The sequence below is a fragment of the Gorilla gorilla genome, chromosome 10 (genome assembly GCF_029281585.2).
Source record: "Gorilla gorilla gorilla isolate KB3781 chromosome 10, NHGRI_mGorGor1-v2.1_pri, whole genome shotgun sequence".
NCBI classification, from domain to species: Eukaryota; Metazoa; Chordata; class Mammalia; order Primates; family Hominidae; genus Gorilla; species Gorilla gorilla.
Window position 1 is genome coordinate 67,061,995 of NC_073234.2, and position 72,089 is coordinate 67,134,083.

Genomic DNA, 72,089 nt, shown 5'->3' on the forward strand with positions numbered 1-72,089 from the left:
GTGCCTAAAGGTGTTCATAGTACCCTTGAATGGTCTTTAATATTTCAGTGGTGTCAGTTGTAATATCCCCTGTTTCATTTCTTAGTGAGGTTATTTGGATTTTCTCTCTTCTTTTCTTGGTTAATCTTGCTAATGGTCTATCAATTTTATTTGTCCTTTCAAAGAACCAATGGAACAGGAATTAAAAGAAATTAAAGAATGTGTAAGCAAAAACTCAGTTGTATGTAAGAAAACCCAATTCCCCCTGAGAAAGAGAAAGAGGTGGAGTCCTTTAAAAATTAACTGCCTGTTTTTCTGTCTGGCTAGTGAGCCTTATCTCTCACTTTCCCAGGCATTGTGAAGACCGTTTCTCTAGCTATGCAGCTGCAAGGTCACTAGACAGATAAACTTAAGTTTAAAACATGTTTTTTCTTGAAAAGTAACAAATGATGTAATACAAGTCTCAACTGAATAACTGTCTTTGTTTCTCACTTCTGTAATATGCTTCCCCTACACAGATCTCCCCCGACCCTACAAAATGCTTAAAAGGTAACTTGACTCTTTGTTTGGGGGCTCAGTCATTTTTGAATGTTAATCTGACTGGGCTGGTGGACCTAAATAATAATAATAATAAATCCTCCTCAACCCCTCAGTCTCTCTGATTCCTAAATTATCCTGAAACATTTCTGGTGGCCCATACAGGGATCAGAGATGACAGATTTACTGTCTCCTTTGCCTGTGGGACTAGAGCCCCAGGGCCGGGGGAGACCCAGCATGCAAGGTGCACCCTAGGGGACCTTCACCTGGATGGAGACCAGCTCTCCCTGCATCCTGGCAGCCTACCCAGCAGCACAACAGAACTGGGGATGAGGCTGCAGGACAATACTAGCACTTCAGGAACTGCGGTAAGGAGAAACTGCCCAAGGCAGGAAAGCCCATCCCATAGGGAGGAAGTGGAGCTTGATCACCTCCTGGGGACTGACCACTAATCCAACCTAGAGTGGCTGGGGGTGGCAGGAGTGGCCTGCCAATTTGGATGAATCTCATGTTCCCCTAACAAAGTAAAAGTAGTTCACTGGTGGAGAAAAAGGGCTGATAGAGAGGCAAGTGCAGCAAGGAAGAGCTTGCTGGCAGGGTGGCAAGAGTGGCTTGCAACCCCAACTGGGAGTGTGTGGGTGTGTGTGGACCTACCTGGGACACAAGAGAGACTCATTTCATCCCATGAGGAGTCCTGGGGTAGGAGTGGTGTGTGTATGTGTGTGAATGTGGAAGCCTAACTAGGCTCACCTGGGACATGGGAGAGGCTCATTTCATCCAGTGAGGAGTCCTCAGGTGGGGGAGGTGTGTAAAAGTGTGTGAAAGAAACGGTCTTGGGAGAGGCCACTGTGGGGAGTGATGGGGAGGCACAGAGCCCTTAGCGCAGGCTGTGTGCTCTGAGGCGATTGTGGGGAAAATCAGACCTAGGACATTATGTATGGCTGATAGGACCAGCTCCATGTCTGCAGCAGGCTGTAAGAGGGGAAGGAACATTCCTAGCTAAACATTGTCCAAAATTCCTGTAATAGGACCCAGTCTGGTGAACCTGAGAGTAAAAGTAAAAGTGAAAGTGCACCGCAAGGAAGAAAATGAAAGGAAAAGTGTCTAAACTAACTCCCTTGGAGTGCACGATAAACAATTTTAAAAAAGGATTTAGAGGTGATTATGGGATAAAACTGGATGCTCAAAAGTTAAGGACATACTGTGAGATAGACTGGCCTGCTTTCAATGTGGGGTGGCCCTCTGAAGGTACAATAGACAGGGAATGAATTGGCCATGTGTTTAAGGTGGTTACTGGAGTGGAAGGACAACCAGGATACCCAGACCAGTTTCCGTATATAGACTCTTGGTTCAATGTGGCACAAACTCACCCCAAGTGGCTACAGCCCTGCCTAGAAGGATATTGCAAGGCATTAGTGGCTCAGGCAGCCCAACCAAAGGAAGCAGAGGAACCTAAAACCCCTAGCATCTCCCAGGAAAAGGAATCCTTGAAGCCTTAGCCAAAACCAGTTCTTCAGGCTCCACCTGAGGAAAGGGAATGTCTGCCCCCATAGGTGCCAGTCTACCCATCTTTGGCTAGAATAAAGCAGGAGGCAGAGTCAGGAGCATCTGCAGAGTCGGGCTCAGAGGAAAGTGAGGCTCAGTCTCCCCAAACCCAGAGGAACAGAAGCCCCTGTTAGAGAAAAACAAAAAAGAAGGACAGGGCAAGGCAGCTGGGCACCTCCACTCAGGCTGATCACGGGATTTGCAGATGCCAATTAGAGAACCAGGACACAAGTTTATGATGAACAGGGGCAGATACAAGGTGGCCCTAGGCTTTATGTTTATCAGCCTTTCTCCACTACTGATCTCTTAAATTGGAAACAGCACAACTCCTCCTATACAGAAAAGCCTCAGGCTCTTATTGATTTGGTAAATTCTATTATTAACACACATAATCTGACCTGGCCGGATTTTGAATAACTTTTGCTAAGTTTATTTAATACAGAGGAGCGTAAAAGAGTTAATCAGTCAGCTCTCAGCTGGTTAGAAGGGGAAGCCCCAGAGACCACCCCTAATCCGCACCAGTTCACCATGGAGCGATACCCAAATGATGACCCTAACTGGGACCCAAATGAGGCAAGGGACATGGAACAGCTGCAGCTATATAGAAAGACACTCCTAAATGGGATAAAAGCAGGAGAAACGAAGGCAATAAATAAAAGTAAAATATCAGAAGTGCGCCAAAAGCCTGATGAAAGCCCAAGTGCATTCTATAAAAGGCTTTCTGAGGCATATAGACTGTACACTCCAGTTATTCTGGAGGCTCCTAAAAACCAAATTATGATAAATATGACCTTTGTCAGGCAAGCTCAGGGAAACATAAGACAAAAGCTTCAGAAGCTAGAAGGCTTTGCAGGAAAAAATATTAGTAAACTCCTGAAAATAGCAAACAAAATATATGTAAACCGGAAGGAAGAGGCAGAAAGAAAGAAAAAAATAAAAAAAATTAAAAATAAAAATAAAAACAAAAAGACAAGTCAGTTTATAGCTACTGCACTAACAGAAAGTAACCCTGGATTTGCTAGAGGGCATAGCCAAGGCAGAGGCCAAGGAAGAGGGCAGAGAAGACCAGGAGAGGAAAGCCAGTGCCGGTTGGACAGGAACCAATGTACAAGGTTCAGGCAAATGGGCCACTGGAAAAATGAGTTCCCCGATAAAAAAAAAAAAAAAAGAATGAAGATGATAGTCAATGGTCTAACACTCGAGGACAGCATTCGGTTGCTAGTCATGGTGCTTCAAAGGCAGATCCTGATCTGATCAGCTTAGTGGGGGCCAAGCATTTAGAGGACTAAGACAGACCGGGCTCCATCCTTTAGGCCCCGGGGAGCTTATGGTCTCTATGGAAGTAGGAGGCCGATTAATGAAATTTTTGGTCAATACTGGTGCTGATTTCTCTGTGGTAACTCACCAATTAGCCCCCCCTCACAAAAAATTGTGCCACTGTCATAGCGGCTACTGGGGCCAAAAAACGGAGACCTTTTTACAAATCCAAGAGATGTGTTATTGGGGGACAAGAAGTACAGCATGAGTTTCTATACATGCCAAACTGTCCAGTGCCCTTGTTGGAAAGAGACTTACTCCAGAAACTGCAGGCACAGATTTCCTTTACACCTAAAGGGAATATGACCTTGGAGATACGGAAGCCAAAGGCAATGGTACTGACTCTAACTGTCCCAAAAACTGAGGAATGGCGGCTCTATAAACTGTGTACCAGGAGGCTGCCAGAGCCAGACCTACACAATATGTAGGGAATGCTTTTCAAGGTACCAGGTGTATGGACTGAGGACAACCCCCCTGGACTTGCTGCAAACTAGACCCCCAGTGGTAGTAGAGCTTAACCCTCATGCTGCCCCGGTACGAGTCCGTCAATACCCCCTACCCAGAGAGGCAATTGATGACATAACAAAACATTTAAATCAGCCCTATAAACAAGGGATTATAGTAAAATGCAAGTCATCCTGGAATACTCCTCTGCTGCCTGTGCGCAAGCCAAATGGTGAATATAGGCCAGTGCAGGACCTCCGGGGTGTAAACAAGGCCACTGTCACTATCCATGCCATAGTACCCAACCTATATACAATGTTGGGGTAGATTCCTGCTGAGGCCGCGTGGTTCACGTGTCTGGACTTAAAGGACGCTTTCTTTTCCTTGAGACTGCTCCCCAAAATCAGCCTATATTTGCCTTCCAGTGGAGACAATCGCAGTATACCTGGACAAGGCTGCCACAAGGGTTTAAGAATTCTCCTACTATTTTCGAGGAGGCTTTGGCTACCGACCTTGAGGCTTTTGCGCCACCTGGTGACAATTGTGTGCTATTACAACACATTGATGATTTGCTCTTCGCTGCCCCCATGAGGGAGAAATGCCTCTAAGGAACAGAGAGGCTTCTTGCTGTGTGAAGCTGGTTACATAGTGTCCAAGGACAAGGCAAAAGTCTGCTTTCGGGAGGTTGAATATCTAGAATTCATGGTATTCCAAGGCCAGTGCAGACTTAAAAGTGCATGCAAGGAGGCTGTATGTGCATTGCCCACCCCAGTTACAAGGTGGCAGGTCAGGGAATTTCTAGGTGCAGCGGGATTCTGCCGAACCTGGATTCCAAACTTCTCCCTTATAGCAAGGCCCTTATGTGAGACTACGGAAGAAAAAAAAAGAGGGCCGCTCCTATGGAAAAAGAAACAAGAAAAGGCCTTCAAAGATACAAAGGAAGCTCTCATCCAAGCTCCGACGCCAGGGTTGCCAGATGTAAAAAAATGTCCTTCTTTTTGTATGTGGATAAACAAAAGGGAATGACAGTCGGAGTCTTAACTCAATTGTTGGGTTCTTGGCATCAGCCGGTAGCATACTTACCCAAAAGACTGGATTTGGTGGCCTTAGGTTGGACCCACTGCTTCAGGGCGTTGGCAGCTACTGCAATCCTTATAGAAGATGCCAACAAGCTAGCCCTAGGTCAAAAGTTAATAGTTAGGGTGCCACACGCTGTAATCACCTTAATGGAGCAAAGAGGACGTCGTTGACTGTCCAATTCTAAAATGCTAAAGTATCAAGGGCTTCTGTATGAAAATCCCCAGATAACACTAGAGACTGTAAATACCTTAAACCCAGCTACCCTGCTGCCTGTGGAGAAACCTGATTGAAAGGACTGTGGGTTGCCTCACTGCTGGCAGGACCTTCCCCACTGTTGCATAAATACGGTGGACAAAGTGTCCTAGAGCTGGGAAGATCTCAGAGATACCCCCTTGGAGAGCTCAGATGTTAAATACTTCACTGATGGCAGCAGTTTCATAACAGATGGGGTATGATATGCAGGGTATGCGCAGTAGTGACCCAACACTCGGTGGTTGAGGCTCAGGCCTTACCTTCTGGGACTTCTGCTCAGAAGGTTAGATTAATAGCATTAACCAGAGCACCGTTATTGGCCAAGAAAAAAAGTAAACATATATACTGATTCAAGATATACTTTTACAATCCTGCATGCCCGTTGGACAATATACAAAGAGACAGGAGTTTTGACTACTAAAGGCAAAAAAAAAAAAATTGAAATTATTAAAAACCATATGGGCTCCAGAGAAAGTGGCTGTCATTCATTGCAAAGGACACCAAATTGAGAAAAGCTGAGACGCAGGGCAACAGAAAGGTAGACCGAGAGGCTGGGCGGGCAGCCATGAGCAAGGCTTTACCTGAAAAAAAAAACTTTATCAATTCCTCTCCTTATAGAGCCCCCTTTGCTGGAGGTACCCAATTACTCTTCAGTAAAAAAAAACTTGGTTTGGTCAGAAAACAAAAAAATATATTAAAGGTGGATGGTGGCTGTTCTCTAACAGGAGGCTAGCCGTGCCAGGGACAATAGCCCCAAGGTTTGTGACACAGATCCATCAAGGAACACACATTGGAAGGACAGCCCTAGAAACTTTGATAGGTTGGCATTTCTATGTGCCACAGCTCTCTGCCATCACCTGTACTGTTTGTAAACAAGGTCTATCCTGTGCCCAGAATAATCCAAAACAAGGACCTACTCGACCTCCAGGAATTCAGGAAGTAGGGGCTGTGCCTTGTGAAAACCAGCTTGTAAACTTTACTGAGTTACCTCTAGCAGGAGGTTACCAATATATGCTAATGTTTGTTTATACCTGCTTGGGGTGGATTGAGGCCTTCTCCACCAGGACTAAAAAGACAAGAGAGGTGACAAGGGTACTACTAAAAGACATCATACCAAGATTTGGGTTTCTTTTAACCCTAGGATCAGACAATGGTCCCGCATTTGTGGCAGATGTAGTACAACAGCTGACTCAACTTTTAAAGATCAGATGGAAACTGCATACAGACTACTGACCACAGAGCTCAGGGAAGGTAAAATGGATGAACTGGACACTCAAACAGCTACTAAAAATGTTTTGCCAGGAAACTCACGATGGGATCATGTCTTGCCCATGGTCCTCCTCCAGGTCAGGTGTACACCTACAAAACAAACTGGGTATTTGCTCTATAAAATATTGTTCAGAAGGCCACCCCCAATTATTAATCAAATTAGAGGGAATTTAAAGTAGTTAGAAAAGTTAACTCTTAGAAGACAGATGCAGGCTTTAGGAGTAACAATGCAGGAGGGGCAAAGCTGGATAAGAAAAAGAATACCTATAAGTCTAACAGACCCAGTGCATCCACATAAGCCGGGGGACTCTGTCTGGGTTAAAAGGTGAAATTCAACAACCCTGGGGCCCTTATGGGATGGGCCCCATATTATAATCATGTCTACTCCTACTGCTTTTAAAGTTACAGCTGTCACACCTTGGATTCACCATAGCCGACTGAAACCAGTGGCAGCAGTGACTCCCAATGATGACCAGTGGATTAGCCAACAAGACCCAGATCACCCCACCCGAATGGGCCTACGGCAAAACCCAACCACCAGTAAGAAGGACAATTGCCTTGCTCTGACCACACTGGAGGCTGGTCAGTCTACCCACAGCTGAAGCTTGAGAATCCTGCAAGCTCTGCTCTAGTCATATCCTGGAATCTGACTAGTCGACACACAGCCGAAGCTAAGAGGGCCATCACTGAATAAGTAAATATGAATACAATTTATAACCCTAGTTATAATTCTGTTAATACTGATTTTTATGTTGTTATGTTATTACTGCAAATGCTGCAAATGTCTATGCCCAGAGGAAGGTTTGCTGTGCTCATGCGTAGTGTAAGCATGTTTCTAATACATACACCGATGTTGTTACCATTTCTGCCTATACCAGAAGGGGAAAAATCTTTAGAGGGATGCCTACACTGTGTACACACTACCTAGGTAAAAAATATCATAGTTAAAACTCTACTGTGCCATACCTACTATGAATGTACAGAAACCAAGTTAGGAACATGCACATACAACCAGACCACCTATTCACTCTGTGACTGAGGAAATAATCAGCTATATGTATGTTATGACCCTGAGCTCTTACCTTATGAATTCTGGTTTGAGGTACATATTAAATCAGAAAAGAAAAAAAGAAACTTATACCTCAAACCAAAGAAGCCTCTCCCTCCTATAAAGGGCCTATTTCTTTGTACTTTAATTCCTGCCATGCTGCATATGTTCCTAATCCTAAAAAAACAGAAGCTGTCTCCAATGGTTTAACACAAAAGAGGCTTAGCAGAAGCAACCTTAAACGTAGGTATGAAAAAAACACAAATCAGATGTCCAGACTGTAACATTCAGTGGTCTATGCTAACACAACTCCAACACTTATATTCAGGAAGGACTGCTCTGCTACATAGTATGTCAACCAAAGCAAATTCTAAGACAAGGACACGCAATCCTTTAAATTTTACTCTTCTAAAGCCAGAGCTATCTTTTTGGCCTACAGGACAGACAGCACTATTATGGGTTAATAGACAAGGAGCAGGCCTTGGAGTTCCACTACTAATTGCCAAAAAGACTAGAAGGACTCAAATGCATCCAACCCTGCAATTCTGGGTTTATAAGTCATTCTATAAGCATTTTAATCAGTCAGTGACAGCTTCCTCCATCAATCAAAAACTTATTTACTCAACTAACTAAAAACATAGCTGGCAGCTTAGTAATTTCCTCATGCTACGTGTGTGAAAAAACTAATATGGGGGACGAGTTGCTATGGGAGGCTAAGAAATTAATGCCACAAGATAACTTCACTTTGCCTAACCGTGCCAGTGAACCAACAGCCTCAGCCAGTGTTTGGTTGTTAAAAATCTCCATAATTGGAAAGTACAGTATTGCCTGATGGGGAAAGACTTTCACAGAGACAGTAGAAAAAACAACGTACCTAGGACAACAGTATTATGATAAGACTAAAAACAAAACTCTATGGAGAAATGCCCAGAAGGACTCTTACTTACCAGATCCAAATCCCTTTTCTTGATTCTCTACCCTAAGCCACACTTGGCATCAGCTACAGGCTCCAAATGCTTGGAAAGCACCCTCTGGCCTATATTGGCTCTGTGAAGCATGGGCATATCGGCAACTGCTGGCTACATGGACAAGGACATGTGTGTTAGAAACAATCAAGCCATCCTTCTTTTTAATTTCTCTAAAGAAAGGGGAATTCTTAGGGTATCCAGTTTATAATAAAAATTAAAAAAAAATAAAACTAAAAAAACCATAATCACAAAAATAAACACAAATGTCAAAAAAAAAGTAAACATAGAAGACTAAAAAGATAATAAATGGCCTGCAGAAAAAAATCACTAAATATTATGGGCCAGCTACCTGGGTGCAAGATGGGTCATGGGGGTACCGTACCCCAATCTATATGCTAAACCGCATCATAAGGTTACAGGCTGTCCTAGAAATTATAACCAATAAAATGTCAAGGGCACTAAATTTATTGACAATACAAGCAACACAAAAAAATGCTATATATCAAAATAAATTGACTTTAGATTATCTCTTAGCCTCAAAAAAAGTAAGTAAAAATTTAATTTAACCAACTGTTGCCTAGAAATTGATAATAATGGCCGAGCTGTCATAAAAATCACAGCTAAAATGCACAAGTTGGCCCATGTTCCAGTTCAGACTTGGTCTGGATGGTCCCTGGATTCCTCGTTTGGAAAATGCTTCTCAACTTTTGGAGAATTCAAAACCCTCATTGGTGGGTTTTTGTTTATTCTTGGCATCTGCCTCATCCTCCCTTGCCTTTTACCTCTGTTTATTAGGAGCATTCAGTCAACTATAGAGACAGTAGTAACCCGATACACTATCGCACAGTTGATGGCATTAACAAAATATCAGCCACTGCCAGTAAAAGAAGAAGCTCAGCTCCACGAAAAGGTGACATACAATGGTGCTTTCTATTAACACCTTTGTTATCAAAAGCACTAAAGGCAGGAAATGGAAGAGGAATTAAGAGAAATTAAAGAATGTGTAAGGAAAAACTCAGTTGTATGTAAGAAAACCCAATTCCCCCTGAGGACAAGAAAGAGGTGGAATCCTTTAAAAATTAACTGCCTGTTTTTCTGTCTGTGGCTAGTGAGCCTTATCTCTCCCTTTCCCAGGCATTGTGAAGACTCTGTTTCTCTAGCCGTGCAGCTGCAAGGTCACTAGACAGATAAACTCAAGTCATAAACATGTTTTTTCTTGAAAGGTAAGAAATGATGTAATGCAAGTCTCAACTGAATAACTGTCTTTGTTTCTCTCTTCTGTAATATGCTTCCCCCTGCACAGATCTCCCCCCACCCCACGAAATGCTTAAAAGGTAACTTGACTCTTTGTTCAGGGCTCAGTTTTTTTTGAATGTTAATCTGACTGGGCCAGTACGCCTAAATAATAATAATAATAATCAATCCTCCTCAACCCCTCTTTCTCTCTGATTCCTAAATTACCCCACAACACCAACTTTTTGTTTTATTTATTTTTTGTATTTTGTTGTTGTTGTTGTTTTGTCAATTCTATTTAGTTCTGCTCTGATCTTGGTTATTTCCTTTGTTTGCTGGGTTTGGGTTTGTCTTGTTCCTGCTTCTCTAGTTCCTTGAGGTGTGACCGTAGATTGCCTGTTTGTGCTGTTTCAGACTTTTTGATGTAGGCGTTTAGGGCTATAAATTTTTCTCTTAGCACCGCCTTTGCTGTATCACAGAGGTCTTGAGGATTGTGTCATTATTGTCATTCAGTCCAAAGAATTTTTTTAAATTTCCATCTCAATTTTGTTTTTGACCCAATGCTCATTCAGAAGCAGGTTATTTAATTTCCATGTATTTGCATGGTTTTGAAGATTCCTTTTGGAGTTGATTTTCAGTTTTATTCCACTGTGATCTGAGAGAGTGCATGATACAATTTCAATTTTCCTAAATTTATTGAGAACCTTTTCATGGCCTATCATATGGTCCGTCTTGGAGAAAGTTCCATGTGCTGTTGAATAGAATGTGTATTCTGTGGTTGTTGGATGAAATGTTTTGTATATATGTGTTAAGTCCATTTATTCCAAGGTGTAGTTTAAATACATTGCTTCTTCGTTGACTTTCTGTCTTGATGACCTGTCTAGTGCTGTCAGTGGAGTATTGAAGTCCCCCACTATTATTGTGTTGCTGTTTATCTCATTTCTTATGTCTACTAGTAATTACTTTATAAATTTGGAAGCTCCAGTGTTAGGTGCATATATGTTTAGGATTGTCACATTTTTCTTTTGGACGAGACCTTTTACCATTATACACTGTCTCCCTTTGTCTCTTTTAGCTACTATTGCTTTAAACTTTCTTTTGTCTCATATAAGAATAGCTACCACTGCTCGCCTTTGGTGTCCATTTGCATGAAATGCCTTTTTCTACCACTTTCCTTAAGTTTATGTAAGTCCTTATGTATTAGGTGAGTCTACTGAAGGCAGCAGATAGTTAGTTGGTGAGTTCTTATCCATTCTGTGTTTCTGCATTTTGTAAGTGGAGCATTTAGGCCATTTACATCCAACATTAGTATTAAAATTTGAGGTGCCATTGCTTTCATCATGCTCTTTGTTGCCTCTGTACTTTGTTTTAATTTTTTGTTTTTGCTTTTTAACTTGTATTTTTGTTTTATAGGTTCTGTGTGATTTATGCTTCAATAAGGTTCTGTTTTGATGTGTTTCCAGGACTTGCTTCAAGATTTAGAGCTCCTTTTAGCAGTTTTTACAGTGCTGGTTTGGTAATGGTGAATTCTGTCAGCATTTGTTTGTGTGAAAATGACTGTATCTTTTCTTCATGTATGATGCTTAGTTTTCGTGGATACAAAATTCTTGGCTGATGATTGTTTTGTTTGAGGAGGCTGGAGAAAGGGCCCCAATCCCATCTAGCTTGTAAGGTTTCTGCTGAAAAATCTGCTGTTAATTTGATAGGTTTTCCTTTATAGCTTACCTAGTGCTTCTGTCTCACATCTTAAGATTCTTTCCTTTGTCTTAACTTTGGAAAACCTAATGAAAATGTGCCTAGGCTAAGATCTTTTTGTGATGAATTCCCCAGGTGTTCTTTGTGCTTCTTGTATTTGGATGTCTAGGCCTCAGAGAAGTTTTCCTTTTTTATTCCCCCAAATATGTTTTCCCAGCCTTTAGAATTCACTTCTTCCTCAGATACCTCGATTATTCTTAGGTTTCATCATTTAACAGAATGCCAGACTCCTTGGAGGCTTTGCTCATATTTTCTTATTCTTTTTTCTTTGCCTTTATTGGATTGAGTTAATTCAAAGACCTTGTCTTCAAACTCTGAATTTCTTTCTTCTACTTGTTCAATTCTATTGCTGAGACTTTCCAGAGCATTTCACATTTCTAAAAGTGCATCCAAAGTTTCCTGAATTTTTTATTGTTTTTTTCTTTAAGCTATCTACTTCCTTGAATATTTCTCCCTTCACTTCTTGCATCATTTTATTGGATTTTCTTGCACTGGGCTTTGCCTTTCTCTAGCCTCTCCCTGATTAGCTTAATACCTAACCTGAATTATTTTTCAGATTAATCGGGGATTTCTTCTTGGTTTGGATCCACTGGTGATGAACTAGTGTGATTTTTCGGGGGGTGTTGAAGAGCCTTGTTTTGTCAGATTACCAGGGTTGGTTTTCTGGTTCCTTCTCATTTGAGTAGCCTCTGTCAGAGGAAAGGTCTAGGGCTGAAGACTGTTGTTCAGACTCTTTTGTCCCACGGGGTGTTCCCTTGATGTAGTGCACTCCCCCTTTTCCTATGGGTGTGGCTTCCTGCAAGCTGAAGTGCACTGATTGTTGTCTCTCTTCTGGGTCTAGCCACCCATCAGGTCTACCTGGCTTTGGGATGGTGCTAGGGGTTGTCTGCACAGAGTCCTGTGATGTGAGCCATCTATGGGTCTCTCAACCATGGATCCCAGTGCCTGTTCCAGTGGAGGTGGTGAAGGGTGCAGTAGACTCTGTGAGGGTCCTTAGCTTTGGTGGTTTAAGGCTCTATATTTGTGCTGGTTGGCCTCTTGCCAGGAGGTGATACTTTCCAGAAAGCATCAGCTGTAGTAGTGTGGAGAGGGACAGGCAGTGGGCAGGGCCCTAGGATTCCCAAGATTATATTTCCTTTATCTTTCACTACCAACTTAAACATTTGTGACGATTTCAATATCAGAAATTTATGTGTAATCTAATTTATTCTGGTAGCTTAAATTCTGGTAGCGGCCGGGCGTGGTGGCTCACGCCTGTAATCCCAGCACTTTGGGAGGCCGAGGCGGGTGGATCACGAGGTCAGGAGATCGAGACCATCCTGGCTTACACAGTGAAACCCCGTCTCTACTAAAAAATACCAAAAATTAGCCGGGCGTGGTGGCGGGCGCCTGTAGTCCCAGCTACACGGGAGGCTGAGGCAGGAGAATGGCGTGAACCCGGGAGGCGGAGCTTGCAGTGAGCCGAGATCGCGCCACTGCACTCCAGCCTGGGCGACAGAGCGAGACTCCGTCTCAAAAAAAAAAAAAAAAAAAAAAATTCTGGTAGCTTATTTTCTTATATGCTTCAATCTTTATAATTTAGTTCTCACATGAGGGAGATCTAATATTGGAAATATTTTCAATCCGTATGTTTATGTATTTATTCTAGTTGTCCTGGCACAAGATTATCAATATTGCTGTGTGACCAGCCATTGGCTTTTCACATTTACAACTCCTCTGAATTTTTTCTTACCTCATTTCTGGTGCTGGGGAATTCTGATATTTTCTCCTCATCTCCATTGTATATTTTAGGGATTCTTGAAACTTTTGATGCACAAACATCCACACTTTCCACATAAGTAAAATATTTTACATAGATATTTTCTAGCAGACACTGAGTTCTCATGAAAAATCCTCAATCTCTTTATTTGGAACACCCCCTCCCCAATATTCCATATGGAGTACTTATGTGTAGAATGTGATTACTTCATTAATACATCAAAGTATGGATACACTTTGAACACATTTCTGAAGTTGTAATCCCTTTCTTGATGAATAGTAGCTGCACATGAACAGAATTGATGTTTTCTCTGGAGCAGTCAGTTAGCACTGGTAGAATCTGTTCTGTAATCCCAGGTCCTTGGGCTCCAGTGTCAATGCTTCCTCCTTAAATCCTCCCTGACCCTGTAAATTTACCTCAGTCTCTATTTCTTAATCCAATGGCTATTTAAATTGATCTTCAATTACTTTGTATGTGGCCAGATATTATTTATGGTTATATTCTAATTCACATTTTTCTGATGTAATTTCAGAGAGCCTAGAAAATATCACCTAGTGAATATCTACTTCCATGAAGCCAATGATACATTTTTAGGTCTTAAACTTCAATATTTAAAATATTTGTCTCTGGACTTTGAAAAATAATGTGTATGCCTTGTTTACTGGATAAAAAGGCTAATCACTTGTTCATCTGATTAGTAATCAAACTTTCTAAAATTTATTTAATACTTGATGTTACTTTATGTTTTATATATAAATGTGTATTTCCATGACAGTTTTAGTGTCACCTAATATTATTTTCAATGTTGTAATTTTTATTTATATGAATCTTTGTGTTATACATTTTAATGTCATTGGTATTAAAAGTGTATGAGCAAATAGCTTGAAATAGTGCCTAGCACATCATGGATTCTGTGTAAATATTCACCACTCTGTTTCATCACATTTTAACCCATTCATTCCACTCTTCATTTCCTAACACTTTGTTTGTCCTTATTCAAATTTGTGTTGGTGTCCTGTCTACATATTAATAGAAGAGAGGAGGTAGGCCCAGACTTCCATCTTGATTAAATACTAAGACAAATGGCAATTTTCCTAGTTCTATATATATTCAACATTACATTTGTCTCACACTATAAATATGAGTATTAAGTACAGCAAGAAAAATAATCTTAACCTTCCTGCAAGAGATGTTGGGATATTTACGGATTGTCCACAACTTCTTTCGCCCAACATTATATTTATTCTTACATCTCAACTGCCATGAAAACCTAGAAGCATGAAATACTACAAATTAGAAACAAATTCCCTGCTGTATACAAATTGTAAAAGTAAACTCAAGAAGAAATAGAATATATGCATACTCATACAACAAGCAAATAGATTAGACTAGTGAAAACTCTTCATCAGTCTAGCCCAGGCTCACATAGCTTTACTAGTCAATTCTATTAAACACTTCATGAATAATCAATCCTTCACAAACACTTGCAAAACAGAGAAGCAGGAAAACATCAATTCATTTTTGAGGCCAGTATTACCCAGATAACAAATTAGATGAAAGCATCACAAGAAAATAAATGTGCAGACTATTATCTCTCATGAATAAAGACAGAAATCTCCAAAAACTCTAGCAAACTGGATGAAGCAACACATAAAAATGTTAGACAAGCCTGGCATTGCGGTGCACACCTGTAGTCCCAGCCACTTAGGAGGCTGAGGTGGCAGGATCACTTGAGCCCAGGAGTTTGAGGTTATAGTGAGCTGTGACTGTGCCACTCCACCCCAATCTGGGTGACAAAGTGAGGCCTCATCTCTAATAAAAATTAAGGAAAATTAGAAAAAATTTAGACAATATAACCAAGTGGAATTATCTTATCAATACAAATTTAAAAATCAATCAGTGTAATACACCATATTAATAGAATAAAGGAAAAGACCATGATGACTTAAATGGACATCTGACAAAGTCTGACACTCATTCCTGATAAATCCTCCAGAAATCTAGCAATAGAAATAACTTCTTTAACCTCCTAAAGAACATCCATGAAAATTTAATAAATTCCACTAAGGTATATTGAAAGACATTTTGATACTTCCAACTCTATGGTTTTAAAGATTAACAACGAAATTATAACTAATAGTAATCTCTCTATATGGAAAACATTAAACACTTTTCTAACAATATTTCTTTTGCATGTGATAAAGGTAAAGATTCAAATTTAATAAGAGGATTGCTCTTGAGAAGACTGAAATTTGGTGTTCCTAATTTTCTGACTTATTAGCAATTAGAATCTAATTATCAATAATTCCAAGAAGACAGGGGTATTGTCCTCAGCCAAAAGGCATGATCACATAGAATCCTTATGTTAGGCATAACAGCATTACATATTTGAATCATTTGATAACATTGCCATCATTGCTGTATTCTCCTGGAAATAACACACAATACAGACTTCAAAAAAATCAGAGCTTTTGTTGGGATATATGCTCCTTCCAAAGGTGATTGTGTGCAGTATTCTGCGAATCAATTCCTTCAAAGGTAAAGTGTGGCTATCTGGGCTTCTGGGAATATTCCAAAAATCCACATATTCTAAAAATCTTTTCCACTACAAACCACCATAAATGCCGGACAACAGAATATGTGCTCAACTGTGCAAATTATACTTTGGGGCTTTTGTACACAGTTTTTGCACAGAAATATTTAAGTGAATATAAATTCAAATGTTTTCCAGGTGGATATTGAGGAAGAAACAGAAAAATCCAAGGCAATCCCCTGTGGAAGAAAATTATCCAACCCAAATTTCAACTGAACCCAAAGCTCAACCCAAAGCACCAAACAGCACATCAAGACCTGTCAAATATAATCACACAATCTAATACTTTTAAATACGCAAAATGAAGAGCACCAAAGTCAATGTCATTCAGAAATAACAATAACAAAACTAGAACACCCCGATGCCATTAGGCCTCAAGGAATTCCAAAGTAGTGTATTAGGTATAAAAAATATATATGTAATTAGAAATGTTTACAGAAATTAGAGGGATTTTTTTGTTTGTTAGTTTGTTGGTTTGTTTGTTTGAGACGAGGTCTCGCTCTGTCACCCAGGCTGGAGTGCAGCAGCGCGATCTTGGCTCACTGCAAGCTCCGCCTCCTGGGTTCACGCCATTCTCCTGCCTCAACCTCCCAAGTAGCTGAGACTACAGGCACCTGCCACCATGCCCGGGTAATTTTTTATATATTTTTTTATTAGAGATGGGGTTTCACCGTGTTAGCCAGGATGGGAGGGATTTTTTTAAAAAAAAGATTTGGCCTCTAAAACAGTTAACATTTCAGTAAAGAAGAAAAGAGAAATTCAATGTTTGATATACATACATACAAATAAATTTCAGGAAAATGAAAAGTCCATATGATGACAGAATCCAAATTATATAAAAGAAATCTCAGTATTTGTTTTTACACATTTTAAGGAAAAAGCAAGCCTGAAAGCATAAAATGCAGAAAATAATAATAAGTCTGGAGTTTTCAAGTCTCTCTCACTGACTTTGCCACTTAGAGAACAGCCAGCACAGGCTCAGGATCCCCTACTGGGCATTTCTGCCAAGGAGACCATCCTCATCGAAATGGAGCAGAAAGCTACGCGCACAAGTACTGAGGGATCTAGCCAGCAGCCCACAAGGCAAGGGGGCTCTCTCTTTGTTCCCAAGCGGATCAGCAGGTTGAGAAATAATAGACACACACAAGATAGTGAAAGCTGGGTCCAGGGGGGTCACCGCCTTCTGGTTCCACGGTGCTAACAATGCACTGGATAAACCAGCATTTATTATTACGTTTAGTGAGGGTGGGGGTAGGTTAGTGAGGGATTTAGGGTCATTTGATTATGAGATGAGATGGTCACATGGGGATGAAGTAGTTCTTTAACATAACATTTGTATGTAGAAGTAGAGTACATTTGTATGTAGAACAAGAATAAGAATTGTATGTAGAGATAAGAATTTATAATATAGTGTGTGCATCAGTAATTTCTAACAGAGCCTTAGAACAGAAACACAGTCTTTCCATAACCTATGATTAGCAAGATATTAATCAGCAGTAACAACTGCAACAAAAGCTGGTTACAAACAATCCATGGAAACAGGACGTGAAGCTAGACAACTGGTTAGACCAGAAATTCTCAGAATGGAGTATGCTTTAACCCTAAAGAGGCCTAGAAGAGCCGCGGCAAGATGAGGACGTTTATAGCCTTATCTTATCCATATGGACAGGCGCCCCCCCATGCGTCCGTTTATAGGCTTCCCACAAGGGTCGCATTCTATTCCCAGAGCTATGAACATCTGCTTTTCTGGGATAGGAATCTTGGTGATGTGAAACCTCCCTGAATGCACGTCCATTCATAGGCTCTCTGCAGGGGGAAGCACATCACGTGATGTTGGCTCGTTCTGGCAGTCCAGCCTGGCATTGTCTTTACACAATCCTGCATACACTTTTGTATTTACAATAATCAGGAGCATTTTATCTTTTATTCCATAGCAATAGTTTCAGGGGGTCTCCCTACACACAAGATTGATGGATGCTCCTCTCCCAGAGACCAGCAGGTGCAGGTGTAGAGGGAGTGATCCAGGAGGGGTTGTGAGCACCAACCTGAGAGAAGTGGCTGGACCTCCATTGGACCCTCCTGACTGCATGGGCCTCAGAGGGTTTCAGCATAGGCAAATCCTAGGTTCCCTGTCCCATGGCTGGCCCCTGAGACTTGCTCTACCTGCCAGCTCTTTCCACAAAGACATCAGGATGTCAAACCCAACCCAGCCCCATCACAGAGAAAGGGGATTAATGTCAGGGCCCATGCCCATCCTGGCCTTTTCAGTAACTGTTAATTCAGTAGTGAATAGGATAGGCCAGAATGTGCTGCTGTGGCCCCTGGGATCACATCCCTGGAGGGAACTTGCCTGGAGTTGTGAACTGAAGGGGTAGGCTGGAGAGCCCACTTGGGGTTCAATGAGTCGGGACTTAGTTTCCAGCTCAGTTCCCTCTGCCACTCCTGGGGAACTTGGGCTTGTCTAGAGCAGGCATTGAAGATGTCATACAGCAGACATGCTGAGCTGTCAGGTGGGTGCCAAAGGGTGAGCATGAGGCATCCCGAGGGTTCCAACCATCAGAAGGTCCTGAGGTCAGCCCACAGCCAGCACAGCCTCTGTACCTGGAGCTGCAGGTACGCAGGCTGTACCAGGAGCTGCAGGGTGGGCACTGTACTGTGGGCTGGGCAGAGTGGAGTGAGAAGCCAGTCAGGGAGGGGCTTTCATTGCCCATTTTCCTGCAGTGCAAATCAAGTCCCCAAGGCCATAAGCCAGGTGAGGCAGAAACACTGGGCTGAGGTCATCGCCTTCTCTCCTCTTTGGTTCACGCAGGCCCCTGACTTTCCTGGGCTTGCCTGAAAGTGAGAGAAGATACCTGTTCTTGTGAGGGTGGACACAGAAGTCACCCGTCAAGTGTGGTGAGGGGAGCTGAGGCACCCCCAGAGTCTTTGCAGGGCAGCACCCTGTACTTGCTGGCTGGACCGGGAGGCCAGGCTGGGACATTCTGGGAACTGAGGTCACCAGTCCCTGCTATGCCTTGAATCTCTCCCCACCCTGCAACCTTGGGCCAGCTCAGGCTCTGCCACCAGCTCCCCACATCGTCGTCCCTCAGAGCCCTAGTGTGGGTTCCCCCTACTTGGTGTTTCTGGCCCCTGCTCTCCATTCTTAGGCCTGACAAGCACCCAACCTCCAAACCTGTGTCTTCCTGGGGGAGTGGGTGTTGGGACCCTTGGCACAGAACTCAGCTTAGCTACATGTGTGTCCCAGACGTGCTTAATCAATGGAGCTGTGAACCCGCTGCTCCCGCATTTCATGGGTCAGGTAGACAGGCTGCGTCCCCTTCACCCCCAGGTGTGCGCACACACAGCCTTCTCCACCTGCAATTCGTCCTGCCCTCTTCCACCTGAAAATGACCAACTCACACCCCAGGCGTCAGATCCGCGGCTCCTCCTTGCTGAAGCCTCTCTGATATCGCCTCCGGCACCGATACCACCCTCGGAGCCCGAGCACAGTCCCAGCTGAAGCCGCATGCTGTGCAACAGAAGCCTGCGCCCCACCTCACTGTGCACAGAGCAGGGGCTGCCCTCGACCCCTCCCTCTCCCATAACGCCCCTGCCTCCCACCCCACGGCCCCCAGGAGGAGCCAGTCCCCTAGCCCAGGGAGCTAGGGTGGGTGCGGCTTGGGGACCAGGCGTGGGAAGCTGGCCCACAGGGTCGCCCCTAGCAGGGACCCACCACAGCGCACACGCAAGAGCCGAGGCCGCAGCGCCGGGTGGACAGCGAGCTCTACGGAAACCCGCGCAGTGGGTCAGCCGCCAGTGGCCGCCAGGTCTGAGCGGTTCGGATCTCGAGAGGTCCCTGTGGCAGCCTTGCCAGGACACGGCTTCCCGCTCTGGAGAGTTTGTGGTCTCTGTCCTGGGAGGGCTCCGCAGCCGCCAGGGAGGGACTAGACGGACCGCGGCGGGGAGAGGCTGCAGAGCCAGACTGTCCCGGACCGCCGCTTCCGCCCCTGCGCCGCCCTCCCAGCCCAGGTGACCGGTCGCCCTCCCCGGGATGCAGGCCCTCCTCCTCTGGGTCCCAAGCCAGGCGTGGGGGTCGCAGGCCGGCGCTACAGCCTGAGGACGCCGCGGCCTCTGCCCCGGGGAGGGCGCCGAATTCCGGACGGGGCGGCTGTCGCAGGCCAGGGGGCCGCAGCCACGCTGGAGGACATGGTCCGGCGGGGCGTCGGGGTCCTGGCAGAGGCCACGGCGAGGGCAGGAGCAGGTGCACACGCGTAGCCAGGCTCCCGGACCCCGCGGGCGCTTCCCCTGGTAGCAGCCAGCTCCGGAGCCGCGGGAGGGCGGCGCCCCTGCCCCTAGCCAGGCGGCAGCGCGAAGCTCTTTCCCCGCGTTGGGGAGCGGGCATGGCCCAGCAGCCCCAGTGCCTTACTAGTGAAAAAGCTGGGTTTAGAGCTGCCACGGGGGAAGGTGTGGGGTCCTAGGGGGCTCTGCCTGGACCTTCTGGGGGCGCTCCTACCATCTCAGGTTCCTCACCTGTCCCAGAGGACTGATGGGCTACTATGGCTGGCTTGTTTGTAGGATTAGGCCAGATAGTCCCAGTAAAGCCCCATTAGCCCTCCTGGCCTTTGGAATTTTTTTTTTTTTGGTTCAGTATGGGACCCATACTCATTTTTTTTTTCTGGCTTTCTTAGGAAACTTTGCTGAATGAGCCCAGGTGCTGAAGCAGGAAGGCTGGATCCTCTCCCTTGGCATCGCAGTTCCTTCCAGACTCCCCCTCTTCTTAGGCTCTTTTCAAGCACATACCCGGCAACATGTGCCCTGCCCAAGAGCGCTTCACAGATCTTCCTGCAGGTCTAAAACCAGAACGCTTTGTTCCCTGGCCCTGGAACTCATGTCACCCCAAACGACGGAGCCGGCTTCGGACTCGAGTCTCAGTTTAACACTTGTTCCCTAAGGTCTGCCCAGGGCTCTTATGATGGGGTTTCGTTCCATTCCATCCCACCCTGTGCCTCCCCCAATGCGCTGGGGGCCTCAACTGCAGGGACTTGGAACTGGGAGCCCTCCCCAACAGGCTGGCCTGGCCATGGACTGGTGGACCTCAGTCCCAGGGCGAGACACCCAGGGCAAGTACCCTCAGCCCAGCTTTTGTACACTCCAGCCATTTAACCTGGTGTGGTGGCCTCACTGGGTCCCTAGCTCTGTGGGGTGGGATTTCTCCCTTGTGTCATAGTGGAGGAAACTGAGGCATAGGGCCATTGAATGACAAACTCAGGGAGATTCTCTGACTGTGAAATGCCCTCTAGGCCCCGCAGGTCCCTCCAGGACGCAGCATCCCTCGGGCTGCTGCATCAGTGGGCTGTTGTCTTGGGCACCCCAAGCTCAGCACCATGTGGGGATGACGCTGGGGAATGTGGGGACAGGGATATTTGTCCCCCACATCAGCACAGCAGGAGTTTCGTTCTCTGGTGTGCGTGGACACCACCGCATGTGTGGGTGCTGTTGGGGCCCCCATTTTACTGATTAAGAAAGAGCCCTTCCTGGGGCCTCTGGGGAATTGAGCACCATATGTGCCTGGCAGCTGGTTAGGGTGTGGAGGGGCTCAGCTGGCCTCTGTCCTGTTGTCACCTTTTCAGGGTCAGTTAGACCCTGAACTCTTATTACCAGTCATGCCTGGATGCACACCACCCATCACTTGGCATCTCCCAGCCTGATTCCCCCAGCTCAGCCCCTGAGTTTTCTCAGGCCTCTGTTGGCCCTGAATGGGATCCCAGGAGATGGCAACTCCGCTGCCTGCCTCTGCCTGAAGTCCAGGGTACTTTTCCAGGGTGGGTGAGCAGGTCAGGGTTTAGCTTTTGGCTGAATATGGGACCCTTCTCCACTCCCCACCCCACACTGCTGGAACCACTGTGCACGGCTGGCCTGGGGGCTGCACTGGGTCCCCCAACTTCCTGCTGTACTGGATTGCAGAGAATACTTGTGCATATGGCTTGACCTATTGTCAATGTCCCGTCCAAATCAGAACTAACGAGCTGTTTCCCTGGGGCCAGGGCCCAGGCCTGAGGCTGCCATGACCAGCCCATTCTCTGCCTTCTTTGGGGCCGTCAATGGCCAGTGCTTGGTGGTCCCCAAAAGACATGATGGCCAGGACTTAAGAGCTGGAGGTTAGGCCAGGACACTGCCTGACCACTGGGGTCCACAGGGGCTGTCCCTGAGCTGTGAGTGCCTATGGGATGCAGGCACGTGTAGATGCTTTAGATGAGCATGGGCCCTTCTGGCTGGCAGGATCTTGGTGGGCACTGGGCATGTGAGGCCAGGTTAGGTGAGATGAACAGAATTGGGCCTGGCTGGGGAGCATGATTGGAGTGGCCAGAGTGGGCATCTGGGCCCTCACATCTAAGCTGCACATTGGCAGAATGACAAGTGGTGGGTCAACCATCCCAGCTGAATCTGGGGACATAGGCCTACCCAGTGGGACCCCCGCCCTTGTCCCGGCCACAAGCCCAGAACGTCTGCCTGCACTGGGTATTCTAGCCTGGGCAGGGAAGCCTGGGTATGATGATCAGGTGTGGTGTCTCTGGGTTTCAGGCCTTGGTGGCCCGGCCCCTAGGGAGATGGACAGGCCCCGGGCAGGGGGAGGGGCCTGGGCCCCACCTACATGCATTCGCCCCTGGATGGGCGCCCCCACCCCAGCTTCTCAGCCCTCAGGGCAACATAAGCAGGGCTTCCCACCTGCTCTGTGGCTCTAGCTCTGGCCCCCTTGCACCATTGCAATGGTGCACCATTGCACCATTGGTATTCTGGGATTACTGGCTTCTTATTTTTAAAATATTTTTCCAAGGAACTATAGTCATCAACACTAATTCACTTCTAAATTGTGACTGAATAGTCCACTTGGGCTATTTATTACCTTCTATTCTTCTGCACAGTCTAAGGGTACAAAAAAATAGGTAGTTTTATATCATTTTTAAATTAAGAAGGTAGATGTGGGAGGTAGGGTTCTCCTAGAAAAAGTTTAAGTGTCTCCTTATCAATACTTCTAAAGTTCATCTCAATCATTCTTTCACTCTTATTCATATGTTCATATTTATTTTCTTCAAAACTCTTAGGTCTATCCATAATCACGATGCGTCTGTTTACTGTTATCTTCTCTCTGCTCACTGGAAGATTTGATCCTTCATTTCCTTGGGCTTTTAATTTTTTCATCATTGTTTCTCTAGTTAATAGTACCTTCAGTAGTCTCAAAAACATATTGAATAAACAAATGATAGGTGAATATTTAATGTGTTCAATAGAAAAATTGCATCACAAAGGAGCACTGTCGCTGCAAATAGCCTCAGTGCTAGGTTAAAAAAAATAATGTCAGGGATCGCAGCTTCTAAAGGTTTCTTTCAAACTAATATATTGATTTATGATTAATTGATCAACTAACTGGAAACTACTTAATTTATATTCAAATGTAGTTAGTTCAATTGTACACTATCAACTCTAAATATTATGATGCTTTTAAAGTGTGAAGATAAAGCCTTATGCAGCTAAATAGAAACATGTACATACTATAGTGTTAAATGAAATAACTGTATAGTAAAAAATGTTGCCTAATCTTATAAAATTATAGAAATGAGAAAGAAAAATTAAATCAAAATGGTTCTTTTCACTAAAGTGATGATGCTAGGATGACTTCCTGTTTTTATTTTTTAACCTGCTATTTTTGCAATAATGCTTATTTGTATTTTCGAAATATGGGCATTAAAAATCTCTTGGGATCTGTCTTAGGCTGATTCAGCATTTGAATTGACCATATATACATATGTCACTTACATATAATTATTATATATAATATAATATATAATATATAAATATATATTATTGTATTATAGAATTGTGTTATATATAATTATATGTAATAATTATATATAACATACAATTCTATAATACAATATTAATTATAATATATAATTAATTTATATTAATGTTATATTATAATTTATATTGTAAGTTATATAGTATAATATATCATTAATTTATATTAATATTATATTAATTATAATTATATATAATTATGTTATATATAATTATTATATGTAATAATTATATATATAATTCTCTAAAAATCTCTAAAATTGACTACTTTCTTATATATTTCTCTAAGCAAAATATCTGTTGCCTCCGATTTTGGTTGACTAACAACTGACATTTGCTTAATGCTCCCAGTGTTTTTATCCCATAGCAATTAACTCCATTACTGCCTCTTTCCACTGATAATGTCCTCCCCACTCTTTCTTGTTTTTACTCCAAGAATAGCTGTCACAGACATTGTCTTCTTAAAATTGTCATGGAAATTATGTATGTGTGGGTCTATGTGTGCGAATGTTGGCTAATGGGGGAAAATGTTAAGAAACACCTGCCCATAGAAACAGAGCAACCCATATAATTCTTTCTCCAGGAGCTGTTATCAGTTTCAAAAAAAAATTCCTTTAAACGTCGAATATTCATAAAAATGCAAGTGATTTTTCCACTAATAATAAAAATGGTAATAAATACTCCATATTTGACATTATCTTGTTGAACACACACCTTCTTCATGTTTTATTTTCTTTGACACAATAGCCCCAGGGGAGAAGTGAAGCAAGCATTAATTCGTTTTTCAAAATGATTTTAATAAATATATCCATATATAGGTTCTGTAATATACTTGTTCTTTCTACTGTTTGCCACTGACTTTCTTTTTCTAGTGGATATTATATTAAATACATTTCTCTAGTACTGACTGACGTCTTATTTGCTCTTTAAAACAAGATCAGCTAGAGCATGCTGCATTTCCATGAAATTTTTATTGTGTAGACTTTAACATTAATGAACCTGAATGATTTTATGAAGCACTTGATTTGCACTCTCAAGAAATTGTGTTATAATTAATATCACTATGGATAATTTATCTTCAAGATGATTTAGATTGGAATATTAAAGTTGTTGACTGAAAAGTCAGGGATTAATCACTTTGGCTGCAATTATTTATACAAAATGACTGAAAGGACTCTCAGACCTTCAGTGTATTTCTGCAAAGGAGACCTTTATATGAAGATGGGATAAATTTGAGCTCACATGGTTACCCACTAGTTTAATTAACGTTTACAGTTCTCTGAGAAGAAAATAATTGACATTCATAATTGCCAAAGAGGAAAACTAAGACACAAAAGAATAAACTTCAGAGAAGGTCATACTTTCTTTGTTTGTTTGTTTTTGCAGTTGTAAGATTTAATAGAGTGAAACAGAGTGAAAACAGAGCTTCCATACAAAGGGAGGAGACCCAAAGGGGGTTGCCGTTGCCTGCTCGAATGCCTGGGTTTATATCCCGATCCTTGTCCCTCCCGCTGTGCTCTCAGGCAATAGATGATTAGCTATTTCTTTACCTCCTGTTTTGCCTAATTAGCATTTTAGTGAGCTCTCTGATTGGTCGGGTGTGAGCTAAGTTGCAAGCCCCATGTTTAAAGGTGGATGTGGTCACCTTCCCAGCAAGGCTTAGGGACTCTTAGTCAGTGTAGGAAATCCAGCTAGTTCTGTCTCTCAGTTCCCCCTCTCAACAGGAAAACCCAAGTGCTGTTGGGGAGGTTGGCTGACGATCGCTCTAACTGCTTCCTGCTGAATTGGGGCACAGTAGGGGTGATGCAGTTGAGATTTCCTCGGGAGGTGTGCCTTCGATGTCATTAACATTGGAACATGGGCTAGCAGGCTGGTCCAGGGGTCCACGGTATATCTTAGTCATGGACTGCATCTGGGGCTCCATTTGAAGAACAATTTGTAGTTTTATGGCTTCAATTCTGGAAGAGACAAACTTAACAAGGAGGTTAAAGATAAAGGGATTGAAATGTATGGCCTGAAGTGCAGGGGATTATTTCTTTGGCACACTTCACAGGCCCTGACTATCTGCTTGATAGTTTTGAAAAGGCCTGGTCCAGTAAATAATGATTTGGACATCTGATGGGTGCCATCAATGCCTAAGTGAAAGGTTTGGTGAACGGTTTTAAGTAATTTCCATTGGTTAGCTGCAGGCAAAAGTATTTTTCCTTCTTCGGTGGCTAGCCATCCTGAGGGGAGAAAACTATGTCCTTGTGAGGTTCCCCATTCTATTTCTCCTGCTGAGTATTGGGGCTTGGTTTCCCTGAGGGGATTATCCCATACTAGGGGTACTTCTATAAGAATTTCTAATGGAGGGTCCTGCCTTGTGGCTCTTTTGGCTTCAATATTCGCTTGGTGGTTCCCTTCTATTTCCCTTTCCTTTGCTTTCTGATGACCCCGGCAGTGTAAGACTGCCACCTCTTTAGGTTTCTGTACAGCCAATAATAATCTCCTAAAGGCTTTCTGATGTTTGATAGGTGTTCCCTCAGAAGTTAGGAATTCCTTTTCTCTCCATATTGCTGCATAGGCATGGAGGACTAGGTAAGCATACTTAGAGTCTGTATATATATTTACTCTTTTTCCTTCTCCTAATTCTGGTGTCTGAGTGAGGGCTATTAATATTGCCAGCTGAGCACTAGTTCTTGGAGGGAGGGGATTACTTTCAAGTATCCATTATCACTGACCACTGCATACCCCACTTGTCTAAGTCCTTTTTCTACAAAGGAACTTCCATCAGTATACAAGTTGAGGTCGGGATCAGTCAAGGGAACCTCGAATGGCATAGATTTGAGCAATTACTTGTTGACAGTTATGTTCTATTTTTTCTTCATTGTCTGGAAGAAATGTGGCTGGGTTAAGTGTTGCACAAGTGCGCAGTCACAGCACTGGCCCTTCAAGTAATAGAGGCTGATATTTAAGTAAACAGTTGTCTGGCAGCCACAAGTCTCCTTTAGCAGTGAGTATGCCATCCACATCATGAGATGTCCACACAGTAAGATTTCCCTGTATTATTTTAACTGCTTCAGATACTGAGACTGCTACTGCCACCACTACCCATAAACAATGAGGCCAACTCTTTGCCACTACATCAATTACTTTACTCAGGTATGCCATGGGTTGCAAGCTCATCCCTTGGACCTGTGTAAGGACTCCTAGAGCTATTCCTGTTTTTTTGTGACATATAAAGAAAAGTCTTGCCCCATTGGCAAGCTTAACACTGGGGCTTGGGTTAGGGCCTTCTTTAGGGCCTGGGAAGCTGCTTCTGCTTCAGGTGTCCATCTTACTAAATGGGTATTGGCTTTCTGAGTTTCCTTAATTAGTGTATATAATGGTCTGGCTATTTCGCCGTATCTGGGAATCCATATTCGGCAGAAACCTGTTATGCCAAGGAATGCTCTTAGTTGCTTTAGGGTTTTGGGATGAAGATAAGCCAGTATAGGCTGGATGCGTTCTTCACTGAGGGCCCTGGTGCCTTTGGATAATTTTAGCTCTAAGTATTTAAACTGCTGTGAGCAGAGCTGAGCCTGTGGTTTGGAAACCTTGTAGCCACAGGTGGCTAGGAAATTTAAGAGTGCTTGGGTGGCTTGATGGCACAAGGTTTCTGAATGGGTGGCTAAAATTAAATCATCCACATACTGAAGGACAAGAGTGTCCAGGTATGAGAACTGGCTCAAGTCTTGGGCTAATGCCTGGCCAAATAGATGGGGGCTATCCCTGAACCCTTGGGGTAAAACAGTCCAGGTGAGTTGAGACATTGGGTTCAAAGGATCTTCAAAGGCAAACAAGGATTGAGAGTCAGGATGTACAGGGATGCAGAAAAAGGCATCCTTAAGGTTCAGGACTGTAAACCACTCTGCTTCCTCTGGTATTTGAGAAAGCAGAGTATAAGGTTTAGGTACAGCTGGGTATAGAGGGAAAACGGCCATACTGATAATCCTGAGATCTTGCACTAACCTCCACTGTCCATTGGGTTTCTGTACTCCTAAAATTGGAGTATTGCAGGGGCTACTGCATGATTTTACTAGGCCTTGGGCTTTTAGGTCCTTAACAATCTTTTGGAGTCCTTGTTGGGCCTCATGTCTAAGGGGGTACTGCCTTTGGTAGGGAAAGGAGGTGGAATCCTTTAGTTTAATTTGAATATGATGGGCATTCATTGCTCGTCCATATTGTCCTTCTGTTGCCCAGACTTCAGAGAAGGTCATATTTTGAGTAAATAATGGCATTCTGAGATTCCACCCTTTAGTCTGCCTCTATCAGCTTTCTGAGGGTGATAACTATGCTGACCTCCTAAATATACAGCACCTAATATATAGCTACACATATCCTAGACTCCTAATAAATGCCACTTGTCACCTGGATAATCCTTCCTTCATGGGAGCTGTGCTGACTAATTAGTTCTGTTATACTCTCCTTAAGTGTCCTTAGCCTCCTTTCCTCTTCTCTATACTGCTCTCAGGTAACACTAAATATCCCTAGTCATTGTACCACAAAGTGGGTTGTATGGTGGTCCCAAGAAACATATGTCTACATGGTAATATCCAGGCCCTGTGAATGTTATTTTATTTGGAAAAAGTGTTCTTTGCAAATGTAACTTAATTAAGGATCTTCAGATGAGATCATCCTGGATTATTTGAGTAAGCCCTAAATCCTGACACGTGCTCTTGTAACAGACCGAAGAGGAGAAGACACAGACACAGAGGTGAAGGCCATGTGAAAATGGAGAAAAAGATGAGACTTACCCAGTCATAAGCCAAAAAGTGCCTAGAGCTGCCAGAAGTGAGCCTAGGCAAGGAAGATCCTCCTCTAAATCATGAACAGAAAGTGTGGCCACCCACACCTTTGATTTCAGACCTCTGCTTCCAAAATTGTGAGATAATTAATTTCTTTTGTTGTAAGCCATCCAATTTGTGGTACATTGTTGCAGTGGCCCTACAACACTAATATGAACTGCAATGATAACTGATAGAGAAATGGTTTTGAATAGGTAAAATAGGAAATATTCTAAGATTTGTGTATTTAATTTAGGCAATAGTCCAAGAAAAAAGCACACAGGTATATGTAATAAAGTAGAAAAGAGCTACATTTTAATAAATTGATCTGAGATAGGAATAGATTTGCTGCAGATGTTCAGCCCACTTTCACAATTGGTTAGTTTTTCTCCTTAGCAGTCACTAGTCCTCACTGAGAAATCAAACAAACAAAACTTCTCTCTTGCTCTAAATAAAATAGTAAATGGATACTTAGTATCTTCAAATAATGTTTTTTCCTGACTCAGATTTTTCTGGCTGTATGTACAAGGGATAGTGTTTACTATGATGATCAAAAGTTCTCTTTTTTTACTGGAGAAATAAATTTGCTCTGCAGCAGAAAGGTTTGAGGATTGTCCTGGATAAAAATGAAGCCAAGAAGTTGAATTATTTACCATGTAAAAGGTATTATTTCCTAAGGTTGTGGTCATTTGATGTTATTCCTAGAAAAGGGCACAGTTGTCTGTATATGTTAGAATATAAAACTAAAAATAACATTTCTAAAAGTAAAGTGATTATTTTCTCATCTAGGGGATGCATTTTTTAACACTGTAGTCATGACATAAGTTGATTTACAAAATAATAAACCTCCAGCTAGCTACTCTAACATGAATGAGTTACTATACAGATAGAGCATTGGCTACTCAAAGAAGTCACTGGCAATTTTTTTTTGAGGTGGTGGTGCATAATGGTTGTGTCGCTGAGAGACTAGAGAGCCCAGCTGTATCTGCTTAAGCTTGATTGAAATATCTCCATCAAGCGTGAACAGTTCAAGTGGGGTCCAGAGGCACTTCCCAAAAGGTTCTTTGTCTATGATTTTCTTGCTGTGGTCATTTTATCAGGAGACTCAATTTCCAACACTTTGGGACTCCCCTGCTGATAACTCCAGTGCTGAGAGTACAGCTGTGCAGGGCACCTGCTAATCATGCCATTCATCAGTTATCTCTATGTCATTGTCTTTGCCACCAGACTCTGAACTCACTTTTTATTCCTATATTACTATGCTCTTGTAACTCACTTTTGAAAATTATTACAACATTGTCGCTTTAACTTTTAAAGTTAAAATGGCAACAGGAAACTCATGAACAAAGGAGATGTACATAGAGACAGTCTATTCATTAAGCCCTGGGAATTGCATACATTTCCTCCCCACTGGCTCTTCCAGGGCCCTGTGCAAGATTTCCCTGTTCTATTCCTAGTGAAGTCCTTGACACATAAACCAGCCCTTAAGGAAAAGCTGACAACGTTGCTAAAGAAACAAATGAACCAGGCAATTCAGAAGAACCCAAGGACAAATTTCCCCTCAGGATAACAAGTTCACCTCCAGTGACAGTTCAACCAAAATTACTAGAAGGATATTAATTCCCTGTTGATCTCTTTAAAATGAAATTAACAGTCTAAAATCAATAATTTCAAATCTATACAATGATTAATAACCTACCACATGTTACAGAAATATAGAGATTCCTCAGTTCTAAATATAGTGACTAATTATAAATATTTTAAAGCCTCCAGCAAGATTCCAAGGTCCAGTGGACCATGAGTCTCTAAGCTATTGAAATCCCTCTTGCACTTGGCTGCAATCATATTTTGCCCAAGTGGAACCAGAAGGCTTATTTTGAGGTCTAGGGTGTCTCAATCTATTTTTCTTAATAAGATCAAAGGAGAAGACTTCTCAGACTGGGATTATGACTTATATAAGATTTTAAGGAAAAAAATGGAGGTCATCCTCCACTGGGAAGTTTCCACAACATACAAAAGAGAGGAACTTCATCCGTCAACCAATACTTGATTAGACCTTACACCCTTCCGAGAAGAGAATGATGTCCTCTCCCACAACATACAAAGAAGAGGAACTTCATTAGTCAACTAAGACTTGATTAGATCTTACACCCTTCCAAGAAGAGAATGACTTCCTCATTTTCAATAATAAACCTGTCATTCAAAAAGAAATAATCTGACTGTATGAATCCCATTTTAGGAAAAGTTTTTACATATCTTTTTTCATCTGAAACATAATTAGAAGATTTTCATGAGCAAGTTAAGCCCTTCTAAAGCATATCCAGAGCCAATATATAGGGTTTGGTCATTATTAGGATGAACCATATAATATTGCCTCATTCAAGTCAAAACTATAAAATATTGGCCAAAAAACTATGGTATTAGGGGTCAGTCTTGGGAGACAATGACTTGAAACACGTAAAATGGAATTTCTGAGGTTCTGATAATGTTCTGCTTCTTTATTTGGGTGCTAATTAATTTTTTAAAATGCATTGAGTTGCGTGTATGAGTTTTCATGTGTATATTATACTTCAATAAAAGTTGATATTAAAGTAAAGTATATGAGTAAACTTCAAAGAAATAAAGAAAAAGAGGATAAAACAATAGAACATCTCACTAGAGAACTTGAATCTATGAAAAAAATCAAATAGATATTCTAGCAAGGAAAATATAATATCTAAAATTAAAAACTAAGTAGACGAGTTTTATAACATTGAGTTTTATAACATTGGTGCTGGGGCAGACAGGATTAGTGAAAATACTCAGACCAAAACACACAATGCAAGCTGTTATCAGTAGGCAGTTTGCCTACTGATAAAATATATATTATCTATCTATCTATCTATCTATCTATCTATCTATCTATCTATCTATCTATCTATAGAGAGAGAGAGAGAGACAGAGACCAGCCCGGCCAACATGGTGAAGCCCAGTTTCTACTAAAAATACAAAAATTAGCTGGGCATGGTGGTGGGGACTTGGAATCCCAGCTACCCAGGAGGCTGAGGCACAAGAATCAGTTAAATATATATATATACGTGTGTATATATATACACACACACATATTTATACACACATGTATATATATATATACACATGTATATATATACACACATGTATATATATATACACACGTATATATATATCTACACACTTATATATATACACATGTATATATATATCTACACACTTATATATATACACACATGTATATATATATACACACATATATATATACACCCCACATTTTCTTTATCCACTCATTGGTTAATGGGCATTTACACTGATTCCATAATTTTGCAATTGTAAATTGTGCTGCTATAAACATGCAGTGCAAGCATCTCTTTCATATAAAGACTTCTCTTTTTCTGGGTAGATAGTAGCAAGATTGCTGGATCAGACAGTAGTTCTACTTTTAGTTCTTTAAGGAATCTCCATACTGGTTGTACTGGTTTACATTCCCACCAGCAGTGTAAAAGTGTTCCCTAGAAAAGGAAGATTCTAGTTTAACAAAGATCTTGAGAAATATGATAGCATTTCATTTATTTAGCCAGAAATCCTTGGTATCTTAAGCATTTGATGTCTCTAACATTTTTCTGAATCAAAGAAACCAATTTCTTTGTGAATCAAAGTGAGCAAAACTCATCTACTACACAAAATCACCTATGTTATTGTTAAGAAAGTTCTTGAACGATTTGAAAAGGAACTAACTGTATGTTGAGGACTTAGTGTAGAGCATCAAGTTATCCCATTACAGCATTTGAAACACTGGGATGTGTTAGTCCTTATTAATCCTTAAGCATTGGTCATTTTTTGTGTTCATCTTGTCCTCATTTTTCTACCAACAATGTCAAGAGATTCATTTGTGAAGGTACTGAAACAATCATCTGAAACATAAAGCACTGGTATTTTCCTTTTTAAAATGAGCAACCAGGGACGTTTTCTTCACTCTCCTCTTAAAATGAGCAGTGATTTAGGGATGGCTGAGGAGGCCAGAATCTGGAAGTCTGCCTAACAGGTCATTTGTTTCCAGTTTTTGGAACATGAGACAATCACAATGATTGATGCTCTCATGTACAAGCTTTTTTGTTCTTGTGCAGTGAGGGCATGATTATCCATCTTCGCCAGCTGATGTCTTGTTGGCACACCTGCGTTGTTACCACTCTAATTAACAAGCCCATGTCAGCAGCTCTGCTTGCTCCTGACAATCTCTGAGCACAGGGGACAGCACAATCTGAAACTCTTAAGGATACCAACAGCAAAAAAACAAAAGCGGTAATGGTGGGGCAAGCATTAATCTAAAATTTTTTTTAAGAGGCAAGTTTTTTATATTTGACTCCTTCTAATAATAAGGATTTGGTGGGGGGAAAGAGAAAATAAATTTCAATAAGATTTTTCCTCAGGGAAAGCAAACTTAGTTGTTGAAGTTTAGATTTCCTATGTAGTGAGAAATTAATATTTTAGTAACTTCTATTCGATTGAGCCAGAGGAAACATCTTTTGAGAGAGCATTCTCTTTTTTACTGATAAATACTGTTTTTTCTTTTGAGATGGAGTCTCAACCAGGCTGCCAGGCTGGAGTGCAGTGGAGCAATCTCAGCTCACTGCAACCTCCACCTCACAGGTTCAAGCAATTCTCGTGCCTCAGCCTCCTGGGTAGCTGGGATTACAGGTGCCCACCACCATGCCCGGCTAATTTTTGTATTTTTAGTAGAGACTGGGCTTCACCATGTTAGCCGGGCTGGTCTTAAACTTTTGACCTAAAGCGATCCATTTGCCTCAGCCTCCCAAGGTGCTGGGATGACAGGCATGAGCCAATGCCCCGGCCCAGAAAAACATCTTTCAATTTTCAAAATTTTATATAAGACTGTTAAACTCCAAATTTTATCTTCAGGAATTTAAGCTAAAGCCAAGTACTCTGCTAGCCAATGGAATTTATTTTTCTCCCTTTCCTCTCAGTAGTCATAGATTTTCTACTAATTTAACCATTTTATTTCTTTTTAATTTTATGTTTTTATTGTGCTCTTGTACAAACTGATCATCAACAAATAAACCAATCATGAAATATTTATTGACAGACACTGATGACAAGGGAGAAAATGTGGGCTCTGAAGTCAGAAGACCTGAGTTCAAGTCCTACTTTGTCATTATCTGCTTGTGTGATTTCAGGCACTTACTCTCTTATCAAGTTCCTCATATGTACAATAGGGAAGAAAAGGAAGAAGTTCTGCTTCTTATAGTTACTATGAAAACTAGATGGAGCAAAACTAGGTGTCTTAAGTGTAAAATTAAATAAGATCTATGATGCATATTATGAATTATACAGTACATGTAGTTGTTAATTGTCTGTATCAACTTGGTTAGGCTATGGTGCTCAGTTGTTTGGCCAGATACTAGTCTAGATATTGCTGTGAAGGCATTTTGTAGATGTGATTACTATTTACAATCAGTTGATGTTGAGTAAAGCATGTTACCCTCCATAATGTAAAGGGCTTTATCCAATCAGCTGAAGGATTTAAGAACAAAAACTGAGGTTCCCTGGAGAAGAAGAAATTCTCCCTCAAGACTATAATACAGAAATCCTGACTGAATTTCTAGCCTGCTAGTCAGATATCTTTGAATATCAGACACAAGACCATAACATCAACATTTACCTGAATTTCTAGACTTTCTGTCAACCTGCCTACATGTTTTAGACTTGCCAGACCCCACAGTCATGTGAGATATAAGCCAGTTCTTTATTTAAAATCTCTCTCTCTGTCTGTCTGTCTCTCTGGAGAATGCTAACTGATACAGTACTTTCCTCAATTAGCAAAACCTTATTAGTCCCTGCTCTATGATAGACATTTTATGAATATCTTTTTTTAAAAGTTCTGCATGGTAAATACTAAGTAACAGAGCAACTTCTTCTTTTTTATTATTATTATACTTTAAGTTTTAGGGTACATGTGCACATTGTGCAGGTTAGTTACATATGTATACATGTGCCATGCTGGTGTGCTGCACCCACTAACTCATCATCTAGCACCATCATTCTCAGTAAACTTATTATTATTATTATTCATAAATGGTGGTTACACCAGATCTAACTATTGTCCCAAAACTCCAGATATTTTCCCTTAAACATATTGAAAAATAACAGAACCAACCCTATGGTCTTGAGCAAAATTTATCTCCAAGCCATGTGAAGAGAGATGGGACTTCACAAGAATTAATTGAAGACATTGGAGGTGCACATGGGAAGGAGACGTTGGAGGCCTTTGCAATTCAGCAACCTCAGTACTTGCTGCCTTCCATGTAGGGAGGGTGAGGAAGAGTTTAGAGTATTTGTGAAAGCATGGAGCTTTTTTCTAAACACAAAAACTGATGTTTACTTCTCATCTGGAGATTCCTGAAGTAAGCAGCTTGTTGGAAAAGCCCCGGAACAAGAATAACATAGAGCTGTAGTATAGAATTGCCCCTCGGGGAGCTAGTGGTGGTTGGGGAAGAATAGGGTACCTCTATCCCAGTTATCCATAGCCCTTGGAGAGGTTACAAAGCAAATTCATATGGCTTCACATATAGGAGAAAGGGGATTAGAAGGAGAAATGAATCCATAGAGCTGTAACATCGATGACAGATCATGTGAGGAGATACCATTCCCTGTAAGGATTTGGTGCTGCGGTCAAGATTAAAGGCTAACATAATTCTCTAAGAAGATCTTCTTTCATCAAGTGCACCAGGTCAATTTGAACACTGTCCTAAACAACCATACGCATAACTGCAAAGGTCACCAGCACCACATAGAGCCAGAAAGAACTAGAGAAGATGAGAGCCATGCTCTAGCAGCAATATAGGGCCAGCTCACATCACAAAATGTCACTCTGTCACTCCTGGTCTCATCCTGGCTCCATCCACTAAAGGAGGCACGCCTTCAAAAGAGAGTACTCTCCATCTTCACCATGCAAGCAGCCAGCATCACAGTTTGAACTAGAGATTAGCTGAGAATTCTTAAAAAACTAATTATACAAGGTAAAAGATAATATATGCCAGGCTAAATAGCACCTCATCTATATAATGCTCATTTCCAGCTTACAGGGTACCTTTAATAATACCATCTCACTTATAAGGATCCTATGAAATACTTTTTCCTATGTATTTCCTTACAATGTAGTACTATTCAACCATTTAAAAAAACGAGATCATCATTTGCAACAGCATGGATGGAACTGGAGATCACTAAGTGAAATAAGCGAAACACAGAAAGACAAACATCACATCATTACTTGTGGGATCAGTTCTCAGTTATATGTGGGATCTATAAATCAAAACAATTGAACTCATGGACATAAAGAGTAGAAAGATGGTTACCAGAGGCTGGGAAAGGTATTTTTAAATTTTAGGTTCCTGGGGTACATGTGCAAGTCTGTTACATGGGAATGTTGCATAAAGGTGAGGCTTGGGTTTCTAGCTAACCTATCACCCAAATAGTGAACATAGTTTGTGATAAGGTAGTTTTTTCACCCTTACTCTCCTCCATTTCTCTCACTTTTGGAGTCTATTATTTCCATCCTTGTTTCCATGTATACTCACTGTTTGGCTTCCATTTATATTTGAGAATATGTGGTATTTGACTTTCTGAGTTATTACACTTAGGATAATGGCTTTCAGCTCCACTCAGGTTGCTGCAAAAACATAATTTCATTTTTTATGGCTGCATAGTATCCCATATATATAATTTATATATATAAATAATAGTTTCCATATTAGCCATTTTTTATATACAGGATGTACAGCCATATAATATATATAGTATTTTATATATATATGCTATATATATAGTATTTTATACATATACACTATATATAGTATTCCATATATCTATAATATGGCTGCATAGTATTCCATATATATAAACATGTTACATTTTCTTTATTCAATCAACAATTAATGGACACTTAGGTTGATTCTATGACGTTGCTATTGTGAATAGTGTGGCAATAAACATACAAGTGCACATGTCTTTTTGATAAAATGATTTCTTTGGATGGATACCGAGTGATGGAATTGCCAGGTCAAATGGTAGTTCTATTTTTTATTATTTGAAACATTTCCATACTGTTTTTCCTTGCAATACTTATTTACGTCTTTATTTTTTTTTTTTTCCATTCTCCTGGCACTGGGAGCAGTTGATCAGCTCCTCTTTTCTTTTTTTTTTTTTTTATTATACTTTAAGTTTTAGGGTACATGTGCACATTGTGCAGGTTTGTTACATATGTATACATGTGCCATGCTGGTGCGCTGCACCCACTAACTCGTCATCTAGCATTAGGTATATCTCCCAATGCTATCCCTCCCCCCTCCCCACACCCCACCACAGTCCCCAGAGTGTGATATTCCCCTTCCTGTGTCCATGTGATCTCATTGTTCAATTCCCACCTATGAGTGAGAATATGCGGTGTTTGGTTTTTTGTTCTTGCAATAGTTTACTGAGAATGATGCTTTCCAATTTCATCCATGTCCCTACAAAGGACATGAACTCATCATTTTTTATGGCTGCATAGTATTCCATGGTGTATATGTGCCACATTTTCTTAATCCAGTCTATCATTGTTGGACATTTGGGTTGGTTCCAAGTCTTTGCTATTGTGAATAATGCCGCAATAAACATACGTGTGCATGTGTCTTTATAGCAGCATGATTTATAGTCCTTTGGGTATATACCCAGTAATGGGATGGCTGGGTCAAATGGTATTTCTAGTTCTAGATCCCTGAGGAATCGCCACACTGACTTCCACAATGGTTGAACTAGTTTACAGTCCCACCAACAGTGTAAAAGTGTTCCTATTTCTCCACATCTTCTCCAGCACCTGTTGTTTTCTGACTTTTTAATGATTGCCATTCTAACTGGTGTGAGATGGTATCTCATAGTGGTTTTGATTTGCATTTCTCTGATGGCTAGTGATGATGAGCATTTTTTCATGTGTTTTTTGGCTGCATAAATGTCTTCTTTTAAGAAGTGTCTGTTCATGTCCTTCGCCCACTTTTTGATGGGGTTGTTTGTTTTTTTCTTGTAAATTTGTTTGAGTTCATTGTAGATTCTGGATATTAGCCCTTTGTCAGATGAGTAGGTTGCAAAAATTTTCTCCCATTTTGTAGGTCGCCTGTTCACTCTGATGGTAGTTTCTTTTGCTGTGCAGAAGCTCTTTAGTTTAATTAGATCCCATTTGTCAATTTTGTCTTTTGTTGCCATTGCTTTTGGTGTTTTGGACATAAAGTCCTTGCCCATGCCTATGTCCTGAATGGTAATGCCTAGGTCTTCTTCTAGGGTTTTTATGGTTTTAGGTCTAACATTTAAATCTTTAATCCATCTTGAATTGATTTTTGTATAAGGTGCAAGGAAGGAATCCAGTTTCAGCTTTCTACATATGGCTAGCCAGTTTTCCCAGCACCATTTATTAAATAGGGAATCCTTTCCCCATTTCTTGTTTTTCTCAGGTTTATCAAAGATCAGATAGTTGTAGGTATGAGGCGTTATTTCTGAGGACTCTGTTCTGTTCCATTGATCTATATCTCTGTTTCGGTACCAGTACCATGCTGTTTTGGTTACTGTAGCCTTGTAGTATAGTTTGAAGTCATGTAGTGTGATGCCTCCAGCTTTGTTCTTTTGGCTTACGATTGACTTGGTGATGCGGGCTCTTTTTTGGTTCCATATGAACTTTAAAGTAGTTTTTTTCCAATTCTGTGAAGAAAGATATTGGTAGCTTGATGGGGATGGCATTGAATCTGTAAATTACCTTGGGCAGTATGGCCATTTTCACGATATTGATTCTTCCTACCCATGAGCATGGAATGTTCTTCCATTTGTTTGTATCCTCTTTGATTTCCTTGAGCAGTGGTTTGTAGTTCTCCTTGAAGAGGTCCTTCACATCCCTTGTAAGTTGGATTCCTAGGTATTTTATTCTCTTTGAAGCAATTGTGAATGGGAGTTCACTCATGATTTGACTCTCTGTTTGTCTGTTGTTGGTGTATAAGAATGCTTGTGATTTTTGTACATTGATTTTGTATCCTGAGACTTTGCTGAAGTTGCTTATCAGCTTAAGGAGATTTTGGGCTGAGATGATGGGGTTTTCTAGATATACAATCATGTCGTCTGCAAACAGGGACAATTTGACTTCCTCTTTTCCTAATTGAATACCCTTTATTTCCTTCTCCTGCCTAATTGCCCTGGCCAGAACTTCCAACATTATGTTGAATAGGAGTGGTGAGAGAGGGGAACGCTGTCTTGTGCCAGTTTTCAAAAGGAATGCTTCCAGTTTTTGTCCATTCAGTATGATATTGGCTGTGGGTTTGTCATAGATAGCTCTTATTATTTTGACATACGTCCCATCAATACCTAATTTATTGAGAGTTTTTAGCATGAAGTGTTGTTGAATTTTGTCAAAGGCTTTTTCTGCATCTATTGAGATAATCATGTGGTTTTTGTCTTTGGCTCTGTTTATATGCTGGATTACATTTATTGATTTGTGTATATTGAACCAGCCTTGCATCCCAGGGATGAAGCCCACTTGATCATGGTGGATAAGCTTTTTGATGTGCTGCTGGATTCGGTTTGCCAGTATTTTATTGAGGATTTTTGCATCAATGTACATCAAGGATATTGGTCTAAAATTCTCTTTTTTGGTTGTGTCTCTGCCCGGATTTGGTATCAGAATGATGCTGGCCTCATAAAATGAGTTAGGGAGGATTCCCTCTTTTTCTATTGATTGGAATAGTTTCAGAAGGAATGGTACCAGTTCCTCCTTGTACCTCTGGTAGAATTCGGCTGTGAATCCGTCTGGTCCTGGACTCTTTTTGGTTGGTAAACTATTGATTATTGCCACAATTTCAGCTCCTGTTATTGGTCTATTCAGAGATTCAACTTCTTCCTGGTTTAGTCTTGGGAGAGTGTGGGTGTCGAGGAATTTATCCATTTCTTCTAGATTTTCTAGTTTATTTGCATAGAGGTGTTTGTAGTATTCTCTGATGGTAGTTTGTATTTCTGTGGGATAGGTGGTGATATCCCCTTTATCATTTTTTATTGTGTCTATTTGATTCTTCTCTCTTTTTTTCTTTATTAGTCTTGCTAGCAGTCTATCAATTTTGTTGATCCTTTCAAAAAACCAGCTCCTGGATTCATTAATTTTTTGAAGGGTTTTTTGTGTCTCTATTTCCTTCAATTCTGCTCTGATTTTAGTTATTTCTTGCCTTCTGCTAGCTTTTGAATGTGTTTGCTCTTGCTTTTCTAGTTCTTTTAATTGTGATGTTAGGGTGTCAATTTTGGATCGTTCCTGCTTTCTCTTGTGGGCATTTAGTGCTATAAATTTCCCTCTACACACTGCTTTGAATGTGTCCCTGAGATTCTGGTATGTTGTGTCTTTGTTCTCATTGGTTTCAAAGAACATCTTTATTTCTGCCTTCATTTCGTTATCTACCCAGTAGTCATTCAGGAGCAGGTTGTTCATTTTCCATGTAGTTGAGTGGCTTTGAGTGAGATTCTTAATCCTGAGTTCTAGTTTGATTGCACTGTGGTCTGAGAGATAGTTTGTTATAACTTCTGTTCTTTTACATTTGCTGAGGAGAGCTTTACTTCCAACTATGTGGTCAGTTTTGGAATAGGTGTGGTGTGGTGCTGAAAAGAATGTATATTCTGTTGATTTGGGGTGGAGAGTTCTGTAGATGTCTATTAGGTCCGCTTGGTGCAGAGCTGAGTTCAATTCCTGGGTATCCTTGTTGACTTTCTGTCTCATTGATCTGTCTAATGTTGACAGTGGGGTGTTAAAGTCTCCCATTATTAATGTGTGGGAGTCTAAGTCTCTTTGTAGGTCACTCAGGACTTGCTTTATGAATCTGGGTGCTCCTGTATTGGGTGCATATATATTTAGGATAGTTAGCTCTTCTTGTTGAATTGATCCCTTTACCATTATGTAATGGCCTTCTTTGTCCCTTTTGATCTTTGTTGGTTTAAAGTCTGTTTTATCAGAGACTAGGATTGCAACCCCTGCCTTTTTTTGTTTTCCATTTGCTTGGTAGATCTTCCTCCATCCTTTTATTTTGAGCCTATGTGTGTCTCTGCACGTGAGAGGGGTTTCCTGAATACAGCACACTGATGGATCTTGACTCTTTATCCAATTTGCCGGTCTGTGTCTTTTAATTGGAGCATTTAGTCCATTTACATTTAAAGTTAATATTGTTATGTGTGAATTTGATCCTGTCATTATGATGTTAGCTGGTGATTTTGCTCGTTAGTTGATGCAGTTTCTTCCTAGTCTCGATGGTCTTTACATTTTGGCATGATTTTGCAGCGGCTGGTACTGGTTGTTCCTTTCCATGTTTAGCGCTTCCTTCAGGAGCTCTTTTAGTGCAGGCCTGGTGGTGACAAAATCTCTCAGTATTTGCTTGTCTGTAAAGGATTTTATTTCTCTTTCACTTATGAAGCTTAGTTTGGCTGGATATGAAATTCTGGGTTGAAAATTCTTTTCTTTAAGAATGTTGAATATTGGCCCCCACTCTCTTCTGACTTGTAGGGTTTCTGCCGAGAGATCTGCTGTTAGTCTGATGGGCTTCCCTTTGAGGGTAACCCGACCTTTCTCTCTGGCTGCCCTTAACATTTTTTCCTTCATTTCAACTTTGGTGAATCTGACAATTATGTGTCTTGGAGTTGCTCTTCTCCAGGAGTATCTTTGTGGCGTTCTCTGTATTTCCTGAATCTGAACGTTGGCCTGCCTTGCTAGATTGGGGAAGTTCTCCTGGATAATATCCTGCAGAGTGTTTTCCAACTTGGTTGCATTCTCCCCATCACTTTCAGGTACACCAATCAGACGTAGATTTGGTCTTTTCACATAGTCCAATATTTCTTGGAGGCTTTGCTCATTTCTCTTTATTCTTTTTTCTCTAAACTTCCCTTCTCACTTCATTTCATTCATTTCATCTTCCATTGCTGATACCCTTTCTTCCAGTTGATCGCATCGGCTCCTGAGGCTTCTGCATTCTTCACGTAGTTCTCGAGTCTTGGTTTTCAGCCCCATCAGCTCCTTTAAGCACTTCTCTGTGTTGGTTATTCTAGTTATACATTCTTCTAAATTTTTTTCAAAGTTTTCAACTTCTTTGCCTTTGGTTTGAATGTCCTCCCGTAACTCAGAGTAATTTGATCCTCTGAAGCCTTCTTCTCTCAGTTCGTCAAAGTCATTCTCCATCCAGCTTTGTTCCGTTGCTGGTGAGGAACTGCGTTCCTTTGGAGGAGGAGAGGCGCTCTGTGTTTTAGAGTTTCCAGTTTTTCTGCTCTGTTTTTTCCCCATCTTTGTTGTTTTATCTACTTTTGGTCTTTGATGATGGTGATGTACAGATGGGTTTTCGGTGTGGATGTCCTTTCTGTTTGTTAGTTTTCCTTCTAACAGACAGGACCCTCAGCTGCAGGTCTGTTGGAATACCCTGCTGTGTGAGGTGTCAGTGTGCCCCTGCTGGGGGGTGCCTCCCCGTTAGGCTGCTCGGGGGTCGGGGTCAGGGACCCACTTGAGGAGGCAGTCTGCCGGTTCTCAGATCTCCAGCTGCGTGCTGGGAAAACCACTGCTCTCTTCAAAGCTGTCAGACAGGGACATTTAAGTCTGCAGAGGTTACTGCTGTCTTTTTGTTTGTCTGTGCCCTGCCCCCAGAGGTGGAGCCTACAGAGGCAGGCAGGCCTCCTTGAGCTGTGGTGGGCTCCACTGAGTTGGAGCTTCCTGGCTGCTTTGTTTACCTAAGCAAGCCTGGGCAATGGCGGGCGCCCCTCCCCCAGCCTCGCTGCCGCCTTGCAGTTTGATCTCAGACTGCTGTGCTAGCAATCAGGGAGATTCCGTGGGCGGAGGACCCTCCGAGCCAGGTGTGGGATATAGTCTCGTGGTGCGCCATTTTTTAAGCAGGTCTGAAAAGCGCAATATTCAGGTGGGAGTGACCCGATTTTCCAGGTGCGTCCGTCACCCCTTTCTTTGACTCAGAAAGGGAACTCCCTGACCCCTTGCACTTCCCAGGTGAGGCAATGCCTCGCCCTGCTTCAGCCCGCACATGGTGCGTGCACCCACTGGCCTGTGCCCACTGTCTGGCACTCCTTAGTGAGATGAATCCGGTACCTCAGATGGAAATGCAGAAATCACCCGTCTTCTGCATCGCTCACGCTGGGAGCTGTAGACCGGAGCTGTTCCTATTCGGCCATCTTGGCTCCTCCCCCCATGAAAAATCTTATTTATATCTTTAAAAAAAATAAAGGAAATTCAGTTTCAGAATGATTAAGAGACTTGCCTAAGGTCTCAAAGTTATGGTGCTAGGCCTAAATTTGTCCTAATGTCCAATATGGTCTAATCACAAACTTTTTTTTTCAGCTACACCAGGTTTTATGAGTTACTCATCCCACTAGAAATCCTCTGAAATAGTGGAGTATATCTTCTAATTCCTGGAAAGTCCTAAATTCTCTGGTACAAACGCCAGAATTCTAGAGTAATGGTGACATTACTTACTACATACCACAAGGGCACATTAAGAATGATCAGCACTTCTAATAACAACTTTTCATTAAACTCCGATGTTGAATGCTTTATATGCATTATCTCATCTAACCACATTAACATACTAATGCCAAATCTGTGGATAGGTAAGCTTTCCTTGATTTCACCTTCCTGCCTTCTTCCTGTCATCTACAATCAAACAACTCAGCTACATAATAGGAGATGAATATATGTGGTTTGAATATATTCATGAAGGATTAATGAAATAATAACTATAAAATTGACAAGCAGCATATATTGACTTTCACTCTATCATTTAATCCCTCAAGTAAGCCTGTGCGTTTGAGTACTCAGCAAATATTTGCTGAAATAACTTATAAAAGAGTTATCATTACAAAGAGAAATCTATCCTATTTTAAGAATTGCCTAGAAGAAATCTACATCATTTTCATTTTCAATATTAGAAGATCGTATATTTTTAAGTTGGTATCATCCCCTCTACTAATCTCAGTAACTAAGATTTTAAGTTAACATATTTATCAAAAGCCCCACAACTTATCCTATGACTCTACATTCTTTCTCTGAGCAAGTGAACATATAGTTTATCGAAAAATAAAATAATATTATTCTTCATGGATGAAATTCAACACACTCTTGTACAAGCTTCACTAATCAAATAGTTCTTTCTTATGCTTGACATAGTTTTTCTTCGAGTGATTTAAGATATTTCTTGTTGCTCTTTGTGAATCAAATTAAAATGATCAAATAAAAATCATTTTTATTTCTCAAATTTAAGCTAAACTATTTTTTAGTTAGGCTAGGTTCAATTTCAAGCAATAGAAATTTAACTCTGTCTCAAACAATGAGGAAATTCATTATTTCATTAAACAGGAAATCCAGAAGGAAGGCAGGCTTCAAACTTGGTTGCTCTAGCAGCTCAGTCTTCCATCAAAGACCCAGGTTCTTTTTTGTTGTTATTTTTTGTTACTGTTATTGGCTTCCCAGCTGTACTGGCTGCAGACCCCAACTGAATCCTAAATCAAGATCTGGCAATTAAAATTAAAGCCACAGTACGTAGGATGGATGCAACATCTTTGTGATGCTTACCATCCCCTTGACTCTCTCTGCTCCCTCTCTCCTACTCTCTGTTCCTGGTTCAGTGATCTTCATGCCACACTGTTGCTTGGGGCCTTTGCTCTGTCTCCTGAGCCTAACACACTCTTCCCTCACATCGCATATTCATTTGCCCAATTCCATCATGTTCTTCAAGCCTTTGCACAAATCTCACAGTCTTATTCTGACCACTTAATTTAATTAAACAACCTATTCCTGGGCACTCTGAATCCCCACTCTCCTTTTATTTTACACCGTACTTGTCACCTTCAGATTTATTACATAGTTTATCAATTTATTACGTTGACTGATTATTTTCTTACTCCTATGTCGATCTCCTCCTAAATCTCTCACTCCTAAAGTCAATCTCCACAAAGACTTCTTGGTTTACTCATTAGTATATCCCAAGTACTTAGAAGAGTCATTAAGAAATAATAAGAGCTCTATTCAATATTAGTTGAATATTGTTGAATGAATGTTTATAAAATGGCTGCCTGTACTAATTAGATTCATAGGCTTCCTTGTTTATTTACAGGAGGAAAAGAGAACTGGTTTCTCTTGTTCTGAAGACAGCAAGGAAGCATTTTAGACTAAGGCTCTTTAGAACAAGAAAGCTTCTATTTCAGAAAGAACAAGCAGGACTCTGCTTAAATCTCATTGGTTAAAAATTAGATTACACACACTTTCCTGAATCACTCCAGTGGAATAACTATAATTACCAAGATTGGTTTAAATTAATCAGATCCTGCTTTCTTTTTTTTTAATTATACTGTAAGTTTTAGGGTACATGAGCACAATGTGCAGGTTTGTTACATATGTATATATGTACCATGTTGGTGTGCTGCACCCATTAACTCATCATTTAGCATTAGGTATATCTCCTAATGCTATCCCTCCTCCCTCCCCCCACCCCACAACAGTCCCCAGTGTGTGATGTTCCCCTTCCTGTGTCCATGTGTTCTCATTGTTCAATTCCCACCATTGAGTGAGAGCATGTGGTGTTTGGATTTTTGTCCTTGCTATAGTTTGCTGAGAATGATGGTTTCCAGCTTCATCCACGTCCCTACAAAGGACATGAACTCATTATGTTTTATGGCTGCATAGTATTCCATGGTGTATATGTGCCACATTTTCTTAATCCAGTCTATCATTGTTGGGCATTTGGATTGGTTCCAAGTCTCTGCTATTGTGAATAGTTCCACAATAAACATACGTGCGCATGTGTCTTTATAGCAGCACGATTTATAATCCTGCGTATATACCCAGTAATGGGATGGCTGGGTCAAATGGTATTTCTAGTTCTAGATCCCTGAGGAATCGCCACACCAACTTCCACAATGGTTGAACTAGCTTACAATCCCACCAACCGTGTAAAAGTGTTCCTATTTCTCTACATCCTCTCCAGCACCTGTTGTTTCCTTTGTAATGATCGCCATTCTAACTGGTGGGAGATGGTACCTCATTGTGGTTTTGATTTGCATTTCTCTGATGGCCAGTGATGATGAGCATTTTTTCATGTGTTTTTTGGCTGCATAAATGTCTTCTTTTGAGAAGTGTCTGTTCATATCCTTCACCCACTTTTTGATGGGGCTGTTTTTTTTTTCTTGTAAATTTGTTTGAGTTCATTGTAGATTCTGGATATTAGCCCTTTGTCAGATGAGTAGGTTGCAAAAATTTTCTCCCATTCTGTAGGTTGCCTGTTCACTCTGATGGTAGTTTCTTTTGCTGTGCAGAAGCTCTTTAGTTTCATTAGATCCCATTTGTCAATTTTGGCTTTTGTTGCCATTGCTTTTGGTGTTTTAGACATGAAGTCCTTGCCCATGCCTGTGTCCTGAATGGTATTGCCTAGGTTTTCTTCTAGGGTTTTTATGGTTTTAGGTCTAACAGGTAAGTCTTTAACCCGTCTTGAATTAATTTTTGTATAAGGTGTAAGGAAGGGATCCAGTTTCAGCTTTCTACATATGGCTAGCCAGTTTTCCCAGCACCATTTATTAAATACAGAATCCTTTCCCCATTTCTTGTTTTTCTCAGGTTTGTCAAAGATCAGATAGTTGTAGATATACAGCATTATTTCTGAGGGCTCTGTTCTGTCCTATTGGGCTATATCTCTGTTTAGGTACCAGTACCATCCTGTTTTGGTTACTGTAGCCTTGTAGTATACTTTAAAGTCAGGTAGCATGATGCCTCCAGCTTTGTTCTTATGGTTGAGGAATGACATGGCGATGCGGGCTCTTTTTTGGTTCCATATGAACTTTAAAGTAGCTTTTTCCAATTCTGTGAAGAAAGTCATTGGTAGCTTGATGGGGATGGCATTGAATCTATAAATTACCTTGGACAGTATGGCCATTTTCATGATATTGATTCTTCCTACCCATGAGCATGGAATGTTCTTCCATTTGTTTGTATCCTCCTTGATTTCATTGAACAGTGGTTTGTAGTTCTCCTTGAAGAGGTCCTTCACATCCCTTGTAAGTTGGATTCCTAGGTATTTTATTCTCTTTGAAGGAATTGTGAATGGGAGTTCACTCATGATTTGGCTCTCTGTTTGTCTGTTGTTGGTGTATAAGAATGCTTGTGATTTTTGTACATTGATTTTGTATCCTGAGACTTTGCTGAAGTTGCTTATCAGCTTAAGGAGATTTTGGGCTGAGATGATGGGGTTTTCTAGATATACAATCATGTCGTCTGCAAACAGGGACAATTTGACTTCCTCTTTTCCTAATTGAATACCCTTTATTTCCTTCTCCTGCCTAATTGCCCTGGCCAGAACTTCCAACACTATGTTGAATAGGAGTGGTGAGAGAGGGCATCCCTGTCTTGTGCCAGTTTTCAAAGGGAATGCTTCCAGTTTTTGTCCATTCAGTATGATATTGGCTGTGGGTCTGTCATAGATAGCTTTGATTACTTTGAGATACGTTCCATCAATATCTAATTTATTGAGAATTTTTAGCATGAGGGTTTGTTGAATTTTGTCAAAGGCCTTTTCTGCATCTATTGAGATAATCGTGTGGTATTTGTCTTTGGTTCTGTTTATATACTGAATAACATTTATTGATTTTCATACGTTGAACCAGCCTTGCATCCCAGGGATGAAGCCCACTTGATCATGGTGGATAAGCTTTTTGATGTGCTGCTGGACTCGGTTTGCCAGTATTTTATTGAGGACTTTTGCAGCGATGTTGATCAAGGATATTGGTCTAAAATTATCTTTTTTTGTTGTGTCTCTGCCAGGCTTTGGTATCAGGATGATGCTGGCCTCATAAAATGAGTTAGGGAGGATTCCCTCTTTTTCTATTGATTGGAATAATTTCAGAAGGAATGGTACCAGCTCCTCCTTGTACCTCTGGTAGAATTTGGCTGTGAATCCATCTGGTCCTGGACTTTTTTTGGTTGGTAAGCTATTAATTATTGCCTCAATTTCAGAGCCTGTTATTGGTCTATTCAGAGATTCAACTTCTTCCTGGTTTAGTCTTGGGAGGGTGTAAGTGTCGAGGAATTTATCCATTTTTCTAGTTTATTTGCATAGAGGTGGTTATAGTATTCTCTGATGGTAGTTTGTATTTCTGTGGGATTGGTGGTGATATCCCCTTTGTCATTTTTTTATTGTGTCTATTTGATTCTTCTCTCTTTTCTTCTTTATTAGTCTTGCTAGCGGTCTATCAATTTTGTTGATCCTTTCAAAAAACCAGCTCCTGGATTCATTAATTTTTTGAAGGGTTTTTTGTGTCTCTATTTCCTTCAGTTCTGCTCTGATTTTAGTTATTTCTTGCCTTCTGCTAGCTTTTGAATGTGTTTTCTCTTGCTTTTCTAGTTCTTTTAATTGTGATGTTAGGGTGTCAATTTTGGATCGTTCCTGCTTTCTCTTGTGGGTATTTAGTGCTATTAATGTCCCTCTACACACTGCTTTGAATGTGTCCCAGAGATTCTGGTATGTTGTGTTTTTGTTCTCATTGGTTTCAAAGAACATCTTTATTTCTGCCTTCATTTCATTATTTATCCAGTAGTCTTTCAGGAGCAGGTTGTTCAGTATCCATGTAGTTGAGCAGTTTTGAGTGAGTTTCTGAATCCTGAGTTCCACTTTGATTGCACTGTGGTCTGAGAGACTGTTTGTTATAATTTCTGTTCTTTTACATTTGCTGAGGAGTGCTTTACTTCCAACTATGTGGTCAATTTTGGAATAGGTGTGGTGTGGTGCTGAAAAGAATGTATATTCTGTTGATTTGGGGTGGAGAGTTCTGTAGATGTCTATTAGGTCTGCTTGGTGCAGAGCTGAGTTCAATTCCTGGGTATCCTTGTTAACTTTCTGTCTCGTTGATCTGTCTAATGTTGACAGTGGGGTGTTAACGTCTCCCATTATTATTGTGTGGGAGTCTAAGTCTCTTTGTAGGTCACTAAGGACTTGCTTTATAAATCTGAGTGCTCCTGTCTTGGCTGCATATATATTTAGTATAGTTAATTCTTCTTGTTGAATTGATCCCTTTACCACTATGTAATGGCCTTCTTTGTCTCTTTTGATCTTTGTTGGTTTAAAGTCTGTTTTATCAGAGACGAGGATTGCAACCCCTGCCTTTTTTTGTTTTCCATTTGCTTGGTAGATCTTCCTCCATCCTTTTATTTTGAGCCTATGTGTGTCTCTGCATGTGAGATGGGTTTCCTGAATACAGCACACTGATGGATCTTGACTCTTTATCCAATTTGCCAGTCTATGTCTTTTAATTGGAGCATTTAGTCCATTTACATTTATGGTTAGTATTGTTATGTGTGAATTTGATCCTGTCTTTACGATGTTAGCTGGTTATTAGTTGATGCAGTTTCTTCCTAGCCTTGATGGTCTTTACAATTTGGCATGTTTTTGCAGTGGCTGGTACCAGTTGTTCCTTTCCATGTTTACTGCTTCCTTCAGGAGCTCTTTTAGGGCAGGCCTGGTGGTGACAAAATCTCTCAGTATTTGCTTGTCTGTAAAGGATTTTATTTCTCCTTCACTTATGAAGCTTAGTTTGGCTGGATATGAAATCCTGAGTTGAAAATTCTTTTCTTTAAGAATGTTGAATATCGGCCCCCACTCTCTTCTGGCTTGTAGAATTTCTGCCGAGAGATCAGCTGTTAGTCTGATGGGCTTCCCTTTGTGGGTAACCCAACCTTTCTCTCTGGCTGCCCTTAACATTTTTTCCTTCATTTCAACTTTGGTGAATGTGACAATTATGTGTCCTGGAGTTGCTCTTCTCAAGGAGTATCTTTGTGGCATTCTCTGTATTTCCTGAATTTGAATGTTGGCCTGCCTTGCTAGATTGGGGAAGTTCTCCTGGGTAATATTCTCCAGAGTGTTTTCCAACTTGGTTCCATTCTCCCCGTCACTTTCAGGTACACCAATCAGACGTAGATTTGGTCTTTTCACATAGTCCCATATTTCTTGGATTCTTTGTTTGTTTCTTTTCATTCTTTTTCCTCTAAACTTCTCTTCTCACTTCATTTCATTCATTTCATCTTCCATCACTGATACTCTTTCTTCCAGTTGATCGTATCAGTTACTGAGGTTTGTGCATTTGTCACGTAGTTCTCATGCCATGGTTTTCAGCTCCATCATGTCCTTTAAGGACTTCTCTGCATTTGTTATTCTAGCTATCCATTCATCTAATTTTTTTTCAAAGTTTTTAACTTCTTTGCCATTGGTTCGAACTTCCTCTTTTAGCTCGGAGTAGTTTGATCTTCTGAAGCCTTCTTCTCTCAACTCATCAAAGTCATTCTCCATCCAGCTTTGTTCCGTTACTCATGAGGAGCTGCATTCCTTTGGAGGAGGAGAGGCACTCTGATTTTTAGAGTTTCCGGTTTTTCTCCTCTGATTTTTCCCCATCTTTGTGGTTTTATCTACCTTTGGTCTTTGATGATGGTGATGTACAGATGGGTTTTTGGTGTGGGTGTCCTTTCTGTTTGTTAGTTTTCCTTCTACCAGTCAGGACCCTCAGCTGCAGGTCTGTTGGAGTTTGCTGGAGGTCCACTCCAGACCCTGTTTTTCTGGGTATCAGCAGCAGTGGCTGCAGAACAGTGGATATTGGTGAACTGCAAATTCTGCTGCCTGATCGTTCCTCTGGAAGTTTTGTCTCAGAGGAATACCCAGCCATGTGAGGTGTCAGTCCTCCCCTACTGGGGGATGCCTCCCAGTTAGGCTACTCGGGGTTCAGGGCCCCACTTGAGGAGGCAGTCTGCCCATTCTCAGGTCTCAAGCTGCATACTGGGAGAACCACTACTATCTTCAATGCTGTCAGACAGGGACATTTAAGTCTGCAGGGGTTACTGCTGCCTTTTGTTTGTCTGTGCCCTGCCACCAGAGGTGGAGCCTACAGAGGCAGGCAGGCCTCCTTTAGCTGTGGTGGGTTCCACCCAGTTTGAGCTTCCCAGCCACTTTGTTTACCTAATCAAACAATTAACTGGGCAATGGCGGGCGCCCCTCCCCCAGCCTCACTGCTGCCTTGCAGTTTGATCTCAGACTGCTGTTCAAGCAATGAGTGAGACTCCGTGGGTGTAGGACCCTCTGAGCCAGCTGTGGGATATAATCTCCTGGTGTGCCATTTTTTAAGCCCATTGGAAAAGCACAGTATTAGGGTGGGAGTGACCCGATTTTCCAGGTGCCGTCTGTCACCCTTTTCTTTGACTAGGAAAGGGAATTCCCTTCCCCCTTGTGCTTCCTGTGTGAGGCAATGCCTTGCCCTGCTTTGGCTCGTGCACGGTGCGCTGCACCTACTGTCCTGTACCTACTGTCTGGCACTCCCCAGTGAGATGAATCCAGTACCTCAGTTGGAAGTGCAGAAATCACCTTTCTTCTGCATTGCTCATTCTGGGAGCTGTAGACCAGAGCTATTCCTATTCGGCCATCTTGGCTCCTCCTCTAACGACAGTTTTCTAAAGTAGTTATACCAATTAACATTCACATCAGACAAAAATGAAAGTTACAGTTGCTTTGTATCCTTACAAATATTTTGTATTTTCTATTTTTAACATTTTAGTCCTTCTGGCAGGTGTATCATAGTTTGTCTTGATGGGTTTCATTTGCATGTCTTTTAAATAATTTGTAAAATTACCATCTTTTTTTCTCTTTTTTCCATCTGTATATCCTCTTTTGAGAAGTGGTAAGAGCTTCTCATATATTCTGGATATAATTCCTTTGTCAGATACATATGTGGCAAATAACTTCTTTCACTCTCCAAATTGCCATTTCACTCTTTTAATTTTGTCTTTTGATGAAGACAAGTTTTCAATTTTAATGTGGTTTACTGTATCAATTTTATCTGCTCTAATTCATGCAAAGGACATGCTTAGATGCCATAAAGTAAGTACCAATGCCTTAATATGAATCTTTTGTCCAGGTGACTAGAATCTTCTTAACCTTTTTAAGGAGAATGCTAACTTCTTCTTTTACATGACACACATTTACAGGATTTTACAAGTAAAGGTGAAGATATAAAGGATTACTCTAAATTGCCTATTGTGGGTGAACTGGAGTTACCATTGGCAAAATCAGATAAGTCAGTGAAATTCCTATTTAGGGGCAATTGTGTCTTAGATTTTAGACACACTGAGTTTGAGGTATTTATGAAACATCTAAGCAGAAATCTCCAGTAGGCCTCAGACTTTAGTAGGAGGGTGATGGTCAGAACTGTGGAATTGTTTGGAATTACTGAGGGGAAGACTGCAGACGCAAGAATATGACCAAGAACAGAACCTTAATATATGCCTCTAGCTAGTGGTTGGATATAGAAAATCCATATTTCAAATTGTCTGTTAGAAATTTTAACTAGAAGCATCCTTGCCTCATACTAGAGGCATTTAAAACAAAACTCATTATCCTTTATCCCCTACTGCTCCCACAGTACTTCACATTTTCATTCTCACTGCACTTCACATTTCTGGTATCAGCCCTGATACTTCCAGCCACTTAGACGCCAAACTTGGGAGCCAACAGTGACTCCTTGTTCATTTTCATCCCTTTAGTTTGTCATAAAGTTCTGTGAGTTCTTCCATTCCTTTCTTAATTTTATTCTCATTGTCATTCCCTTGATTATTTTAATGATCTCTAAAATGGGTATTTTAAATTCTGGGCTCTTCTCCACTTGAATCCTTTTGTTGCAAAACATTTTTTTTTTTTTAGCTTCTGTTTACTGAGCAAGGCACTGCGCAAAGTGGTTACATAAATATGTCCTATAATTTTCATAAAATCCTATAGGAAATTGGGACTTAGGAGTTTAACTTTCTGATGGTCACACAGAGTCAGGATTCCAACCTAGATATATGGGAGTCTGAAGTCATGTAACTACTGTGCTCTCTTCCTTCACACAATCACCACATCTATAGTCCTAAAATCCTTTCACATGTTGCCTCTTCCACACCCCTTTTTCCCACGCAATAGAGTATGAAAAGCCTCTGGCTTGTATGCAAAGCCCTCCATAATATGATTTCCATACATTTCCTCAAACTGTTACCAGTCGTCTGGCAAAACTGGTATGATCACTCTCTCCTTAACATAATACACATTAGAGTCTCCACGCCTTATCTCACACCATAGCCTTTGTTGTTACTCCACCTTATCCCTTGCAGCTTGAAATAAATGTAGTGTACCTCTATAATGTAAACTGTAGTTACCTGAAACATTTACGTGTTTGTGCCTGCATGCGTGCTTTTTGAAAGTCTGTCATCCAAATTTTATTTTCTCCCTAAAGAATGAAATTATTTTCATGGCACATCCCATTAGTATTCTCTGTACACACAATACTGTAAATTCTCAAAGTCCCTTTAATACATTTTTATTCTATAGTGATGATTGTTAAGGCATGCTAACTCTTCAGTGGTATCATTTTCACACTTTCGTATCATTAATGAAGACTGTAAAGGCCTTTGTGCCAGCCTAACTGCCTTTCTAAGTTAGATATATGTATCACTTTTGGATATAAAAATTTTCCTACTGACTTCAAGTCACTTGACAGTAATTTTATTCACAAGAAAACTTCAATTCTAATTTTGTTTTTAAAAATGTTAAATAAATGAATGCTTTATATCTGGTGTCTCTCTTTAGTCACCTACTTTCCAATTCATTGAACACATTTGTTAAAATATATCTGACTGTAAGTTTTCTTGGTAAAACCTTAGTTTATTGTTCATGATTTAATAACCTAAATATCGATGGACCTGGTCTCCTAACAGTTGTTCCTTTGTTTAAATTACATTACAAAATTTGACACACATTGTTAGAAAACTACATTTTCATTACCTTATTTTTCTTTTCTACTTAATCATTAAACTTCCTAGAACTTATAAGTTGTTTAAAAACCTTAAAAATCTGGTATTATTTCTTTAGAATTGTGTTTATTTTTTCCACTGTCATAAAATCATAGAGTGGAAGGTGCTTTAGCCATCATCTATTCCAATTTTTCGGCTCATAAATGAGAAAATGATGACCTGTGGTAGTGCTATGCTTAAAGTCATAGAAATTGTTAGTGCAAGCACTGAGGGTTTCTAAAGTTCTGTCTAATGCTTCTCCATTAAACACACTACTCTATTGTTTTTGTATTTATATTTAATAGGTTTCCTTAGAAATATACAGTTTAAAACTGTCAACAACTGCTTTAATACTGAGCCTTGATCCTCAGAAGCAATTGATTTAACTACTCAAACTCTTTCTTCAGCTGTTTATACGTCTAGCTCCAAGCAAATAAGTTACTTTTTCATATTCTTCAATTCAACTGCAGTGTCTGTAGAATTTTTCCTCATGCTACATGCTCATTCCTCAAGTCCCTATCCTCCCAATATTTTTACATCACAAATTTTGGTAATAACATTTCCTGTCTATATATAATGACTATTTTTTGAAAGCTGGAATTTATAATTACCTCATTGTAATTTGCTTAACTTAGTACATATATATTACTAATTCTTCCCCTAGACTACTTTTGGTAATCAAACAAATCAGGTAAATTCCCCAATGTACCTGTGTGATTCTGGGGTACATAATTTTTAAATAAACTGTTTAGAATAGTTTTAATTTATAGGAAAATTATGAAAATAGTATAAAGAGTTCCCATACACCCATACTCATTTTTTCCTATTATTCGTGTGATACCTTTGTCACAATTAATGAATCAATATTGATTCTTTTTTATTAAGTTCTTCATTCAGATTTCCTTTTTATATAATATCCTTTTTATTTTCCAGAATCTCACCCAGAATACAAACTACATTTAGTTTTTATAACTCCGTAAACTACTCTTGGATGTGACAGTTTCACAGATATTTCTTGTTTTTGGTGAACTTGATAATTCTGAGAAGTGTTGGGGAAATAATTTTAGAATGCCGCTGCTATGGTCTGATGTTTCTCCCCTGTAATTCATATGTTGAGACCAAATCCCTAGTGCAATAATATTAAGCGGTGGAGTCTCCAGGAGGTAATTAGGTCATGAGGGCTCCACCCCCTAAATGGGATTAGTGCCCTTGTAAAAGAGGCCTGATGAAACATGCTTGTGCCTTTGCCATGTGAAGATGAAGCAAGAAGGCTCCATCTGTGAAGCAGAGTGAGCCCTCACCAGACACCAGATCTACTGCTGCCTTGGTCTTGGACTTTTTAGCCTCCAACATTGTTAGAAATAAATTTCTGTTACGTATAAACCACCAAATCTAAGGTATTTTGTGATATCAGCCTTAATGGACTAAAACAGCCCCCTCATTTGGGATTTGATACTTTTCTCATGATTAGATTGAGGTTATGGATTTGGGGGAGGAAGACCACAGAATAAAATCCTCATTACAGTGAATCAAAAATACACACTATCAGCATGATGAATCACTGTTGGTGATTGCCTTGATCACTTAGCTGAGCTAGTGTTTCTCAAGTTTCTCCACTCTAAGTTTATTCTATTTTTCCCCCTTTCTGTACTGTCTCTTTTTAGAAGGGAACTAATATTGTTCAGCCCACACTTAAAAGGCTGAGAGATACCATTCCCTTCCTTGAGGGTAGATACCTACATAAATTATTTGTAATTCTTCTGGACAAGAGATTTATCTATTCTTCTTCATTTATTTATATATTCAGTCCGTTATGTCATTATGGATTAATGGATATTTACTTTACATTTTTGTTTGTACTTTAATGTTACTTTATTTTGTTGTTCTAATGATTCTAGCTTTGGTCACTGGGAACTCTTTCTGTTGGCTCCTGTGACTGTTTTACACGGAGACACAATGTCCATCATTGTGAGATTTTTTCTTTTACCATTTTCTTACTTTCTGGCACTAGTATATGCTCCAAGGACATTTTGTATATTTTCCATCCTAGTCTAAAGACCAGCCATTTCTGTAAGGAGTCTTTGTTCCCTTATTGGAGAATGGCATTAGAAATCAAGATTTGGGCATGGGGCATGACTGTTGCTTCTGCAGCATCATTGCTTCCAGGCTTTCTCAGCTGATGGGCAAGGAAATATGTGCATACTAATCTATTCATGCAAGTTACATTTTATATGTCACGTGTGTTTACATTAAGCTAAACATGAGTTCACATTGATATCTTCAGTATATTTCCAAGTCTAATCCTTTATGACATGTATCATTCTAGCCTCCTTTCTTTGCTTATTTCTAACCTTCCATACCAAGAGTGAGAAACATCACTCCCAATTAAGTAAATACATCCCCTGTGTATTTACTTAATTTCTCAATTCCAGTATATATCTTTAGTGGTTTCAGAATTGTTAACCTATAGCTCTGTGAGAAACAACCTTATCTACTAGAGTATAATGCTTATGTTTTGTCTTTATTCCTACAGACCATATTCATTTCCAAATTCAGAACTATTTTCCCCCACTGTAGTAATACAGTTAGATTCTTTTGTTGCATTCTGAGTTCCATTCTAAGATTCCTTGACCTCCTAAATGACTTTTAAAGATTTTCATGCAATAGAGAACTATTTTTACTGTAAAATTCTATGGGTTTTGACAAATGCATAGTGTCAGGCAGTCACCATTGTAGTATCATACAAAATCTTTTCCAACACCCTAAAAGCAATCCCTTCATTTCACTATTTAACTCTCCTCCTTCCAAACCCTTGGCAAAGACTGATTGGTTTTCCAAGCCCAAATTTTGCCTTTTTCAAAATGTAACATAATTGGCATCCTATAGCACATAGCCTTTCCAGACTGGCTTTTTTCATTTGGCAGCATGCATTTAAGATGCATCTGTATCTGTTTATACTTTGACAGCTCATTCCTGTTTTAGTGCTGAATAGCATTACATTATATGAATGTACTTGAATTTGTCTATTTACCTATATAAAGACATCTTGGTTGTTTTCAGTTTGAGGCCATTATGAATAAAGCTGCTACAAACATTTGTATGTAGGTTTTGTATGAACATAAGTTTTCAAAGCACTTGGGCAGATATCTAAGAGTGCAGATGCTAGATTATATGGCAAGACTATGTTTAGCTTAGCAAGAAACCGCCAGTCTTCCAAAATGGCTCCACCATATTTTAATCTCACCAGGAATTAATGAGAGATTGAGTTGCTCTGCATACTTGCCATCATTTGGTATTGTCAGTTTTTTGTATGCTAAACAATCTAATAGGTGTTTAGTGTTATCTCATTGTTGTTTTAATTTGCATTTTCCTACTGACACATGATGTTAAATGTCTATTTGTATGCTTACTTCCTGTCTGCATATCATCTTTGATAACATGTTTGTTCAGAACTTTTGCTCACTTTTTCATTGGGCTTTTTTCTTGTTGCTGAGTTTTAAAAGGTTTTTCTGGTATATTTTTGGTATAAGTCCTTTATCATATATTTGTGTTGTACATATTTTCTCCCAGTCTATGAATGCTGTTATTGTTTTAACAGTGTCTTTTGCAGAGCAGAAATTTTTAATTTTAATAACGTTTATTAGATTTTTATTTCATGGATCATGCTTTGGTACTGTATCTAAAAACTCATCAACAAACCCAAGGTCAATTAGATTTTCTCCCATGTTTCATCCTCCAGAAAATTTATTGTTTTGCATTTTATTTATTTATTTTTTATTTTTTTTGTTGAATAATTTTTATTTATTTATTTATTTATTTATTTATTTATTTATTTATTATTGATCATTCTTGGGTGTTTCTCGCAGAGGGGGATTTGGCAGGGTCATAGGACAATAGTGGAGGGAAGGTCAGCAGATAAACAAGTGAACAAAGGTCTCTGGTTTTCCTAGGCAGGGGCCCCTGTGGCCTTCCACAGTGTTTGTGTCCGTGGGTACTTGAGATTAGGGAGTGGTGATGACTCAACGAGCATGCTGCCTTCAAGCATCTGTTTAATAAAGCACATCTTGCACCGCCCTTAATCCATTCAACCCTGAGTGGACACAGCACATGTTTCAGAGAGCACAGGGTTGGGGGTAAGGTCACAGATCAACAGGATCCCAAGGCTGAAGAATTTTTCTTAGTACAGAACAAAATGAAAAGTTTCCCATGTCTACTTCTTTCTACACAGACACAGCAACCATCCGATTTCTCAATCTTTTCCCCACCTTTCCCCCCTTTCTATTCCACAAAACTGCCATTGTCATCATGGCCCATTCTCAATGAGCTGTTGGGTACACCTCCCAGACGGGGTGGTGGCCGGGCAGAGGCGCCCCTCACCTCCCGGACGGGGCGGCTGGCCGGCCAGGGGGCTGAACCCCCACCTCCCTCCTGGACGGGGCGGCTGGCCGGGTGGGGTGCTGACCCCCCCACCTCTGTCTCGGACAGGGCGGCTGGCCGGGTGGGGGGCTGACCCCCCCACCTCCCTCCCGGATGGGGCAGCTGGCCGGGTGGGGGGCTGACCCCCCCACCTCCCTCCTGGATGGGGCGGCTGGCCGGGCAGAGGGGCTGCTCACTTCCCAGTAGGGACGGCTGGGCAGAGGCGCCCCTCACCTCCCGGACGGGGTGGCTGGCCGGGTGGGGGGCTGACCCCCCCACCTCCCTCCCGGATGGGGCGGCTGGCCGGGTTGGGGGCTGACCCCCACCTCCCTCCCAGACGGGGTGGCTGCCGGGCGGAGACGCTCCTCACTTCCCAGATGGGGTGGTTGCCGGGCGGAGGGGCTCCTCACTTCTCAGATGGGGCAGCCGGGCAGAGACGCTCCTCACCTCCCAGACGGGGTCGCGGCCGGACAGAGGCGCTCCTCACATCCCAGACGGGGCGGTGGGGCAGAGGCGCTCCCCACATCTCAGATGATGGGCAGCCGGGCAGAGACGCTCCTCATTTCCTAGATGGGATGGCAGCCGGGAAGAGGCACTCCTCACTTCCTAGATGGGATGGCGGCTGGGCAGAGACACTCCTCACTTTCCAGACTGGGCAGCCAGGCAGAGGGGCTCCTCATGTCCCAGACGATGGGCGGCCAGGCAGAGACGCTCCTCACTTCCCAGACGGGGTGGCGGCCAGGCAGAGGCTGCACTCTTGGCACTTTGGGAGGCCAAGGCAGGTGGCTGGGAGGTAGAGGTTGTAGCAAGCCGAGATCACGCCACTGCACTCCAGCCTGGGCACCATTGAGCACTGAGTGAACCAGACTCCGTCTGCAATCCCGGCACCTCAGGAGGCTGAGGCTGGCGGATCACTTGCAGTTAGGAGCTGGAGACCAGCCCGGCCAACACAGCAAAACCCCGTCTCCACCAAAAAAATACGAAAACCAGTCAGGCATGGCGGCACGTGCCTGCAATTGCAGGCACTCGGCAGGCTGAGGCAGGAGAATCAGGCAGGAAGGTTGCAGTGAGCCGAGATGGCAGCAGTACAGTCCAGCTTCGGCTCAGCATCAGAGGGAGACCATGGAAAGAGAGGGAGAGGGAGACCGTGGGGAGAGGGAGAGGGAGAGGGAGAGGGAGAGGGAGAGGGAGAGGGAGAGGGAGAGAGCTGTTTTGCATTTTAAATTTAGGTCTCTTTCTTAGTCCACTTGTGCTGCTATAACAAAATACTTGAGGCAGGGTAATTTAGAAAGAAGACAAATTTATTTCTCACAGTTCTGGAGGTGAAGTCCAAGATCAAGGCACCAGAAGATTTGGTGTCTGGTAAGGGCTCCATCTTGGCTTCCAAGAAGGTGCCTTACTGCTGCATCCTCTGGAGGGGTGAAATGCTGTGTCCTCAATGGGTGGCATGAAAGGCAGGGCAAGAAAGGAGCAAACTTCCTCTGTCAAGCCCTTTTATAAGGGCACCTTATCCCATTTATGAGGGCAGGGACTTCATGACTCAGTTACCTCTTAAAGGCCACACTTCTTGCTACTGTTGCATTAGGAATTAAGTTTCAACATAAATTTTGACAAAAGTATTCAAAATATAGGAGACTCTGATCCATTTTACATTAATTTTTGTGAAAGACTTGTACATACCTGTTGTAGGAGTGTTCACTTGTGTGGCTGGCTCAAGTGGCAGCATTGAATCCCTCTCAATCTCTTTAAGCAGTGAAAAACCTCAGATGAAGAGTTCTACTCTCTGTAATTTAAACTTTAGCACAAAAACATTTTCTTGGGTATAACTCTAGATTTTTTTCAGCACACATGTCTATGCTAAAATTTAGTGGCACTGGACACTTAAAAAGTTTCTCTATAACTTTACAGAAAGTTTCTGGCTTTCCCAAACTAGGACTAGATACCTTGCAGAAAATGAAACAGAAAATTTGAAATATTCTGTATCTTATTTAAAATTTTTCATTTTGCTTGAGCCATGTAAAATTATAAACCAATGTTTATAATTATTTGGGGTTTAATAAAAAATGTTTATTGATCACATTTATAGTTAGTATTCTTAATGATAAAGTGAGATCTTTCTAAATTTATTTAAGATTCTATTTTCAATTTTTTTAAACATTTCCAATTCCAGTTAACTTAGATAATTTTTTAAGTAGAAAAAAGTTTTACTGAATACAGTTAAGATAGCTGGAAGCTGGGGTCCTAATTTCCTCCCCAGTTTAGAAAATGAAAGAGTTATTAGGGATACATTTAAGAGTGAGCCAGGAAAAAAACTCAGACTCTCACTTCTATCATAGTGTTTTCAAGTAAGAAATCATACAGAAAACTGCTATAATATTGGCAACATGGAGTGAGATTATCAGTGAGGGAGGAAAACAGTATTTTTTTAATCAATCAAGAGGAAGTCCCACATGTTCCCAAGTAACACTTTTCATCATACTCCTTTTAATAACCAAAGGATGTACCTTTTAGTGTTGTGGTATCAAGTCAGCCCTTAGTAAGTGTGGAGCCTATGAATGTCAAGTAAAGAAAGCTGTCAAAATGGAATCAGAATCCTTTGAAAATATTCACCTTTGCAGTGATGTCATTCTAAGTGTGCAATGCTTTTAACTTTTTAACGTGTTTCTAAATATTAAGCACGCCAAGCTCTGAATTCTAAGATATAATATCTCAATAGATTCAAATCTTAGTGGATTGGACCTTGACCTGGATATAAGGCTTTCCCTTTTACTGAAACTGAATTTAGACGTAAAAGCTTTTTTTCTTTTTCACTATGGAATAGGAAACTTGACTTACTTAGTGTCTAGCATCAGCTATGACTTTAAGAAACATTTTCTTGCCAGGATTTTGACACTCTTTATTAGTGTCTGCCGAATGGTAGAGAATATATATGAGGGAGAAATCCTCAGAAGATTCTAGCTTGTGGCAAATCTGATAGGAAACAGGTCAAATATAAATCACAGCATTGACAAGGAAGACAACTCTAGCATTTCTATGTATGCTTAATTTTTCAGCATGTTAAGAGAGGGAATATGAAGATGAAACTGTAACTGCTTGTGGCAAAAAATCTGTTTTCTGGCAATTTTTGAAAGCATCAACTAAAATAAGAAATTATTAAATATAGATATGTTATTTTATATCATACTTATGTAAGTATCAAATTTTGATTAAGGTCACCTTTAATCCAAAAAAGAAAAAAGAACTAATATGAATGGATCAAGAAGAATAATAAAATGATAGGGGAGACTCAGGAAAACAATGGATGTTATTATATGATAGTAAGAGAAAATCACTGAGTTAGGATTCAGGAGGACTGAATGTTTGTTTTAGCTCGGCTGCTACATGGCTATTTGATTTTAGGCAAAGTGGTCACTTCATCTCTTGGATTCAATTCCTCCATCTGTTACATGGGGGTCACAGCATCTGAGATCTTTTCCATCTTTCAGTTTCTGTGAATACATAAGAAGAAATAACACAGGTGAAAACATTTTGAGAAATATAAAACTCTACACAAGAGTAAGGTGTTACTGTCATTGGTGAAATTTCTTACCTAAAGACAACAGGGGCAGATTTCACAGCTGTTACTGACAAGTGGGGAGATTGTGCAGGTGGGTCATGTAGACATGCTCCTTCAGGCTGAGTCTTGCAGGAGTGAGGAACTTCACACCCAAATAACTGCTGAGAGGAACAGTGCCAGTGATGCCCTCCATGCCTGGGAGTCTTTACAGCAATGTACACAGGACTAGGAGGACAACATTGCAAAACCTCATAATCTTGTAGCCCCTTCTTGAAAGCAAAAATATAATAGGACAATTTCCATAGCAGAATTTTACTTCCTTTAGCCTCCAAAAAGATCGAAGAATTCCCAGGCATCTCTACAGATGGGCCTTCTTCAACTGGCCTTTCTAGCCCTTTAAGAATCAGCATTCTTATGAACATAGGCTTCTTTATTCCTTAAGAAAAAAAGATGAACAAAATGTGATTGGTTATTATTTACTAATATTAACACATATACACTTCATCTGAGAAGTCTCTTCTCCAAATCCAGTTGATGAGGGCTGGAAAAGTGGCAAAATGAACACTTGCTTCACTTCAAGTTTCCCTAGGCCCTTCTTCCCTACTGTCCCCACCCCCTTGCCCTCCACAGCTATTTAAAAGATGCCATTTTTATTTATTTATGTACTAATTAAATAGGTAATAATTTACATGATCATCAAAATGATACAAAAAAACTCCTATTAAACAGTTTGCCCTGTCTATCCAATTTATCTCCTGAGCCTTGCAATCAGCCTTTTTAGTTGCTTCTGTATGTATTCAGTGTTTCTTTATGTATATCAATACAACTGTTTTCATGTCTTCTTATTTCTCTTCTTTATCACACAAAGAAGTTGTGTGCCAAATACATTCTTGTGCTCCTTGTCCCCAAACTTTTCTAATATAGCCTGCCGTTTATGCCCTTTGTAATGTAATGGTCACATGGTTCCATTTATAGTAAGCAGAAAAAGCTGAGTCTGATTCATTGAAAAGTTATTGCCCTTCTGAGGAGGAAATTAAAACTATGTAGCAATTTTAATTTTAAAGTAAATTCTGGTGCTGTGGCATAGCTGTGACCCTAAGCAACAATCTCATCTCACAGTCTTAGAATATTCTGTTGGCATTTGATGTCCTTAATAGCCCAAAGAAACCACATAAAAGTGCTTTACAAAAAGATTCGTTGAATTCAATTAAATTTAGAAGAAACTTGGCTGTTTTGCTTTTGTTTCACTTTTGCTTTAGTTTAAAAACTGTGAGGATGAGGAAAATAGCTTAGATGTTAAAACTTAAGTAATAAACAGATGGGGAGAAGACAGAAGTGTGAAAAACTGTCAATCTATCCATCCATTCCTGCATGCAGCAAGAATTACTGAGCTCCTGCTGTACTCCAGAAATGATTCCACACCCTGGGGATACAGTGGTAAAAAAGCCAAGCTCATAACGGCTTGATGCTTGTATTCTAGGCTCTAGCATATTCTATTACCCTATACAAAGGCACTATGATCTGCCATCAAAATTATTGCTCTGCTTCCTATTTCATCTCCTCATTTCTATCCATCCATCCTTTGATCTACACTCATAACAGCAGCCAGACTTGTTCTGTTAAAAACAAAGGCCAGATGATGGCATCCCTACTCAAAATCCCCCGATAGTTTCTCATCCCCTTTGAGTAAAAGCCAACGTTCTTATAAGGCCTACATGATCTAGCTCTCTTACTGATCAGTGAAACTACATAATGATACATTTAGATATAAAACATTATAAAGACTATGAAAAATGTAGAGTAATATACAGCAGCATTTCTCTTTCCACTGAGCAATATTATGTACTCAGTGTGTACAGATTACTGTTGCCACCTCTTTAGATTCCAGGTATGAGAATGGTTATGACTGAGCAATAAGTACAGGCATTGGCTTCAGTAACCATAGATTACCTTTCATAAAAGCATTGACATATTTAATGGAAGTGGCAGACAAACATTCATTATTTCTGCTGTATCATTATCCTATCTATCCATTAAGAAAATATGCAAGGAAGCACAGCAGAAAAAAAAATTGGTTGAAAATAGTAGATTTAGGCCAGGCTGAATTGAAGATTTTTAATTCTCTCCCTTGGAATTTCTCAGAGTTCAGAGACAGTCTCAATAATAAAACAATTCAATGCCTGAAATCAAATATAAATCAATGCCTTCAAAAATACTGTTTTATTTTGCAAATGATTGAAAAGATCCCAACTTTATGTTTCCCAAAACACCAAAAAGAGGGTTAAAAAGGTGGTTGGCTACATTTCTTTCCAAACAGAGTCAGATATTAAATGTTACAGATAATTTTCAGCCAACCGACTGGAAGACTTTAAAACTATAATAGTTTTATATCCTTCCATGTAACTTTTGGCAAAGCGGATTATACTGCTAGGATTTCCAGACAATATACTAAAAACAAAACCACTCTCAATTCCTTGAAAGAAAATAGTTCATACTATTTACCGTGGCTGCATTCCAAACTTTAAATGCAAATAGTACAGTTATACCATAGACACTCAAAAACTCTATTGAATGAATTACTAAACAAATAGATCCAAATAAGTCTTTCTTGCATATTTATTAGTAGAAAGAAAACAAAGAACCAGGACCATCTAGATGATTTAACTATATTTGGGATAGGAACCTCTCTTCCTCTGGAATTCCTTGCAGTGACATGCATTTAAGTTGTGCTTTAGATCCCATGAAGCAGCATGGGGGTGCAGAAAGAGAAGGCTGGTGGTAGTCAGAGACTCCTGAACTCATAACATGGCATCCTGTTTGCTAGCTGACAAAGTAATCTTATGTGTGTTTGTTCTGTGGTTCCATTTTGATATCTATAAAATTAGCCTAACACTACCTCCCTTACAGAAACATAGTGAGGATTAAAGGAGGTAATGTCTGTACATATCTCATGGTCTTTGCATTTAAGTTCTCTCTCATTGAAATACTCTTTTCTCAACACATTGCTTAGCTGTTTCCTTCTTTTTATATTTTTTCCATAGGTTATTGGGATACAGGTGGTATTTGGTTACGTGAGTATGTTCTTTAGTGGTGATTTGTGAGATTTTAGTGCACCCATCATCCAAGCAGTATACATTGCACCCTATTTGTAGTCTTTTATCTCTCGCCCCTCTACCACTCTTCCCCCCAAGTCTCCAAAGTCCATTGTATCATTCTTATGCCTTTCGTCCTCATAGCTTAGCTCCCACATATCAGTGAGAATATACAATATTTGGTTTTCCATTCCTGAGTCACTTAGCTTAGAATAATAGTCTCCAATCTCACCCAGGTTGCTGCAAATGCTGTTAATTCATTCTTCGTTTTCTCTGGGAAGATACCCAGTAGTGGGATTGCTGGATCAAATGGTAGTTCTAATTTTAGATCTTTAAGGAATCTCCCCACTGTTTTCCATAGTGGCTGTACTAGTTTACATTCCCACCAGCAGTGGAGAAGTGTTCCCTGATCACCCCATCCACACCAACAGCTACTGTTTTTTTCATTTTTTGATTATGTCCATTCTTGCAGGAGTAAGGAGGTATTGCATTGTGGTTTTGATTTGCATTCCCCTGATAATTTGTGATGCAGAGTTTTTCATATGTTTTTTGGCCATTTGTATATCTGAGAATTGTCTATTCAGGTCCTTAGCCCACTTTTGGATGGGATTGTTTGTTTTCTTCTTACTGATTTGTTTGAGTTCATTGTAGATTCTGGATATTAGTCCTTTGTCAGATGTATAAATTGTGAAGATATTCTCCCACTCTGTGGGTTGCCTGTTTACTCTGCTGACTGTTCCTTTTGCTGTGCAAAAGTCTCTTTAGTTTAATTAAGTGCCAGCTATTTATCTTTGTTTTTATTGCATTCGCTTTTGGGTTCTTGGTCATGAAATCCTTGCCTAAGCCAATGTCTAGAAGGGATTTTCCAATGTTATCTTCTAGAATTTTTATAGTTTCATGTCATAGATTTAAGCCCTTAATCCATCTTGAGTTGCTTTTTGTATAAGGTGAGAGCTGAGGATCCAGTTTCATTCTCCTACTTGTAGCTAGCCAATTATCCCAGCACCATTTGTTGAAAAGGGTGTCCTTTTACTGTTTTGGTTTGGTTTGTTGAAGATCAGCTGGCTGTAAGTATTTGGGTTTATTTCTGGGTTCACTATTCTATTCCATTGGTCTATGTACCTATTTTTGTACTAGTACCATGCCGTTTTGGTGACTATGGCCTTGTAGTATAGTTTAAAATCAGGTAGTATGATGCATCCAGATTTGTTCTTTTTGCTTAGTCTTGTTCTGGCTATGTGGGCTCCTTTTGGTTCTATGTGAATTTCAGAATTGTTTTTTCTAACTCTGTGAAGAATGATGGTGGTATTTTGATGGGGATTGCATTGAATTTGTAGATTGCTTTTGGCAGTATGGTCATTTTCACAATATTGATTCTACCCATCCATGAGCATGGGGTGTGTTTTCATTTGTTTGTGTCGTCAGTGATTTCTTTCAGCAGTGTTTTGTAGTTTTCCTTGTAGAGGCCTTTCACCTCCTTTGTTAGGTATATTTCTAAGTATTTTTATTTTTATTTTTGCAGCTATTTTAGAAGGAGTTGAGTTCTTGATTTGATTCCTACTTGGTCACTGATGGTGTATAGAAGAGCTACTGATTTGTGTACAATAATCTTGTATCCAGAAACTTTGCTGAATTCTTTCATCAGTTCTCGGAGCTTTCTGGAGGAGTCTTTAGGGTTTTCGAGGTAAACAATCATATTATCAGCAAACAGTGACAGTTTGACTTCCTCTTTACTGATCTTGATGCACTTTATTTCTTTCTCTTGTCTGATTGCTGTGGTTAGGACTTCTAGTAATATGCTGATGAGGAGTGGTCTGAAAATAGGCATCCTTGTCTTGTTTCATTTCTCTTTTTTTTAATTTTTATTTTGTTTTTGTTTTTGTTTTTTTTTGTGTATTTTGTTTTGTTTTGTTTTTGTTTCATTTCTCAGAGGGAATGTTTTCAACTTTTCTCCATTCAGTATTATGTTGGCTGCGGGTTTGTCATAGATGGCTTTAATTACATTAAGGTATGTCCCTCGTATGCCAATTTTGCTGAGAGTTTTAATCATAAAGCGATGTTGCATTTTGTCAAATGTTTTTTCTGCATCTATAGAGATGATCATATGATTTTTGTTTTAAATTCTGTTTATGTGGTGTATCACATTTATTGACTTGAGTATGTTAAACCATCCCTGCATCCCTGGTATGAAATCCACTTGATCATGGTGGATTCTCTTTTTGATATGCTGCTGGATTCGGTTAGCTAGTAATTTTTTAAGGATTTTAGCATCTAACTTCATCAGGGATATTGGTCCGTAGTTTTCTTTTTTGGTTATGTCATTTCCTGGTTTTGGTATTAGGGCTTCATAGAATGAATTAGGGAAGGTTCCCTCTTTATTTTGTGGAATAGTGTCAAAAGGATTTTTGCCACTTCTTCTTTCAATGTCTGGTAGAATTCTGCTGTGAATCCATCTGGTCCTGGACTTTTTTTTTGTTGCTAATTTTTAAATTACCATTTCCATCTCACTCCTTGTTATTGGTCTTTTCAGGGTATCTAATTCTTCCTGACTTAAGCTGGAAGGGCTGTTTTTCCAGGAATTTATCCATCTCTTCTAGTTTTTCTAGTTTATGTGCATAAAAGTGTTCATAGCAGCCTTGAATGATCTTTTTTATTCCCGTGTTGTCAGTTGTAATAATTGTTTCCTTTCTTTTTTTTTTTTTTTTTTTTTTTATTATACTTTAAGTTTTAGGGTACATGTGCACATTGTGCAGGTTAGTTACATATGTATACATGTGCCATGCTGGTGGTATATCTCCCAATGCTATCCCTCCCCCCTCCCCCCACCCCACAACAGTCCCCAGAGTGTGATATTCCCCTTCCTGTGTCCATGTGATCTCATTGTTCAATTCCCACCTATGAGTGAGAATATGCGGTGTTTGGTTTTTTGTTCTTGCGATAGTTTACTGAGAATGATGGTTTCCAATTTCATCCATGTCCCTACAAAGGACATGAACTCATCATTTTTTATGGCTGCATAGTATTCCATGGTGTATATGTGCCACATTTTCTTAATCCAGTCTATCATTGTTGGACATTTGGGTTGGTTCCAAGTCTTTGCTATTGTGAATAATGCCGCAATAAACATACGTGTGCATGTGTCTTTATAGCAGCATGATTTATAGTCCTTTGGGTATATACCCAGTAATGGGATGGCTGGGTCAAATGGTATTTCTAGTTCTAGATCCCTGAGGAATCGCCACACTGACTTCCACAATGGTTGAACTAGTTTACAGTCCCACCAACAGTGTAAAAGTGTTCCTATTTCTCCACATCCTCTCCAGCACCTGTTGTTTCCTGACTTTTTAATGATTGCCATTCTAACTGGTGTGAGATGATATCTCATAGTGGTTTTGATTTGCATTTCTCTGATGGCCAGTGATGATGAGCATTTTTTCATGTGTTTTTTGGCTGCATAAATGTCTTCTTTTGAGAAGTGTCTGTTCATGTCCTTCGCCCACTTTTTGATGGGGTTGTTTGTTTTTTTCTTGTAAATTTGTTTGAGTTCATTGTAGATTCTGGATATTAGCCCTTTGTCAGATGAGTAGGTTGCGAAAATTTTCTCCCATGTTGTAGGTTGCCTGTTCACTCTGATGGTAGTTTCTTTTGCTGTGCAGAAGCTCTTTAGTTTAATTAGATCCCATTTGTCAATTTTGGCTTTTGTTGCCATTGCTTTTGGTGTTTTGGACATGAAGTCCTTGCCCACGCCTATGTCCTGAATGGTAATGCCTAGGTTTTCTTCTAGGGTTTTTATGGTTTTAGGTCTAACGTTTAAATCTTTAATCCATCTTGAATTGATTTTTGTATAAGGTGTAAGGAAGGGATCCAGTTTCAGCTTTCTACATATGGCTAGCCAGTTTTCCCAGCACCATTTATTAAATAGGGAATCCTTTCCCCATTGTTTGTTTTTCTCAGGTTTGTCAAAGATCAGATAGTTGTAGGTATGCGGCGTTATTTCTGACGGCTCTGTTCTGTTCCATTGATCTATATCTCTGTTTTGGTACCAGTACCATGCTGTTTTTGTTACTGTAGCCTTGTAGTATAGTTTGAAGTCAGGTAGTGTGATGCCTCCAGCTTTGTACTTTTGGCTTAGGATTGACTTGGCAATGCGGGCTCTTTTTTGGTTCCATATGAACTTTAAAGTAGTTTTTTCCAATTCTGTGAAGAAAGTCATTGGTAGCTTGATGGGGATGGCATTGAATCTGTAAATTACCTTGGGCAGTATGGCCATTTTCACGATATTGATTCTTCCTACCCATGAGCATGGAATGTTCTTCCATTTGTTTGTATCCTCTTTTATTTCCTTGAGCAGTGGTTTGTAGTTCTCCTTGAAGAGGTCCTTCACATCCCTTGTAAGTTGGATTCCTAGGTATTTTATTCTCTTTGAAGCAATTGTGAATGGGAGTTCACTCATGATTTGGCTCTCTGTTTGTCTGTTGTTGGTGTATAAGAATGCTTGTGATTTTTGTACATTGATTTTGTATCCTGAGACTTTGCTGAAGTTGCTTATCAGCTTAAGGAGATTTTGGGCTGAGATGATGGGGTTTTCTAGATAAACAATCATGTCGTCTGCAAACAGGGACAATTTGACTTCCTCTTTTCCTAATTGAATACCCTTTATTTCCTTCTCCTGCCTGATTGCCCTGGCCAGAACTTCCAACACTATGTTGAATAGGAGCGGTGAGAGAGGGCATCCCTGTCTTGTGCCAGTTTTCAAAGGGAATGCTTCCAGTTTTTGCCCATTCAGTATGATATTGGCTGTGGGTTTGTCATAGATAGCTCTTATTATTTTGAAATACGTCCCATCAATACCTAATTTATTGAGAGTTTTTAGCATGAAGGGTTGTTGAATTTTGTCAAAGGCTTTTTCTGCATCTATTGAGATAATCATGTGGTTTTTGTCTTTGGCTCTGTTTATATGCTGGATTACATTTATTGATTTGCGTATATTGAACCAGCCTTGCATCCCGGGGATGAAGCCCACTTGATCATGGTGGATAAGCTTTTTGATGTGCTGCTGGTGTTTCCTTTCTTAATGAGGTTATTTGGATTTTCTCTCTTCTTTACTTGGTTAATCTTGCTAATGGTCTATCAATTTTATTTATCTTTTCAAGGAACCAGCTTTTTGTTTCATTTATATTTTTATTTTTTTGTGTTTCAATTTCTTGTAGTTCTGCTCTGATCTTTGTTATTCATTGTGCTATTTGTTGCCTGTGTATCTTGGGTGTTTGGTTTTTTGTTTTTGCTTTTTAACTTGTATTTTTGTTTTATAGGTCCTGTGTGATTTACGCTTTCAAGAGTTCTCTTTTGATATGTTTCCAGGATTTATTGCAAGATTTAGAGCTCCTTGTAGCAGTTCTTGTAATGGTGGCTTGGCAGTGGCGAATTCTCTCAGCATCTGTTTGTCTGAAAAAGACTGTAACCTTCCTTCATGTGATGCTTAGTTTTGCTGAATGTAAAATTCCTGGCTGATAATTGTTTTGTTTGAGGAGGCTAAAGGTAGGGCCCCCAATCCCTTCTAGCTTGTAGTGTTTCTGCTGAAAAATCTGCTGTTCATCTGATAGGTTTTCCTTTATAAGTTACCTGATGCTTCTGTCTCACAGCTCTTAAGATTCTTTTCCTTGTCTTAACTTTGGATAACCTGATGAAAATGTGCCTAGGTGAAGAACTTTTTGCAACGAATTTCCCAGGTGTTCTTTGTGCTTCTTGTATTTGCATATCTAGGTCTCTAGTAAGGCTGGGGAACTTTTCCTCAATTATTCCCCCAAATAAGTTTTCCAAACTTTTAGATTTCTTTTCTTCCTCAGGAATACTGATTATTTTTAGGTTTGGTCATTTAGCATAGAGGCTTTGTTTATATTTTCTTATTCTTTTTTCTTTGTCTTTGTTGGGTGGGTTAATTTGAAGACCTTGTGTTTGAGCTCTGAATTTCTTTCTTCTACTTCTTCATTTCTATTGCTGAGGCTTTTCAGAGAGCATTTGCATTTCTATAAGTGTGTCTGTTTCCTGAAGCTTTGATTTTTTTTTTCTTTATGCTATCTATTTCCTTGAATATGTCTCCCTTCAATTCTTGTATTGGTATTGGATTTTCTTGCATTGGGCTTCACCTTTCTCTGGTGTCTCCTTGATTAGCTTCATAACTAACCTCCTGAATTCTTTTTCAGGTATGTCAGGGATTTCTTCTTTGTTTGATCCATTGCTGGTGAGCTAGTGTGATTTTTGGGGGATGTTAAAAACCTTGTTTTGTCAGATTACCAGAGCTGGTTTTCTGGTTCCTTCTCATTTGGGTATGCTTTGTCAGAGGGAAGTTTTAGAGCTGAAGCTGTTCAGATTCTTTTGTCCTACAGGGTTTTTCCTTGATGTAGTACTCTCCCCCTTTTCCAATGGATGTGGCTTCCTGAGAGCCAAGCTACAGTGATTGTTATCTCTCTTCTGGATCTAGCCACCCAGCAAGTCTACCAGGCTCCATGCTAGTACTAGGGGTTGTCTGCACAGAGTCCTGTGACATGAACCTTCTGTGGGTCTCTCAGCCATTAATACCAGCACTTGTTCCAGTGGAGGTGGCGGGGGGGGGTGAAATGGACTCTTTGAGGAGTTCTTAGCTTTGGTGGATTAATGATTTATTTTTGTGTTGGTTGGCCTCCTGCCATGAGGTGGCACTTTCCAGAAAGCATTAGCTGTGATCGTATGGAGAGGAACAAGTGGTGGGCAGGGCCCCAGAACTCCCAAGAGTATATGATTTTTGTCTTCAGCTACCAGGGACGGAAGAGAAGGCCCATCAGGTGGGGGCAGGACTAGGCTTATCTGAGCTCAGACTCTCCATGGGTGGGTCTTGCTGTGGCTGCTGTAGGGGATGGGGGTGAGGTTCCCAGATCAATGCAGTTGTGTACCTAGGAGGATTATGGCTGCTTCTGCTGAGTCATGCAGGTTGTCAGGGAAGTGGGGGGGAAGCTGGCAGTCACAGGCCTCACATAGCTCCCATACAATCCAAAGGGCTGGTCTCACTCCCACTGTGCCTCCACCTAACAGCACTGAGTCTGTTTCCAGGCAGTGAGCAAGCATGACTTGAGAACTTGCCCCAGGCTACCCACCTCCCAGCTGTGAAAGCAAGGGCTTCGGTTCTTCCCCCTGCCTGAGAAGTCTGTATGCCAGATTCATGCCTTCCCCTATTGCGGTGATCAGACCCAACACCAGGCCATGGGGGCTACGAGGTCCAACAGAGTCAACGGAATGAGACAAGACAAGTTACGAGTACATAGGGTGGGTCCAGGGGGCCAATGCTAGTGTGGAGGCTGCAAAGCCCCTGAGCTCTGGGAGCCCACACTATTTATTGGTAATCAAACAAAGAAGCAGGTGGTGAGGACATGCAGACATAGGGGTAGACAGGTGAGGATGTGAGGGTGTGGGGGTAGAAAGGTAGTGGTACATCAAGTGTAGCTGTGATGGTTTAGCATATGCTCTGCTACTTGAGATAATGGAAAGCAGGTTCTTTTAACTCAAGATACAATCGATCCTGGGAGAGCAAGGAGCAAGGAGCCAGTGAGTCTGGACACATTCCCAAGGCCACGAGGGGTTAATGCCCTGAGCCCTGGATTATCTCCAAGCCATGAGGGGTTTTATGCCCTGGGCTTAGATTATGGTGTGGCAGGGCAT

General features: G+C 40.7%; 2 long non-coding RNA genes across 3 annotated transcripts; one reads left to right on the forward strand and one right to left on the reverse strand.

Moving 5' to 3' along the window:
* The first annotated feature begins 463 nt into the window (after positions 1 to 463).
* Positions 464 to 16,590, forward strand: LOC115930212 (uncharacterized). 2 transcript variants are annotated; one of them, XR_004066861.2, is made up of 4 exons: positions 464 to 884; positions 6,857 to 7,117; positions 9,574 to 9,662; positions 15,918 to 16,215. It is a non-coding gene; the product is annotated as an uncharacterized lncRNA (long non-coding RNA). The 2 variants fall into 2 exon arrangements; XR_008670054.2 differs by having other exon boundaries at positions 505 to 884; positions 13,719 to 16,590.
* Positions 14,683 to 19,814, reverse strand: LOC115930213 (uncharacterized). The gene is made up of 3 exons (XR_004066862.1): positions 19,504 to 19,814; positions 18,408 to 18,631; positions 14,683 to 14,996 (listed from the first exon to the last, which is right to left on the reverse strand). It is a non-coding gene; the product is annotated as an uncharacterized lncRNA (long non-coding RNA).
* Positions 19,815 to 72,089: the final 52,275 nt, after the last annotated feature.